Source organism: Cavia porcellus, unplaced genomic scaffold (genome assembly GCF_034190915.1).
Source record: "Cavia porcellus strain 051 isolate PalLab524CR breed Dunkin Hartley unplaced genomic scaffold, mCavPor4.1 scaffold_28, whole genome shotgun sequence".
NCBI classification, from domain to species: Eukaryota; Metazoa; Chordata; class Mammalia; order Rodentia; family Caviidae; genus Cavia; species Cavia porcellus.
Window position 1 is genome coordinate 52,161,581 of NW_026947511.1, and position 69,213 is coordinate 52,230,793.

General features: G+C 52.9%; 1 protein-coding gene and 1 long non-coding RNA gene across 10 annotated transcripts; both read right to left on the reverse strand.

The window, feature by feature from the left end:
• Positions 1-22,411: 22,411 nt before the first annotated feature.
• On the reverse strand, positions 22,412-31,500 carry LOC100735869 (patr class I histocompatibility antigen, A-126 alpha chain-like). Of its 7 annotated transcripts, none has more exons than XM_063239459.1 (8): positions 31,347-31,489; positions 27,319-27,875; positions 26,772-27,041; positions 26,175-26,450; positions 25,320-25,595; positions 23,878-23,910; positions 23,702-23,749; positions 22,412-23,365 (listed from the first exon to the last, which is right to left on the reverse strand). In XM_063239459.1, the coding sequence occupies exons 2-8, from the start codon at positions 27,419-27,421 to the stop codon at positions 23,361-23,363; spliced, it is 1,011 nt and encodes a 336-aa protein (XP_063095529.1). In that variant the 5' UTR covers positions 27,422-27,875; positions 31,347-31,489; the 3' UTR covers positions 22,412-23,360. The 7 variants fall into 7 exon arrangements, with proteins under 7 accessions (XP_063095529.1, XP_063095527.1, XP_063095526.1 ...); XM_063239457.1 differs by having other exon boundaries at positions 26,772-27,125; positions 31,347-31,488; XM_063239456.1 differs by lacking the exon at positions 31,347-31,489 and adding an exon at positions 24,322-24,432 and having other exon boundaries at positions 27,319-27,603.
• A 3,915-nt stretch (positions 31,501-35,415) lies between these two features.
• On the reverse strand, positions 35,416-45,531 carry LOC134473770 (uncharacterized). Of its 3 annotated transcripts, XR_010044203.1 has the most exons (4): positions 45,304-45,531; positions 44,886-45,028; positions 43,966-44,055; positions 35,417-37,777 (listed from the first exon to the last, which is right to left on the reverse strand). It is a non-coding gene; the product is annotated as an uncharacterized LOC134473770 (long non-coding RNA). The 3 variants fall into 3 exon arrangements; XR_010044202.1 differs by having other exon boundaries at positions 35,416-37,777; positions 44,886-45,531; XR_010044204.1 differs by lacking the exon at positions 35,417-37,777 and adding an exon at positions 37,796-38,852 and having other exon boundaries at positions 44,886-45,531.
• Positions 45,532-69,213: the final 23,682 nt, after the last annotated feature.

Below are 69,213 nucleotides of genomic sequence, written 5' to 3' on the forward strand. Positions count from 1 at the left end.
CGTGGTGCTGCCGGACAGGTGAGTTGGGGATAAGCCTGGGCTCTGGGTGGCGCGCACCTACAGGGCTTTTAGACTCCCCTCAGGCTCACGCGTAGGTGACGGGTTCTTTAAGTCACACGCAGTGAGTAACAGCCCTTAGAGGTTGAGAATGGGTAATTTACCGAGCGCGGAGGCGCGGCCCTTGGTAAAGGCCCTTAGGAAGCTTTTAAAAGCTAGAGACCTCAGGGTAGGTCAAAAAACACTGAAACTATTCATAGCAGAGATAGATAGGGTGGCTCCCTGGTTTTTACCCACGGGGCATTTAAACCTGCTGTCATGGGAGAAGTTAGGCGGGGACCTCGCTTCGGCGGAATTGGAAGGGGATATTTCGCCGGCTATTCGCCCCCTGTGGGAAATGATACATGCGTGCCTTGACTCCTATGCCGAGTTGCGCCGCGAATTGTGTGCGTGCGCCGCTCGAAAAAAGCAGAGAGAGGAAAAAGGGCCCCCGAGCGCTCTCTGGCGGGGAGGAGATAGAGAGCCATCCGCTCCGCCCTGGAGCTCTTCTCCAGAAGCGGCTCCCCGCCAAGAGGCCGCTACAGGGAACCCTCCCTTCTCTCAGCCGGCACAGGAAGTGACGCCCCGTTCCACTCTGTCGTGACCGCCGTCCTATGACGTTGCGCCGCGGGGCGGACGGTATTTTCATGGGCGGCTACTCTGCCGAGCAGGCTGAGAAAAACGCCGGTTGAGGAAACGGGGGCTGGGGATTTAGCTTAGCGGCATAAGCGCCTGCCTTGTAAGCAGGCAATCGCGAGTTCGATCCCTGGCACCGATAAAAAAAAAAAAAAAAAAAAAAAAAAAAAAACGAAAAAGACCAAAAATTAAAAAAATAAAAAATAAAAAATAAAAAGGGGGAGTAAGCCAAGGCCTGCCTCCAAAGGCGCGGTTATCTATGGCATGACAATGGATGGGCCCGGATCCGGTGGTTAGCTGGAACCGAGGCGCGGTTTGTGTTTTTCTGCAGGAATCGGGACGAAAACCACTGTGGGTCCCAGAGAGGTTGACGCGACAAGTCCCTCGACTGAAGATCAGGCCTGTTCCACCAGGGGCCAACCGCAGGCCCAACAACAAGATGAGCCCTAAAAGAACTGCAGGACAATCCCTTTTTGGGGAGCCTGGAATGGCTTGCTCCCCTATGTTTTACCATTGTTAGGTCCCCTGTGCTCCTTGCTTCTGCTCTTACTTGTAGGACCATTCTTGCTCCGATGGGTTACATCATTTATTAATGGGCGCCTTGCGGCGGCCTGGCGTCAAGTACGCCTGGTTGCCCATGCGGCCCTGGCAGCAGCCCGTGATGGGCACAATGACCCCCAGGCCTACGCATGGCTCGCTCGACTGGCCTACGACCGGGTCTAGGTGTGGCGGGTCTTCCGCATTCCTTCCCTAATGACACCACACAGCAGGGTAGGTGAGTCAATGACGGGTAAGAGCGTGCCTCCCCAGCATGACTCGACCTAAGCCAGGCCCTACCCCATGGCGCACGAAAGCCGCTGGATTACTAGAATCTGCCCAGATCTAGATGCCTCTCCGAGGGGATCACACGGAGGGGCATGAGTGCATGCCTATGTGCATCCAGGTTCCGTCCAGTTCACTCCTGGCCCTGGAAAAAGGACGAGGGTCTCAAGGCCTTGGCAGACCCAGGGGCGGCCGACCAGGGTCCAAGCCAAGGGCCTACGGTGGGCCTCAACACAGGGCATAAGCCTCTGCACTCGATCCAGGGCAGGCTGCGATGCATACATTCATTCAAAGTAAATAAAATAGGGGGAGATGTTGGGAGCCGCCGACACCGGTCGCCTTACTTGGCGGACGTAGGGCCTGTGGGTGGGAGCGGAGCCTGAGCTAGATTGCCGCTCCCATCGAGTGAGTCAAGTTGGCGCCTGCTTCCTGCCCCCTGATTGCGCTGGCGACTTAAACAACCCGCTCTGTAAGATAGTCTGCCTAGCAACAGCTGATGTTAGCCAGTCAGCCCGCATCGCGCGCTTTGAACTGATTGGCCACTGTTACCCTATAAAAGTAAATGCCTCTCCCGCCACAAGAGAGAAGCACAGAGGAAGCACAGAGAGAGATAGAGAAAGTCCACCGGCGAGAAAGGGCTGGTGGCAGAGAGGAGGCCTCGCGGGGCCCACGCGGAGACAAATAAAGGCAAGGTTGCACACCGCCAGACTTTGTCGTGTGTCTTTCCTGCCGGCCGGGAGCGACCCCGACACAAGGTGGGGAAAAACGGGAACTCACAAGGTGGGCATGAGGTGGACAGAGCTATGTTCAACCAGTAAGTGTACGAGGGTAACTGCTCGGGTAAACGTGAGTAAAGGGGGAAGATGAGGAGGTGAGTCAGGTGGCCAGTGGCCATGAACACAACACAGGGGCCTTCCCGTCAGGCTGGGTCGGTGGCTCCCTCTGGCTTCTTCCAGGAGATGGACACCTATTTAGAATATTGACCCCTGCTATTTATCATTAGGGCAGGGCGCATGTGTTTTGTCTTTTGTCTTGAGATCTGGCTGACAGAGGGAGGTGCTTGTTTTTCCCCACAGTTGCAAGGCGTCTGGTCTTTTGCCCTGGCTCCTTTGAGGGTCCTGCCCTGTCTGACTGCCATGATATTTCTGTGTAACTCAGCTGCCTCTGCCACTTCCCTCTGAACAGTACCCTGAGGTGCTGTGAAGGAGTAATGGGTGATGACCAATCGGGCTGCTTCAGGCTGAAGGGGTTCTGGTTGTTGATGGGCAGTCAGGGATACTCTGCAGAGGGTCCATCTGAAGGATCTCGATAGACACAGGCCTTTTCATCAGCAGCGGACTCAGGCTGGGCCCAGCCTGCAACCTACAGCCTACAGCCTGCAGGAGAGGCCAGGGGCAGGTGGCAGCATCCTCTGAGGACTTGGCCAGGTGCTGTGTCCCGGGCAGGCTCCCCTCTGCCAGCACAGGTGGGGTCCCTGGGTGAGTGGACAGCACCTGGCCTGGCTCCTCAGAGGCCCTCATGGGCACAGGCCCAGGACTCCTGCCTGCCTGCTCGGCTGGGCTCCTCCACAAGGCCTGGCACTCAGCCTTTCTGTGCCTTGGGCTTTTGCTCTGCTCAGGCCCCATTGAGTCCTTCAGGGTGCAGAAAACATGGAGGGGCAAAGGCCCGGCTTGTGACACCCTGCAAAGCTGAAAGATAAGGCCACTAGGAAAGGAGAACACAGTGGTGGGCACTGTCGGCCTTCCCACTGCGACTGCACCAGATCTGTGTCAACGTGGCTGCCCTCCTGCTGTCCGAGGTCAGTCATTGTCCGATGTCCCCTCAGTCTCTGTTTTTAGGGTCCTGTGGTTGTATAGATGCCTTCCATTTTCTCAGTCAGGTTAATTGCTAGGTAATCTTTGGACGATTATTGTAACCGGAATTGTTTTCCTAATTTATTTCTCAGTGGGTTGATCCTGATGAATAGGAAAGTTACTGGTTGTTGATAACGTGTCTGGCTCCTTGGCTGAATTCCTTTATTGGTTCTAGGAGTCTCTGGTGGGATTTTCGGGTCCTCTGTGTAGAGCATCCTCCTCTGTGAGTGAGGACAGCTGGGCTTCTCCTTGTGCTGTGTGTCCTGTTCATTGCTTTCCCTGCCCGATTGCTCTGGATGAGCCTTCAGGTACTGGAGCACACAGGACTGGACAGAGCCTGAGCCCTTATTCCTGATTTTGGAGGGAAAGCCTTTTGTTCCCCCCTTTCTTGGATGCTGGTGGTGGGTCATCATGGGTGGCTTTTGTCAGCCTGACACGAGATCCTTCTGTGCCTGTGCTCATCAGGGTTTGCACCATGGATGGGTGCTGGGCTTCGTCCAAGGCTTTGTTTGCGTCTGCTGAGATGATTGCATGATTTTTGTCTTTGTTTTGGTTTATGTGATAAATTTCATACTGTTTTTTTTTTTTTTTTTTCTTTTTCATTTTTACCGGTACCGGGGATCGAACTCACGACTGCCTGCTTGCAAGGCAGGCACTTATGCTGCTGAGCTAAATCCCCAGCCCCCTCATACTGGTTTTTTAAAGAGAATAAAAGCAAGCAATGTCCAACAGAATACAGCCAATCAAAACAAAACGATGAAAGCAATACAGGACGTTAACACAAGATAATACAAAATTGACAGTGGCTACCATAATACCTCTTGTTACCTTCATAATTGGTGCCCATATAATGTGACAAAATAAAACCAAACAAAACCAGAAAGAATAAAATCAAGCAAAACAAAACAATGAAAACAGTACAGCACTTCAAAACAAGATTATAGGATTTCAACAATGGCAACCAGAATGCCTCCTGTTGGCCTCTAAACAGCTGCTCCGCCTACTGGCTTTGGGCTGTTTCAAAGTCAGTCAGTCAAAGCAAGCACTGTTGTGCACTGCAGTTGCTGCCATCCCAGCCTGGGTCCCTCCACATCAGCTGCTGCTTGGGAGGGGCAGTTCTTCTGTCCTGGCCTGAGTGCTGGCTGTCCCATGGGGAAGGGGCTTCCTGGTTCTCCTCTGGCTGGCACAACTTCTGCAGGCTCTGGAGGGGCTTGGGTTCCTGATTCTCTGTGTGCTGACATGTCAGAGCGCGCTTGCGTCCCCAGGTGATGCCAGTGTGGTCAGGACCCATGAGCTTTTCAAAGATTTGTTGTGTTCTTTCTGTCTGTGGCTTGCTGAAGATGTTTTTGTTCTATGCTTATTAAGGAAATTGGTCCTTGCATTGCTTTTATTGTTAAATCTTGGTCCACTCTTGGTGTCAGAGTGAAACTGGCTTCCCAGAGTAAGTGTGGCCGCCCCTGTTCGCTTCAGTCTCACTGAAGCGCCTGAGAATGCTGCTGTCAGATGTCCTGTAGTTCTGCTAGAATTCTAGGGAGAACCCATCAGTCCTCGGCTGTCTTGGTTTGTGAACTTTTTTTTTTTTTTGTCACTGAGCTAAATCCCCAGCCCAATTGGTGAAGTTTGTATTACTGCCTCAGTTTCATTTTTATTATTACGCTGTTTAGGGATTTCATGTGTTTGTTGGTTAATTTTGGTAACTCACAAGTGTCTGGGCATTTCTCCATTCCTCTGAGGTTTGCCGAGTTTCGGGGATGTAAGCTTTTGAAGCAGGCTCTTATAACCCTCTGGATGCAGCAGCAGTGGCTGCAATGTCAACTTTCTGTTTCTGGTTGCACTGATGTGGACTTTTTCTTCTTTTCTGTACTTTGCCAAAGGCGTGTGTGAGCCGAGAGCCCAGCGCCTGCGCGAGCCCTCACCTTGTGCCCCGCCCGGCACACGTGGGACGAGCCCGGGAGGCAGCAGGGAAAGGAAGCGAGGAGCGACCCGCGGGAGGAAGGCGGCCCCGAGCCTGGCCGGCCGCAGGGGGTCGGGGGTCCCCCTCCTGTACCCCAGCGCGTCCCGCCTGCGCGGGGCTGGAGTCTCCTGCGCCCCCTGCCGGCCCGGGTCCCGCATGCCCGGTGCAGAGGGTCGGGGTGCCCCGAGCGGCGTCCGGTGCGGTCCCCCTGGGGCGGCCCTGCTCGCGGGGCGCTGGGGTCCCGCTGGGTGGAGTCGGGGCGCCCCCTCTGTGGTCTCGGGCGCTGCCCGGTCGGTGCCCGCGCAGAGGCGTCGCCTGGGCGGCATTATGGGTGCTGCTCTGCAGCAGAGTCCAGGGCGAGGCCGAGGGTGGAGCCGCCCGGCCGCTCCCACCCACCCGGGTCCCTCCTGCTGGGGCGTGCACAATGGGGCCCTCCCTGGGTCCGGGCCTCGGGAAGAGACACCGTTGGCCAGCCACAGGTGCTCGGGGCCGCGAGTGGATGGTCCCCGCCCCGAGGGAAGTCATGCTTTTTCCCCCGGATTTTTCACGCACCTCGACGCCCGGGCTCCCTTCCCCGCCCCGCAGGCTCCTGAGCCCCGTGTGCTCTCTGCGGAGGAAAAGAGGAGCTGAGTCCAGCCTCCTGAGAAGCCAGAGCTGGGAGGCCAAGCTGTGGGGCGCTGCAGTCTCCCAGCCTGTGCCCACTGGGGAGTCCCGCCTGCACCCCAACTCTGAAGTCCTGCATCCTCGGTTTTTCAGGGTCAGACGACTCTAACCGTCCTGTGAGGCTGTTGACTGCTAGGCTAAACTGAGATGCAACTGAGACCACGGAGGCAGGCAAGGTTGATTAATATGCGAGGACTTTATTGCTGACCAGGTGCAGTAGGGCCAAGGGCAAAAAGACCTTTGACACCGAGCAGGGGGTGAGGGCCTGTTTTTACAGGGGAGTCTAGGTAGGGGAGGGACGCATTGCTGAGGAGGCTGCAAAATTTTGGGTCTCTGAGTACGGGGTCCAGCCTTGGTGCTGGCACACACAGTGCTTCTCTTGTGGTTTTTCATGGAACCAGCCCTTTGCAGGATGTGCTGTGTGGGGAAGCTGCCAGCTTCCTGTTGAAGGCCGGGGGGTGGGGGGGTGGGGATGGGGGTGGGTGGGTGGGCGGGGGGGAGGCAGTAGGTGTGAATAACAGATGTTTGGGGAGTTGTTTATTTTTCTTATGCTGCTGAGCTAAATCCCCAGCCTTCTGTTTTTCCTCTCTTAGTTGGGCACGGTGTAGTTCAGAGACCTGACAGTGGCCAGGATGGCCATACTCTGATGGTGGGGTCCAGTAGTCAGGAGAGGAAGTCCACAACAGTGGGGCATTAGACCCTGACTCAGAACTGCTCTGGGAAGTCCTCTGTGCTCTGCTGTGTGTAGGGAGAAGGGAGAATGGGGTGTGGAGTAGACAGAGTGTGTGTGTGTGGGGTGTTACGATTAAAGCCTGTGTTAATTTCTGAAAGGACTCCCTGGGGAAAGCTTTTGGGTCTGGTTCACTTGCAGGGCGGCCCTGGGTGGGTTCATAGAGGTCTCTGGCAAGTGTAGAGAAGCTGGGGATCCAGAGGTGAGGTAGCCTGTAGTTTCCAGGAAGGACAGGGCCTGCTGGACGGTAGTGGGCATCTGGGTGTGGGTGATACAAGGAATGGGTTTGGGAGGTTGGGGTTTTGTGGGGTTTGTAGGCTGCCTAGATAAAGGACTGAGGCCTTACAGAGCTGGGCTTCGGAGGGGAGACTTGGTTTCCCTTGCTGTCTAAGTATAGGAGAAGGCAAGTGTGTCCTGGTGGCCTGATGCAGCAGAGGGACTGCAGAAAAGCAGGCCTTGACAGACGTATTGGAGAAGTGGGGAGCAGTGGGTGGGAAGAGGGGAGGACCTCAGTGGGGGCCTCACTGAAGTAGTGAGGGCTGTCATGGAAGCCTGGGGTGGGACTGGCCAAGTGAGTTGCTGGGATTGGTGGGTGTCTGGGTCAGTCACATAAAGGCAGAGTGTGGCTGTGATTGGGGTGCAATGGGATGGTGAACAAAGCATCTCTGAGGTCCAAGACGGTGTAGTGAGTGGTGGAGGAGGAAAGGGGACAGGAGGGTGTAGGGATTGGGGATTACAGGGTAGATCAGGAGTACAGTTTAATTGATAGGTCAGTGTCTTGGTTCAGAGGGTATGACTGGTCCAACTTCTTGACAGCAAGGATGGGTGTTGACAGGGGAGGTGACAGGTGTGAGAACATGGTGGCTGCAGAGACAGGTCACTGATGACAGTGAGCATCCTCTGAGAGCCAAGCTGGGTAGGGGGTGCTGAGTGGGGTACAGGTGATTGTTTTTTAGGGGAACAGGAGGGAGTTTGGTGTGTGGCTATGCAAGAGCTAGAGCTGTCCCAGACACATGGGTTTCAGGAAGGGAGCAGTGACTGGGGGTCAGGGCCAGGGCAGAGGGGGCAGGAGGAGAGCCACGAGGCACGAGATGGTCCCGGGTTAGAGGAGCCCACAGATTACTAGAAAGTCTCTCCTGAGCAATGGGATTGGTTGTGTTGTGATGACCAGGAAAGCATGAGAAAATGTGTGGTTCTATAATTGGCAGAGGAGGGGGTGTCTTTGGGGGCCTGGATATGGAGCCTCAATTCTCACAACAGAGCTATCAGATAAGAACCACAGTCCTGAGAAACGGGGGTGGAATGTGTGGTTCTGTAATTGGCAGAGGACGGGGTATCTTTTGGGGCCTGGATATGGTGCCATCAATTCCCACAACAGAGCTATCAGCTAAGAACCTCCGTCCTGAGAAACAGGAGGGTGGAATGGGAGGCCCACGTGTGGGTTAGGAATAAAACAGCCTTTCCTTCCACCGAGAGTCTTACCTGAAGTTCTGGGGGCATCCGAGACGTTCAGGGCACGTCAGTCATTGAGGCCCGATCAGATCATCGGAGAGGGCATGAGTGTCTGGTGGGACCCTCTAGGGAGGGAGTGCACAGCAAGCTTGGCTGCCTAGGTACAGTGCCACGCCCAGTGAGAGCCCCACACAGGGGGTCGTGCTTGGAGGGGCCTTGGGTTAGGGCACTCGCGGCCTAGTGGCCGGGCTGTTGACCCTAGAAGCAGAGTCTTGGGGCAGAGCCCCTTTTGCTGCCTTGGATCTGTGGTCTGTAGCAGGCTTGGGGTTTCTAATGGTGTCAGTAATGACTGTACATGGGAGACGACGCATTGTGGGTGGGCAGTCTCATCTCCATGGTGTAGCCTGTAAGGCCTGAGAAGTTGGTTTCTGTTGTGGGGTCTGAGGGCCAGGCTCATATTTTTGGAGCTTTTTTCTGGTGTCCGGGCTGATTGGGTGATGAAATGCATTCTGAGAATCATTTGTCCCTCTGGCTTTTTGGATTGAGGCTGGTATACTTTGTCAGGGTGTTTCTCAGCCGTGCTACAAATTGAGCTGAATTTTTATTTTCAGTGTGGGTAATTTTCTGAAATTTGTTATAATGAATGACTTGTGAGCTGTCTTTTTTAGTCCCTCAACAAGGTAAGTAATCAGGTAGTTTGGTGCCCTTGTGGATGGACAAAGCCCATGTTCATCTCTGACAGTGAAGCCCCACTGGGGTCTGTCTGGAGGGACAGCTGTGGCACCGTCCGGCAAGGGGGGCTCCCGTGGCAGTAATCCTGAGCATGAGCCTGGGCCGTGCTGCAGACCTGCTCTCATTCCTTGGCAGAGAGGCTGGAGCCCAGGACGAGGGCGGGACCATCCCGTGAGGTATCTCTGGGCCAGGTGCTGGGACTCTTGAACACAGGTGCAGGGGTGTGAAAGGTGGGGACCAGGTGGTGGTTGATCTGAGAGAGGTCTGAGAGAGAGAAAGGACGTGGGCCTGGACAGTGCCTTTGGCTCCAGCAGTCTCCTGAAGGGGTCAGGGGGTGGGCAGGTCCCGCGTGAGAGGGAGTAGAATGCTGGGACTCAGAGGCTGCTGCTGAGGGAAACAGGAGGGCGGGGGCTGAAGGACAATGTGGTGCCCTTGCTGCTGGAGGAGCTGTCAGACCCGCAGGTGGGAGGCAGTGAGCCCAGAGAAGAGGGGTCCGTAGTGAGGGCTGAGTCTTCCTCGGGGAGCCAAAGAGGGAAAAAGATGTGTGTCGAGAGGAGTAGAAGGTCGGTGGGGTCGCAGGAGGCGCCCAGGGAAGGGAATTGGTGGACAGCAAAACATGGCTGGACGTGTGGGACCTCAGACCACTTACCAGCCCACAGCAATAACTGTCAACATCCTGGAGGATTGAAAAGTCACATGTCCCGTTAAAATGAGGTGTTTTGGCTCCAGGTCGGGAGTGAGATGCAGAGGCTTGAGGGCTTTTGGAGCAAAGCAAGTGGGGAGGTGACAGGCATGGAAGGAGGCAAGTTACCCGGGTGACTCAGGACCACAGTGAACCAGGGCGACTCAAGAGAAAGAGGAGACATCTCCCATCAGTCCCTTGAGGCCAAGACCAGAGCGGGTGATGGGGCGACCACAGCAGGGCATCACCAGGGCATCACAGCCCTGGCAGGGTCTTGAGGTTCATCAGGGCTGGAATGGAGGAGCGAGAGGAGGGAGGAGATGAAACGGGATCACTTACCCACCCTGAAGGGGTGAATCAAGACCCCTTCAGTGAATCAAGGCGGGGGACGCTCAGAGGCTTGATGTCCATGGCTGTCTCAGTGTCCTCCAGCAGGGCTGCGTGAGGGGAGGTGGACCCTGCAGAGTGGGGGACCTCGGTACCCTCCCGGGTTTTGGCACCAGATCTTAGGGCAAACCGAGGCGCCGAGACCACTGGAGCAGGCAAAGTTGAAGCACCATGCGAGGACTTTATTGCCGACCGGGCGCCCCGAGGGCAAGGGCACAAAGCCCGAGAGCCGGGGTAAGGGCAGGTTTTTACAGGGGAGTTTAGGCAGGGGAGGGGGGCATTGCTGTGGGGATGCGAAATTTTAGGTCTCTGAGTAGATGGTGCAGGGCTGGGTGGTGGTGCTGGGTACAGGAGGTGCTGCCAGGCATAGCACAGCTCTTGTGGTTTTTTGTGAAATCAGCTCTTTGCAGGTTGAGCTGTGTGGAAAGCTGCCGGCTTCCTGTTGAATGCCTGCTTCCCTAGAGTGAATAACAGATCTGTTGTGGGGAGTTTTTCTCTCCTTGTTAGGCAAGGGTCTAGTTTAGAGATTTGACACTGACCGCCACACAGGGTCAAACTTGGCTGCAAACTGGGCCGTTCCCAGTGTGGGGGTGGAGAGGGGGAACCTGCTGTGTGAGTGGATGTGGGTGCCCAGCTCTGGAACCCAGACTGTGGAGGCCGCAGTCTCCTCTCTATCCTTTTCTGCATCCTATGCCTTCGAAGAGGGAGGCCGAGCCGTCCAATCAGCCAGGAAGAATCAGCCTGCACCAAAGCCGCTAAATCACCCTCCCAGTTTCACAGGTCTCAAAACAAGAGGTAGAAACACAGGCCCGGCTTGCGGCAGGGTCTCACCATGCTGAGGAAGCAGCGTCCTCCAGGACCTGAGCCTGGCAGGAGGATGGGGGTCCACGCTGGGGTCCTACTGGGTGTGGGGAGCAGGTGGGTCAGAACCAGACCAGACTGAGTTCTCAGTCTCTGGGACCTGGCCCACAGGGCCCTGGCCTGCAAACCGCTTTTTCCAAATGGGACCCTGTGCAAGACAATGTGGACGGCTGTCCTTGAATACAGAGCAGTTACCTCCATCTTGGCTAAAATGACCCCATCCCCATGGAACCTACTGAGCTGGCCGGGCCAATTCCTGTTCCCTTCAGCGGGCTGTGAGCAGTGTAAATAGGGCCACTGAGGCTCTGATGTGTAATCTTTGAAGCTGGCGACTACTGCTGTTCCCCTGCTCAGTGTCTCCCTGGAAATGGCTGAGTCGGGGGAAGCAGGAACACTGCTCCAGGGCTGTCAGCTGGGCTTAAGCCTCAAGCTAAGAGGCTGTCACTTCCCAGGGCACCAGAGCTTGCACATCAGAGCAGGAAGCAGCAGCCTCCTCAGCAGACTGGTCTCTCTGCATCCCTTTCCCCCTGCACAGTGCAAAGGAGCCTTCTGGGCTCCTAGCCCGCCTTGCCCGCAGCACCCCCGTAATTCCTGCCATTCTCAGTCACCCAGCCCTGGCCTCCCTTCCTCATGCAGTAATGAAAGCCAGGTTAGGCCCTGGGCCGAGGCCTCTGTCCTGTGAACCCTCATCTGGACCGGACTCAGGACGCCTCGGCTGCCCTTAACTGTAAATACGTCTTGGTGTCTTTATTCTTGCCGTGGATTGTACTGGAGGTGGTAGATTGGAATTAATTCACTGAGATTCCAGTAACTTTTCCATGGGGTTAAATATGAACTTCCTGGATCACAGTGAGGACGGGAAAAGGGATTGTATAAGGCCAAGTCCCCTGGGCTGGGCCCATCTGCAGCACAGAGACTGGCTTGGCTTTGGCCCAGGTCCCAGTGTTCCTCTCTGCTCCTGGAGATCTGTAGTCTGCAACAGGACACCAAACCTAGTGCACTGGATTCCGGGGCTCCTGGGGCTCCTGTTGAGGATCTGATGAAAACGTCTCACCCAGCACCTGCTGCTGACTGCCCCCCCAAGCTGTTTCTGCTGTGAGTTTCCTGCACACACACCCCACTGGAAACCCACACGGCCTTCACTCAGTGATGAGCACACCCGCGCTGGGAAGGGGGGCTGTTTACACCTGTCCCTTCCTTCTCCCTCATTTCCACTGCCCAGCAGCATGGGTGCAGCCGGCAGCATTGCCCCCAAATGTGGCAGCAGTCCATTTTCCTCTTCCATATTCTACGTCTCCTCCTCCTTCTCATCTTCCTCCTCCTCCACTCCTTCCTCCACATCTTCTCCCCTTCTCCCCCTCTGTGGTACCCAGGTTCTGGGAGTGAAAATCAGGCGGTTCACACTAAGCTGCATCCCAGCATATTCAGGTCATTTTTCATGAGACGGGGTCTAAGTAAGTAATTTGCTCAGGCTGAGGTCCAACTCATGACATTCCTGCCTCAGCCTCCCAGGATTCTGGGATGCACACCTGTGCAGTTGGGCCTGGCATCTTCATTTCCCTGTTTTCTTGTTCTGTCTTCTTTGTCTGAAAGGAAAAGTTTCCTGATTGTAACTTTTCTTCCTCCCCTGAGCAATGCCCTCTGCAAAAAGCCTGTCCCTGAGTGCTCTGCAGCTAGGCAGCTGCCTGCCAAGCTGTGTGGTGATGCCCACCTCCCCTCTGGGCCAAGGAGGCCTGGCCTGTGCAGAACATGCAGAGGAAAGGTGGGGAGGTGCAGGGAGCGGGGCTCTGGGAAAGGGGCGAGTGTGGGGCATTTCTGTGAGCTTGGAAGAAGCTCGGGTGATGACTGAGTCACAGAAGGCCACAATCACATGGCTTCTCCTCGCTCAGGAGCCCAAAGTGTCCTGCTCTTACATTTATTGAAGAATAGTTACAGCGTCAGTGCAGACGTGCAGGTGCCAAGGCGAGTGTGCATGCAGGAGAGAGAAACAGCAGAATGTGTGTGTTGGGCCTTCTGTGAGCCAGCAGCCGCCAAGTGGGTCTGGGAGGAGGAACAAGAAGCCAGTGAGCCCTTCCCATGAGCCGGCAGATGATGGGAGACAGGAAGACCCCACCCACCCGTGGTCAGGGACATGCTGACCCAGATGAACCCAGGCTGAGCTGCTAGCAACTGAGGTACAAAAACATCTTGGTGCCTGCATTCCTTGACTGACTGTGCAGCTTAGAGCCCGGGGTATGTGCATCTATTTAGAGGGTGACAGTGTGCAATATAGCGACTGTGGGGCTCTCCTTCTGTCTTGTTTTAGGAATGTAGCACTGTTCTAATTGTTTTGTTCCATTTTATTGTTTTTGTTTTCTTCAGTGTTCTGTTTTGATTAGTTTTATTCTGTTTTGCTTTATTTTATTATGTCTGATGGTATGTCTGATGGTACGGGCAGAAATTTTGAAGACACCAAGAGACATTCGGATAACCATTGTCGATTTTTGACCTCTTGCATCAGTTTCACTGCTTTGTTTTCATGGGCTTCATTCTGTTTTGTTGTCTTTTTGAGAAGGGGTCTCTATGCAGTTCAGGCTGGCCTTGAGCTCACTTTGAGCACAGGCAGGTCTACAATTTGCACAATCCACCTGCCTCAGCCTCCTAAGGGCTGGGGTGACAGGAGTGAGTCACCATGCACGGCTCTATTTTGTTTCGTTTTATTCTCTTTAAAAAAAAAACTCAAAGAACAGTCACTTCAGATGGCAAAAGACAAAGGGGATGGCAGGAGCAGGGAGGGGGACACCCCAGAGGTGGGAGGGCCTGGGTGCTGGGAGGGGAGGGAACAGAAAGCCTGCCGTGCGTGTGGTGTGTGGCACCCGCTATCCTTTGGTGCACATTGCAAAGGTGACAATAAAGGGGACCTGATAAGCACACCTCGCACAGCAGAGCAGCAGGCTGCTGGGGTCAGGGAGGCCCAGCCTGGCCCCCTCACCCTCAGGACATGGCTGCAGCTCATCCTGGCTGTCAGTGGCGTCACCCCTGGACCAGACCCTGGGACACTGGACCCAGCTGTGGATCCCCGTTCTCCCAGTGACCCTGGCTCCTGGACAGGGCACTTCCTCGCTTCCTTCCCCTTTGGTTGGTGTTTTTTTGATGGTTTTCTCCCCACGGTACTGGGGTTAGAACCTTTGTACTGAGCTACTTCCCCAGTGTTTTTATTCTGAGTCAGGGTCTTGCCAAGTCACTCTGTTACCCAGATGGAACTCCAATTTGCCATCCTCCTGCCTCAGGCTCGCTGAGTGCTGGGCTGACAGGCGTGGGCCACTGTCTGGTTTCACTGCCCTTCTGTGAGGTAGAAAACAGCTGTCCACCACTCCCTCTCAGCTGTCTCTTTCCAGCAAACAGCGACTTCCAAATTCTTAGTTTACGTTTTGTTTTTGATCTTGGTGCAACTGTTTAAATATTTCATTGATGTGCATTAATTGCACAGAAGCCCGGAAGTCATCCTGATATTACACACGTCCTGCAGCACACACAGGTCGGATTGGCCTCCGTTATCCTCATCTTCACCCGACCTCCAGTAATCACCGTTCTGCACTCACGTGGACTCTTAAAAGTGCCCGCCTATGTGGAGACCACGCAGAACTTGCTGGACGTCTCATTTCACCTGGCATAGTGTCCACCATGTCCACCCAGGTTGCTGCAGATCACAGTTTTATTGTTCTCATGGCTGAATCATAAACAGACAACCATGTATACAATATCCAGTGAAGCCTTCCTTACAGGGTGTTCCCAGGGCCCTGGAGAGCGCACACTCCAGCCACTTCAAGTGCTGCAGTGGTAGATTCTGTAAGCTCACTTTCCAGGCTCTTTGAACTCTTTGCTTCCTGACCTAGAGTAGGTGGTGACAGCTGCCTGGGCTGGAGTGACTGACCTGTGGGAGTGGCTCTGAGACCCAGCGCACATGCCATGGCCTTCGCTCCTTTCTGTACATCGTGATGCTCTCCGGGAGCTCATGAGTTCCTGGGGTTTTCATTTTATTACTTTTTCACCTTCTCTGACTCCAGCAAATGCACCCCGCAGCTCTCCTGCAGCCCAGTAAACCCGCACCTTCTCACTCAGGACAGCGTCTTCGCACAGTGCGGGCTCCTCACTCTCCTGCCAGCCCTGGCCACTCGCGCTGTCTGCTGTCCTGCCCAGTCCGTCAGTCTCTCCTGGATGATGCACACGGCTTGGATCCCAGGTCCTGGCCCTTTACTCTCCTGTTTGTAAACCCCATCCTGCTACTTCCAGGGGGAGAGGTTTACGGGGTCGTTGCTCAGGGCTCGAAATATTTGAGTTTCTTCTTCATGTGTGGGTTCCAAAGCCAATGTCATCCCCAACAGGAGAGATGGAGGCCAGGGAGGACCCCGACTAGGGTGTAGTCGTACCACCCACACACAGAGCCTGGGTGGTTTCTTGTGCCCCCAGTACCAGCAGCAGTGGGTGGAATCTCCTCAGGGCCTTTGGGGCTTAACTTATGTGGGTGCCTCACTCAGCAGGCCCAGGTGTGGAGAAAGCACTCGTAAGCAGGGCGCTGTGATGGCCCTCAGAGGAACCATAGCAGAGCACTGGGAACAGCCCCAAAGCCTGAGCACAGACCTGTCTGTGCTCCATTCCCGGGAAGGTGGGAAGGGAACCAAAGGAACAGGAGGATTGGGGTCAGGCCAGAGAGCAAGGAGGAGACCAGGGCCAGGCAGCCCAGGCAGCAGGAGGAAGCAGAGGCAGGGCAGACCCCGGGGAAGACCAGAGCCTGAGGAGGACAAGGAGGAGGGAGAGGAGGAGGAGGAGGTGTGGACCCAGAACTCCTGGCTCCTGCCACGTGCTCCACATCCTCAGCCAGAGAAACAAACAGGGTCAGGAGCTCACGGGGACCCTCAGAAGACAGAACCTTACTGGGGATCCTCAGAGGATGGAACCTCACAGGGGACACTCAGAGGACGGAATCTCACAAAGGACCCTCAGAGGACTGAACCCCACTAGGGGACCCTCAGAGGATCAAACCCCACCAGGTACCCTCAGGACACCCAGCGCAGATGTGATGAATGGAGGCCTAGGCAGTCTCAGCCCTCTTCACAGCTCCCTTGGCCCTGTCCCTCCCGCAGTGTCTCCCACCCTAGGACACACAGCTCTCAAGTGGTTTCCAGAAGACTAAAAGATAGTAGAAAGGAACAGTCTCACTCCCTGTCTACCTTGGGATCACTCCTCTTCTCTCCCAGACCTGAGGCCCCCAGTGCCATGGTGTCTGTTGTCCCCTGTTCTGCCCTGGACGCACCTCCTTGGGTCTCAGGATCAAGCCCAGAGCCAGCAAAGGTGCCTGCAGCTGTACCTCCACCTCACCAGCCCCCAACCCCGCCTGACCCTAACTCAGCATCCACAGGACAATGACCACTGGGCGGCTGGATCCCCAGAGGGCTCCCCAGTGCTGGCAGGAACTCACCACTCCAGGAGACCTGACCCTCACCCAAGGCCTTCTGAGTGCTGCTGTGACAGCTAAGTCTCCTGCTCAGGTCCAGGTTTTTGCGGCCCAGGAAAGCTGCAGGTCAGAAGAGAGGCCCTGGATAGCAGCTGGGGGTGCCTGCCCATCCTGGAGCTTGGGTGGATGGGCTTAGCCTGGTATGAAAGGGACCCAGCCAGGGGCACTCTGTGTTTTTAGGGCTCACACGTGGGACGCTTTCCTGGAGGCTGGGTGCTGGGGCAGGGGTGGGGCAGCCAGGGCAGCCAGCCAGGCCTGAGTTCCTCCATCCCCTCTCTGTGCTCTACAAAATGGTGAGGTCTGAGAGCGACTTGGCCATGCTGGTGCTGTCCTCTCTCTCCCTGCAGAAAGCAGGCAGGGTGGCCTGGCTTGTGACCCTCCACACAGGCACAGCGTCCACTCGTGGTCCTGGTGGCCGTGGCAGGACTAATGCCACTCTTTCCCGAGGCACCGGAGCCTCACCGGGCAAAGGAGGACCTGCAGCACAGGATCCTGGTCCCCCCTCTGCCCACAGTGTGCACACTGCAGGTGGAGAGGAACCCAGAAGAAGGGCGGAGCTGGCGACCCTCCTGCCTCAGCCTCCCAAGTGCTGGGGTCACAGGTGTGTGCCACCACACCCTGCTTGGCTGACTTCTTTTCTGAAGCATTTTATGGGGATGAATGATACTGCTCACTCCACAGTGCTTTCCAAGTATTTTAGAACTAGAACTTGAAGCATCCACAAAGGGTTAAGAGGGCCAGGCATAGACCACAGTGCCTGTGTGAACTTTAAACACAGGGATGCTGTGTCTGCCTTGGCTGATCAGGCCTGTGATCCAGCAGGGCCTTCAGGGAGGCCTGAGCTCAGGAGGGCAAGGGCACAGGGACAGGGCAGGAGGGGAGGTGCAGCAGTGGCCTAGGCAGTGGCTGCAGCAGCAGAGCCCAGGGCCCCTCCCTCCTGGCTCCTCTCCTGCTGGGGAGGGAGCTGGCCTCGGGGTAGCTGGTGGAGTTGGGAAGGGGACCTCGCCCCTGCCTCAGCTGGGCTACCTGCCTGGTGCTCTTCCTCCTGGGATGGAGCAGGGGCGGGGATGCTGCTCTTCCTGTCCAAAGGGAGGCAACTCTGCAGAAACCCAAATCTCTTGAGTGTCATTACTGTTCTAAAAATCCCTGCCAGAACTGTCACTTCTCCCTAAATCCTCTGGTGAAAAGTCCTGCTGGGAAGGCTTCTGGTAGAGATGGTGAGGTGTCCCATAAGCATATTTTTGAGTATTACTACTGGTCAGAACAGAATGTTTTCCTTGTGCTCCATTATTAGGGTGTTTCAAAGCCTCTCTGGCACAGAGCATCTTACAGAGAATTCCAGCTGCACAGCTTGGGCTTCCGACCCGCAGGTTTCTCCCCCAGGAGAACCTCCTCACCTTTCCTGACCTGGGGTTCACATTGGTAGCTCCGTGTAGGTGGTGGTGCTGCTGGCTCAGCCTGGTCCGGTGTTCACTGACCTCACTGTGTTCCTCCTCCTCTGAATCCAGGTCTCCTGCCTGTGCCCCTCTGCCCCTCAGGCTCCATCCCTCCTGTGGCTCAGGTGCCCCAAGTCACCCTTGGTAGCATCACCTGAGGACTCCTTTCCAGCTCCTCCCAAAGCTGTCACCGCGCATTTTCGTGTGCTAGTGCACTGCACTGCGCAAATTCTCAAGAAAGATCATTTAATAAATTACACTCAGAAATGAGCGCGGTGCGTAACGCGAGTAAAACTCATCATTTGCGCCTTGACGCGCGCCTGGGCCCCGGGGTTCCCTGCACCCAGCGGTGAACACAGAGCTCCTTTCCTGGGTTCCCGCAGGGAGGCTGCGGAGGCACAACTTACAGCTGCAGTGTCAAAGTGCGGATTTTCGTTAGGTTAGCGCGGCAGGGGCCTCAGTACCGCCTGCAACACCCTGTTAGATCCCCACTATGCGCATGGAAAGGAAAGAGAACCGCGTCCAGCAGGACACAGAAACTGTAACCCCGGAGGCGGCGCCCCCAGGCCCTCCGCGTCCCTCCCGCCTTCCGAATGGCGACCGCGACCCCGCGCCCCACGCGGCTGTGGCGGCTGCAGCAGGGGAGGAGCTCGCGAGGCGGCAGTGTCCATCCACGAGGCGTGCGGCCTGAGACGGGGACCTGCGTGCTGTAGCTGCAGGAGACCGAGCTCCAGCAAGGGCGCAGTCCCGAGCTCTGTTGCCCAGGGCTCCAAGGCGCCCCACACACGGACCTGGCACACATAGGGCCCGGCTGCAGATGGACCCTGGCAAGTGTGATGCCCAGCAAGACCAGCTGCTGCTCAGTTAAGCCCTGAAGGAATCCGAGCTTCACGGAGCCCAGATCAAGCTTCGGGACTGCGGAGCTGCACCAAACTCTGAAGGGCCAGCCTGGGCTACTGCGCGTGGTGAGAAGGAAAGTCCCTGAGGAGCCCAAGGGGCGGACTGCCCAGTCGGCGGCCTCCTTGGCTGCTGCCAAAAGACAGTTAGCAGATGAAACTTTGCTTAAAGCAGATTTGGAGAACCATTGTCGGAGCCTTACAGAGGACTTGGAGTTTCATAAAAACAGGCATGAAGAGGGCATTGGTGAGATCAGAGGGAAACGTGAACCGTGCAAGGCAGCAGTGGATCCCGGGCAGCAGATGGAGTACAGTGCACCGGGCTCAGGCCCTCAGCGGGTGGGAGAGCAGGGCGCCCAGCAAGGCTGAAGCAGGAGGAGCTCCAGGAGCAGGAACAAGCCAGGCCAGCATCCTCCTAGAGGAAGGTCTGCTGTCAGCGGGCTGGGGAAGAACTGGTGGAGGTCAGATGAGAATCCAGAGCTGCTCACCTCAGCTTCCTAATCTACAAAGACTGTAGAGCATGTTTGGAAAGATTCCGGGGTTGGAGGACGTGGTGGTTAAATAAAGAGAACTGAGGCTGCATGAAAGAGAGAGAGAGAGAGAGAGAGAGAGAGAGAGAGAGAGAGAGAGAGAGAGAGACAGAGAGAGAGAGAGAGACAGAGAGAGAGAGAGACAGAGAGAGACACAGAGAGAGAGAGAGAGAGAGACAGAGAGAGAGAGAGAGCAAGAGAGCAGATGCAGCAAAAGACAATCCATGTGAAACTAACAAACTAGCCTGCACATGGAAATCAGTGCTCACAGGAACTCAGGAGCCAAGGAGAGAGGGAGCTGCCCTGGGGGAGTCAGAGGTGCACGGGGCCTGGGGTCTCCATCTCCCTCAGCACCTGGGGTGAGCCCTGGAGGAGATACCCGTGGACAGCAAGTTGACTGGCTTAAAGAATACTCCTGAACAGGACCCACCAACAGGAGGCCTGGAGATGATCAGAAACACTGGGGACACAGCAGCGGATTACAAATACACCTCCAAGGAGGAGCTGAAGGCAAGCTGGGTGTTAGGGTTTGGGCTGCAGAGGCCCTGTCACTCCTCTGGGAGAGCAGAACTTGGCCAGTGGTGAGGAAGGGAAGGGCATACTGAGAGGTGCCAGGGGGAGGAGGCAGCACAGGAAGTACAGTCTTTAAACCCCAGCTAAGAGGACAGCAGCGGGGAGCCCCGAGAGCACCCCACAGGAGCTGTGCAGTGCTGAGCTTCTCAAGGCCTCTGTCTTCCTGGGTGTGAGGAGCTGGGGTAACCCTCTCCCAAACACAGTGCTGAGCCTGCTGGGAAGCGCAGAAGAGTCTTCTGTTTCCTTCCTGTGAATTTTTAAGCTGCCAATCTGATGGCCTTAGTTTCTATTCTTTTTGTACCAGGGATCTAACTAAGGACCTCTTACTCGCCAGGGAGTGCTTATGCCACTGAGCTTCCTTTTTGATAGGAGAGTTTTTTAAAGAAATAACATCCACACTCTGTCACAGGCTGTGAATTACTGACACTGAACTCACTGTGCTGTTTGGAGAGGCTCCCTGGAAAGCTGTTGCTTTTCTAGTAAGTGTGTAGGTGTCTGCTGCTCTAAGTTCCTGTGAGAGGGTGAGAAAAAGCAAAGGACTGTGTGTCTGGGCATAAACTGAGTGTGGCTCCCTGGAGGTCAGCAATCTGCTCCGGACTGTTCTCCGCTCTGTGTAATGGTGCTGTGAGGAGGGGAAAGGATATTGAAAAATGCATTCCCATTTCAATATTTTCAATATTTTGAATCTTTGATGCTGAAGGTTTTTGTCATAAGTAGGTGAGGTTACAAATTTTGTTTTTTAAACAGAAAAGAGGCATTTTGTAAGAAGGCAGTATTACCCCAGGCATCATGTGGGCACTGGGATGAAGGGCTCCACAGAGCTGTTCTGTGGTTCTTCTGCTTAGTAGCTCAATTCCTGTGGGCAGTGGGGTGGGCAGGGCGGGGATGAGGGGATGGTTTCGCTGTGAAAACACATTAGTTGTGTTTTTAAATAAGGGTAACATGTTTACATTTGTCATGTGAGACTGACATATAAAAATGCCTTTAATATTAAAATCTTTTTACCTCACATTGAGGAGGAAGGCCTAGAATCTAAGCGTGTGCATGGAATTTAAACAGACCGGCTGATTCTGTGATGAAACATGTCACGTTCACACACAGAGCTGCAGCAGAAGGGCCATAACCACAGTTTCCAGGTACACAGACTGTAAGCTGGACAGGACACCTGGGCTCCAAACAGCCCTTCCACAGACTGTAAGCTGGACAGGACACCTAGGTTCCAAACAGCCCTTCTCCCCAGCTGTGTTACTGTCCCTCACCCTGCTGAGCCAGAAGCAAGGAACCTGATTCCCTTAATCCCTGGGCAGTCTCTGTTTGTCCCTAGATAAGAGGCTTTGGGGAGGAAGATACAAGGCCCTTCCTGCTGTAAGGGAGTTCTTCTAACCTGCTTCCAGGGAGCACCCCCAAGCCTGTTTGGGGTGACCCCTCCCAGTGGCCGCACTGTCACCTGGCTGACTTTCCTGCTGCTCTGCTGTGGACCTGAGGCCGCCTACTGCACACAGCCCATGGCAGTGAGGGGCAGAGCAGCCTGGTGTACCTGCCTCCAACCCAGAATTCTTCCCCTCCTGCTGCTGCCTGGGGCAGGACTTTTCTGTCTATCCTAGGCTCTTGATGACTTCCAGGATTTGCCCTGACAGCTCTGTCTGTTGCTCAGACTGGAGAAAGGAACACACCAAGCTTATGCTTGAAAACTCCTGCCTTCAGTGCTGGATGGCCAGGGCAGGGTTACAGAGCAACGAACTGTGTTACACCAAAGTTAGAGGTCAGCTGGGGCCTGGGACCTGCTCCTGCTGTTGGTTGTGTGATCCCTGCTGTGTTCAGTCAGCCTTGGCTGCCTACCTCTGAGTCTCAACCTTCATATTTAGATTGTTATTACTTTTTATCCTTTTGTTGTCTTTTTTTTTGTTTGAGACAGAGTCTTGCTCTCATAGTCCAGGTTGGCCCTGAACCATGCAGCCCAGGCTGGTCTCTAAGTGGTAGCAATTCTCCTCCCTCAGCCTCCCACCTGCTGGGATTACAGGTGTGTCCCCAGCTTGTTGTTTTTTCTTACAGTCCTCAAGGGCCTCCCATGCAGTCCTAGAGAACACTGGAGCCCAGGCCCTGCTGCCCTCCCTGTATCAAGTCCAGCACCTGTGTGCACCCTATTTCTCTGTCTCCCCCCCCCCCCCGCATCCCATAAAACAGAACAGGACGGAATGTGAGGGACTCAGAGGAGCATGAACGGCTAAACCGCAGGACCCAGGCACCCAGGCTCTGTGCTCAGCGAATGTTAAAGGAGTCGGTGCGGTGCTCAGGCGTGCTGTGTGTGGCCGTGGTCCTCCTGTCCTCCCGTTTTCCCTGAGAACACTGCCCCGCCTGAGACAGCGCCTTGCACAAACTGCTTTCCTTTCCTCGCTTTCCCCCCTTACACTGATATTCTGAGTAAAAGCCTGAGAGTGACCTTGCTGTGCTGGAGTCTGAACACAGCTTCAGTTCGGGTAGGCCCCTGGGCAGCTGACCACAGTCCTGCAACATGGAGCCATACCGGCCAGGGCCTGGGGACAGTTCTCATGGCAGCACGGAAGAAGCTGCTGTTCTGGGAACTGTGACACTGCCTGAGCCACCCCTGCCCACCCTGTTGGCACAGGAGCTGTTGTAGTCAGGGGTCGGGCAGAGAACAACTAGACTCAGGACAGAGAATTTATAATATTGTTTTATGACAGTCACCCAGAGTTAGTGCAAAAAGGGCAGGAAACCTATCCACAATGCTAGAGACAGAATATTCAGCCAAGGGCCCGGATTCCACAGCAAGGATAATGCCTCCCATGAGTCCAGCTAGAGGTCTAGAGCCCACGAAACGCACTCATGCCAGTCTGTTTTATGGGTCCGTGCTGGGAAGGCCCAAAGGTCAGCAGTGGAACCTAGAAATGTCTATGCCAGAGGGGGGAAGGAGCTGCGCTGGTAGGTTGAGGGTTCCACACTGGAGCCAAGAAGTCACACGCACAACAAAGACCAGGGCTGTCCTGAAATGCACAGCAGCCATCCTCAGAGACACAGAGGTCCTGAGCTCCAACAATAAGCCAGCATGATGAGTTTGTCCTGGAGATTAAATGGCATGTCTTCCCCTCCAGAGCCAGGAAGCAATGCTGGTAAGAACCAGAGCTGCCCAAAGTGAACCACAGCCACTCTCACCAACAAGGTTCCGAGCTCCTCTGATGACAATGGTTGTATTCACATTGGGGAAGCTGGTCCTGATGAAGTCAAGGAGAACCAATGGCTCAAACAGCAACACATAGGAGAACCCATAATGCCTAGCTTTTCTTTATCCACATCTCTTTTTATGTTGGCAACTTTCCTCAGGTGGACCATCTAGGATCAGCACCATCCTAATCTAATCCAGCTGGCATTAAGTTGACCAACAGTTTTTAATCCATAACAGGAGCTGAGCAGGAGCGAACACGGGTCAGCGTGGGGACAGGAGTCCTGCTGCCCAGGGCTGACTGCGCCCACAGACTTCCCTGATGCATACAGGAACATGCATACACTCAGAACCATTTGCAGGGAGGTGACTCAGGTGATCTTGAGGTCACAAAGCATGGGCTGGAGAAGCGTGGAGTCCCTCAGGCACCCGCAAGGCAGCTGTCTCACACTACGGGACAAAAGGTTTATAAATTCGGGGCCACGGCTCCACATGGCACCATCCTAAGGAGCTCACTGAGAGAAGCTCTCTGCACACAGGAGGGGATCTAGACATGGAGGCAGGGGATGGAGCTGGGGGCACAGAGAAGCAAAAAGCAGAGACAAGTTACACATGTGCACCAGCTCCCCAGGGTGAACACAAACACGGGGCACAGCACCCAGGTCCTGACAAACACTAACAGAGGAGCCCGCTGCTCACACACAGGGCTCACAGTCCGACAGGGACCCTGCTGTGTCCCCTCTGCCTCAGCCCATCTCTCCCACTTCAGGCCCCCCGGGGTCTCACCTTCTCCAGGCATGAGAGAGGAATCAGAGCCCTGGGCACTGTCACCTCCTGGGGGGAAAATATAACACGACATGTTCAGAGCCCAGCAGACATGGAGATGGGGATCATGAAGTGGGGATCCCATGGCTCCTGCTACAGAACCCCAAGGCTCTCAGGAATCAGCCCCCCATACTTACTTGCAGCCTGACTGTAGTTCCCTCCATTTGCTCCTGTGGGAAGCAAATGTCCTGTGAGAAGCCAGGGAGGAGGCAGGGCCTTGACACGATTTAAGAACTGACTAGCCTGGAGCCTAGGGAAGCTTCCAGAACTGGATACAGACCCAGGGAAGGGTCAGGAGGCAGGAAGGGAGGACATGTTCAGGACCAGCACCCACTGCCTTCCTGAGGATCTGTCCTAGCAGGGACTTTCCCCTCTGACCCTGCCTGCTAGGAATCAGGTACCCATCGACACAACTCTCTGGGTAACCAATCTGTCCCTCACTGTCCCTGTGTTTCACAACAGGCTCAGTGTTTAGGGCTCCGGGCTGGACAAGCACCTGTGTAGGCTGGGGACATCCCACAGCACGGAGAGATGCACTTCTCCCTGGGGCTCAAACAGGAAGAGGCTGACCCCACCCCTACCTGCTCTCTTCCTCCTCCACACCACAAAGAGAACTCCAGTGAGCACAGCTACAGGGAGAATCACAGCAGCAATGACCCCCAGGATGGGGATGGAGGGCTGAGGAGGAGACTCTGGGGAGGGAAGGGGAAGGAAAGGGGGAGAAAAGAAGGAAAGAGGAGGTGAGGGGCTCTGCTTGTATCTAAGTGGACCCCAAAGCCTCATGCAAATGTGGGCATTTGGAAGCTGACTGCAGTGTGGGGCTCAGAGCTGACTTGCTGTTAGGAGGTGGGGTCTGGGGGAGAGGGGCCCACTGTGGGAGTGGCTTGGTAGGGTTTCTCTCCTTCCTCAGCGCCCACATTGCTCTCTCTGCTTCCTGTCTGCCCTGCAGTGCAGCCTGCCAAGAAGCTGACTCTTGACTGGAACATCTACAAACCTGGGAGCCAAAACAAACCCTTTTTCTTGAACTTGCGGGCATCAGGGATTGTGTCCCAGCAATGACACAGTGAGTAAGACAGGGCCTGAGCCCAGCTCTCCAGCCTGTGCCATTGAGGGTCTCCAGAAGACTCCTGCATTCAAGACAAGAGCTCTGGTGCCCTCTGCCCCCTGCCTTACTTTCTTATTGCTGAGACAAAGTACCCCACTCCTACACGTTATAGGGGGATGGTTCGCTTCAGATCAGTTTGTAGAGGTCCCAGTCCACTGGAAGCAAGGCAGGGAGGCCTGGCAGGGCCGTCACAGAGGACAGACAGTCCATGGCAAGGCAGGCAGGAAGCAGCAAGCAGCAGCCTCCCCTCTTCACTGCATTCAGGCTGTGAGGCTGTCGGTGGATCCCTCTCACACCCAGGCTGGGTCTGCTGTCTTCCCTAATCCACTCAGCCACACCCAGAACAGCAGAGTGATCCAGTCATCACACCCTGCACCCAGGGTCACACACCTGTATACAGCCACCTCTGACAAACCCCACCTATGAGCATGAGGATTTGGGTTATCTAGACATAAGGCATAACACCCCCCTTACCCCATTTCAGGGTGAGGGGCTCAGGCAGCCCCTTATGTTCCACAATGCACATGTAATTCTCTTCCTCTCCAGAAGGTACCACCACAGACACCCACTTCTGGAAGGTTCCATCTCCTGCAGGCCTGGTTTCCACCAGCTCCATCTCCTGGGTCAGCTCCTGCCCATCCCGCTGCCAGGTTAGGGAGATGTCCTTAGGGTAGAAGCCCAGGGCCCAGCACCGCAGGGTGACCTGTTCCTTGGAGATGGGGTGGCGGCTCACGTGTGTCTCTGGGGGATCTGAGGGGAAGAGGGGAAGTTTTAGGCTCTTTGCATTCTTCCTGGTCACTCTAGCAAAGGCTCCTGTGACCATCCTGAGAACCTTAAGGACAAGTGGAGCTGGGAGATTGTAAGCCCCTGAGACCAGGCTGGAAACCGGTATCTGGCATGATCTATTCCTCAGACAGTTCTAGAATCGGGGTGAGCTGGCCCAGGGAAAAGGCTCCAGGTCTCTGCAGGAGGGAAGAGACCTCTACCCTGAGGTGGAGGTGGAGACTGAGAGGCCAGAATAAGCACAGTCAGAGCTCCACAGACACTGGGTGTGGGGCAGAGAACAAGCCTGAGAGAGTTCAGGGTCACAGCCTCCTGAAGGGCAGGGTGAGCAGAACCTCAGGGATCTTCCCCTCCTATGAGGGACAGACTCTTCCTCTCTTGAGAGAAGGGGGCTCAGGGGAGCCATCTGCTACCAGTTGTGCAATCTCAGTGGCGCTCTTCCCCAGGACAGGAGAGGGCAGCAGTACTGGGGAAGGGTCCGGTTTTCCTCCCTGGGACACACCTGTCCAACCAGAGCTCAGATGGGGAGGTCCGCAGGGCTGGTACCTGCTCGCTGCAGCGTCTCCTTCCCGTGCTCCAGGTGTCTGCGGAGCAACTCCACGCACTCCCCCTCCACGTAGGCTCTGTATCGCTCTGCCTTATGGGCCTCTACCCACTTGCGCTGTGTGATCTGAGCCGCAGTGTCCGCAGCCACCCAGGTGCTCAGGTCCTCGGCAAGGGCGATGTAATCTTCCCCGTGGAAGCCATACTGCAGGTATCCGCGGAGGAAGCGCCCATCCAGCCCCACCTCGCAGCTGCACATCCCCTGGAAGGTGTGAGAACCTGGCCCCGCCCCCGCCGTCAGCCCCGCCCTTGCCCCGCCCCCTCCCCGAGATTTTCTCCCAAAACTAAAATGAGGTGTTTTTTTTTTTTTTTTTAAATCGGTACCGGGGATCGAACTCATGACAGCCTGCTTGCAAGGCAGGTGCTTATGGATTGAGCGAAATCCTCAGCCCCAAAACTAAAATGAAACTGACTCGTGGTCCCCTTGCTTCCCCAGGCAGGGTCTCCCGGTGAACCTCGGACCTGGGCACCCGGGACCATTCGGATCCTCCGTGGGGGCGGGCAGGGGCGGTGACCTCTGACCCGGCCGGGGTCACTCACCGTCCCCGCTCTGGTTGTAGTAGTCGCGCAGGGTCCGCAGGCTCACTTGGTAATCCTGTGCAAGGATCTTGGCTCTCTGTGTCTCTCGGTCCCTGTATGCCTGATCCACCTGCTCCATCCACAGCGCCCGCGGCTCCATCCTTGGATCCCCTGCGTCGCTGTCGAAGCGCACGAACTCCGTGTCGTCCACGTAGCCCACGGAGATGAAGCGGGAGTCCCCGCGTCCCGGCCGGGACACCGCGGTGTGGAAGTAGCGCAGGGAGTGGGAGCCTGCGGGGCGGGGCGGTGAGACCGCGACCTCCTCCCGCGCGGGACCCGGGTCCCGGGTGGGCGGGAGAGGAGGCGAGTGCGGGGCTGTGGAGACAGAACAGGGGCATCGGAACCAGGGCGGCGCCGCGCTGGGTCAGCAGGGGGCCGGAGCCGGGATCTGGATCAGGCTGGCCCAGTGGAGCCCGGGTCTGGCCGCGGAGGCGGAGAGCGGCTCCCGGTTCCAGCGCCCCAGCCACGCGGCCCTCCCTCCTCCCCGCCTCCTCCGTCCCGCACTCACCCGCGCAGGTCTCGGTGCAAAACAGGATCCCTGGGAGCAGCAGGAGAACGGTTTGGGACGCCGTGGCCCCCGGCCCCGGAACTGACATCTTAGAATTGGTCATTTTTTTTTTTTTTTCTTGTTTTGAGACTGGGTCTCCTGGCTCTTAGATCAGGCTGGCCCGGGTCCCCGGGATCCCTCTGCGTCAGACCCCGGAGCGCAGGGATCTACCTGCGAGCACCATTACGCCTGGGTACTTTATGATCTGTGCTAACTTTGACAAATTAGAGGAAGAAATGTTTTCTGGACGGTGATTGGCTTCTCGGTTAACCCAATAGGCAATGAAAGCGAGTGCTAGCTTGCACCACGGGTGATCCGGCAGAAAGACCTGACTTCACGAGCCCTGCCTTAACAACGCCAATATCCGGGCAGAAGGACCTGACAGTTGTGATTAGAAAATACACCAGGCGTGGTGGTTCCAGCACTCTGGAGGCTGAGGCAGGAGAATCGTTGCGAGTTTGAGACCAGCCTGGGCTACAAAATGAGCCCAATTGCAGCCTGAACAGCATAGCTAGATCCTATCCCAAAAAGACCAAAAAAAAAAAAAAAAAAAAAAAAAAAAAAAAAAAAAGGCACTGCGGCTCCCGAGCGCCACCCAGCGCCACCAACGCAGCTCCTCAAACAGTGCAGACACAGCCTCAGATCTGGAGCCCTGAGCCTTCCAGCTGTTCCCGAGCTCAGTGACCAAGAAAAGTAAAGGTTTCCTATCCATTTGGGGGATCTGGGCGGCAAAGACAGCACGGCCAAGGCGCGCGAAAGGCCTTCGGAACTGCTTCAGAAAGTGGCGGGAATGAGGGGACACTGTCAGAATTAGCCAGGAGACATCCCGAGAGAGCGCGTTTATGTGAGTCATACCAATATGGGTCGGAACAGGCTTTTGGGAAACTGTATTCGTTCGAATAGCGTTAAAATGCCATTACATTGTTGGGAGCCGCGTCTGTGATAGCTCGCCTTGCGCGGCGGACGTGCGGCCTGTGGTAAAGAGCAAAGCCTGAGGTAGATTACCCCTCCCATCGAATATGTTAGTTTCCTGCTTACCGCGTAAACAACCCGCTCAACAATATAGTCTGCCTGGCAACTAATGATGTTAGCCAATCAGCTTGCCTTGCTTACTTTAACATGATTGGACACTGTACCCGTATATATACCGGTGCCACCCCTGGGCGGAAGTAGAAGCCAGGTAGAAGCCCGGAAGTAGAAGCCCAAAAGGAGCCGCGGAGAGCGGACCGGTAGAGGCTTTGGGGCAGACTGAAGCACAGAAGGAGCCGCGGGGAGCGGACCAGAGGAGGCTTCGGCTGGGAGCGATCCCAGGGCAGGCTGTACGGAGAAGGAAAATAAAAAGAAAAGGTTGTCCACTACCAGACTTTGTCGTGTGTCCTTCCTGCCGGCCGGGAGCGGACATCGACATTTGGTGGCCCGCCCGGGGACTGATCACCCCCGAGACGTGGAAGTGGACAACGCTCCAGTACAGAGCTGCGAGACAGGTGAGTCGGGGATAAGCCTGGGCTCTGGGTGGCGCGCACCTACAGGGCTTTTAGACTCCCCTCAGGCTCACGCGTAAGTGGCGGATTCCTTGGGCCTCACGTGGTGAGTAACATATTAAAAAATGGGAAACATGTTAGGTAGCAACACTAAGAGCGAGGGTGGTTGTGGAGAAAGCTCTCAAGAGCTTACAAAAGTACGCAGGGTATTTGAGCAGGCCCAGTCGGGGAGCTCCCGAGAGGGGCCCGTCAAGGGGAACAAGGATGCTAAGGAGGAGGACGGGGCTCTAGCCTCGGAGTCGTCTGACTCCGAGGACGAGGGAAAGTTGAATGGCAAGGGGGCCAAAGAGACCAGCTGTCAGGAGCCTAAGTCCCTCAATAAGGAGTCGCAGGGTTCTTTTCCAGCGTTGCCCCGCGAATTGCGCTCTGCTCAACCTGGTCTGCGGAGGAGTAGAGAGCTCCTGAGCGCTCCCCGGCGCGAGAGGGAGGCGAAGCCTTCCGCCCCACCTTGGGGGCCGTTTCCGGAGGCGATTCCTCGCCACGAGGTGGCCGCCTGGGAGCTCTCTCCCCTTTCGCCAGAACAGGAAGTGATGCACGGGCCCCCATTTTCCGCCCAATCACGGCCGCTGTCTTATGCTCCGCCGCCGGCGGGTCGGTATTTTTACAGGCGGCTTTGGCAGGGGGGACGCTTGTCTCATGAGGTACATCCACCTGGGATAGATAGTGGCCCCTACGAGATATTTCCTGTACAAGTAGCTATGGGCCAGGGACGCAATGTATGGGAGCCTTTTGAGATAAAGCAGATTAGAGAACTTAAAAATGCAGTTACAACCTTTGGGCCGACTGCGCCTTACACCATTGCCATGCTGGAGAATCTGTCTTCTGGGCCCCTCACCCCCGCGGACTGGATTCAGCTGGCAAAGGCGTGTCTGCCCTCGGGTAGTTACACAGAGTTCTCTGCCGAGCAGGCTAAAAAAAACGCCGGTCGAGGAAATGAGGGGCTGGGGATTTAGCTTAGCGGCATAAGTGCCTGCCTTGTAAGCAGGCAATCGCCAGTTCGATCCCTGGTACCAATAAAAAAAAAAAAAAAAAAAAAAAACGAAAAAGATAAAAATAAAAAATAAAAAATAAAAAACAAAAAGGGGGAGTAAGCCAAGGCCTGCCTCCAAAGGCGCGGTTATCTATGACAGGACAATGGATGGGCCCGGATCCAGTGGTCAGCTGGAACCGAGGCGCGGTTTGTGTTTTCCCACAGGAATCGGGACGAGAACCACTGTGGATACCGGAGAGACTGACACGGGCGACAAAGCCCTCGACTGAAGATCAGACCTGCCCTACCGGAGATCCATCACAGACCAACCAACAAGATGAATAAAAATAGCGGTAGCCCGAAATGGACAAGAAGATCCTCAGGCATATGCATGGCTTGCTCAATTGGCCCACGACTGAGTCTAGATATGGCGGGCATCCCTCATTCTCCTCCATAAGGTGACAATACACAGCAGGGTAGGTGAGTCAATGACGGGTAAGAGCGTGCCTCCCCAGCACGACTCGACCTAAGCCAGGCCCTACCCCATCCTGCACGTAAGCCGCTGGACTGTTAGATGCTGCCCAGGTCTAAATTTCTCTCCGAGGGGATTTCTTTACGGAGAGGAAATGAGTGCAAGCTTGTGTGCATCCAGGTTCCGTCCAGTTTGTGCCTGGCCCTAGAAAAAGGACGAGGGCCTCAGGGCCTTGGCAGACCATGGCATGGCCAACCAGGGTCTAAGCCAAGGACCTACGGTGGGCCTACACATAGGGCATAAGCCTCTGCACCCAGTCCAGGAAGGGCTACGATACACACATTCATAAAAAATAAAATAGGGGGAGATGTTGGGAGCCGCGTCTGTGATAGCTCGCCTTGCGCGGCGGACGTGCGGCCTGTGGTAAAGAGCAAAGCCTGAGGTAGATTACCCCTCCCATCGAATATGTTAGTTTCCTGCTTACCGCGTAAACAACCCGCTCAACAATATAGTCTGCCTGGCAACTAATGATGTTAGCCAATCAGCTTGCCTTGCTTACTTTAACATGATTGGACACTGTACCCGTATATATACCGGTGCCACCCCTGGGCGGAAGTAGAAGCCAGGTAGAAGCCCGGAAGTAGAAGCCCAAAAGGAGCCGCGGAGAGCGGACCGGTAGAGGCTTTGGGGCAGACTGAAGCACAGAAGGAGCCGCGGGGAGCGGACCAGAGGAGGCTTCGGCTGGGAGCGATCCCAGGGCAGGCTGTACGGAGAAGGAAAATAAAAAGAAAAGGTTGTCCACTACCAGACTTTGTCGTGTGTCCTTCCTGCCGGCCGGGAGCGGACATCGACATTACATGTTGGTGCAGGTCCTGAGCATCTCCTTCCCTGGCGCCTCTGATCCTTCCCTGGGTCTGCATCCCCGTTCTGGAAGCTTCCCTGGGCTCCAGGACTGAAGCGATCCTCTGGACCCTCATTACTGTCCCTTCTCCCTGGCCCCTCTCACCTGTTCCTTCCTGCAGGTACACAGAAGTGGAGCTACACAGAGACCAACAGTAAGTGTGAGGAAGGGGGATCCCAGGAAGGCTTTGGGTGTCGTGGACAGGAGCCATAGGAGCTCGCTGCCCCACGACTGCTCCTTCAGCCGGGACTCCCTGATCTCTGACCATGTTCTGCTTTTGTCTTGCTGTGTGAAGGAGAGACCACAGCTCTGAATCAGCTCAGTTCTCTCAAAGGATGAGGCTCATGGGTGTGAAGTGCGAAGCGCCTGCAGGGCGGGGCTTGCCGGAAGAGGCGGGGCTTGGCCCGAAGGGGCGTGGCCCGAAGAGACCTTCACTGGGGCAGTGCCTTACAAGAGTCCATCCTTCCTTGGCTGGCTACTTGCTGGCCACGACAAGAGCACCTTTGCTCTGCACCGACCCTCCACCGAGCCATTTCTGCAGGAAGCCAGCTGACCAAGGACTGTGCTGTGGCTTAGCTCTCCTGCCCCACCTCCACCCAGGGCCTCCTGCACTCATAGGTGGGGCTTTGGGGGTGGCTGGATCATGGCTGCAGCACACTGGGTCACTCCGGTGACTTTTTAAAGGTTCTAGGTGTGGGTGCTTGGTTGAATGAAGAGGGAAGAACCATCCAAGGTGTGGGTGGCACCAACCAATAGGACTGAAGCTTGAATTAAGCAAAAAGAGAATGAGGCTCCTGTCTGCCATCCCACGAACCGTTCTCCTCTCCCACATCCCTCTGCCGTGCTGCCCTGCCTTGGAGTCAGCCAAGTGTAGAAGACAACCTGGGCACCTCTCCTTGAATGCAGAACGGTGGCTTCAGCTTTAGTTAAAGGAAGCCTTGGATCAAAGCCTTTGTCCTGTGACTCCTCACTTGGATCTGACCTAGGACCCCTTGGCTGCCCATAACTTTGAATATATCTTAGTGTCTTTACTCTTGCCCTGGGTTGCATTGGAGGTGGTATATTCGGATTAACTTTCTGGATTTCCAATTGGCTTCTATGGGATTATAAATATAACTTTCTGGATTGTGAGGAGGACCAGAGAAGAGATTGCAATATTAGGGTTACAGAGCCTGTATACAATCCCAAAACTTGGGAGACCGAGGGGGAGGCTGAGGCAGAAGGATCGTTGCGAGTTGGAGACCAGCCTGGGCTACAAAGTGAGCTTAAGTCCAGTCCACCCTTCATAATTAGACCCTGTCTCAAAAACACAAAAATAAATTTTTTGTATTACAGTATTTGGTGCCCCACATGGGGCACAAGCCCATCACCCTGAGATTAAGAGGATTAGATTTACCAGTATCTTCTCACATTCATTTATTGAGTGGGAAACCAACTTTAATTCCTACAGGGGTCTATCGGCCTCCACCAGAAGCACTTGTGGGATTTATCGTAGGAAAATCAAGCTTAATTCTCAAAGTCTTACAGTTCCAACTTTAATACAGGGTGATTATCATCAAGAAATGTTGGGTGCAGTTCATTCCACTGACATTTGGGTGATCAAACCTGGTGACCTGAGGGCACAGATCTTACTTTTCCCCACAGGTCAGCTGCCTCCTGCTCTCTATCCTTCATGGAAATATAGTACAGATTAGTCCTTGAGCAAGGAAATTTATTTTTCCAAAATGTCCCAGTTCATGCACCTGCCTGTGCTGTTAAATTGAATGACATACCTTTTGCTGCTTTGTTAGACACAGGAGCTGGCATCACAGTAGTCAGTAGCCAACTCAGCCATCCAGTTGGCCAACTAGACTCGCCTCCTCAATCCCGATAGACCTGGGATTCTAGTTGTGACTATCAGAACGAATGGAAAAGAAGAATCTAATTTTGTATTCATATAGCCCAAGAAATATTATTTTAATCAAGTAAAGCAATACAATTGGTGCTATAACTGACCTGTGTAAAAGAATTAATTTCACGAAGGTTTCAGCAGGTCATTTTAAATAACTTTTTTTTGTCTTTTTCAGACAGGGTCTTGTTACAGAGTTCCGGCTAGACTTGAGCTCCCTTTGTAGACTAGGCTGGTCTCAAATTTACAGTGATCCTCCTGCCTCAGCTTCTCAAGTGGTGGGACTGCAGGAATGAAGCACCACACCTAGCTTAGCAAATATAACTTTTTTCATTTAAAGAGAAAAAAAAAGGGGCTGGGGATTTAGCTCAGCTGCATAAGCGCCTGCCTTGCAACAGGCAGTCATGAGTTTGATCCCTGGTACCGATAAAAACGAAAAAGATAAAAAAAAAAAAAGGAAGGAAATAAACAAAGCAGTAAAAAGGTACGAATAATACACAATTTCAAGAAAAAAATACAGTAAGAAATCACTAGTTAATAGGTTACATATTGTCATCTTAGAAACAGTTGTCCAAATTATAAAATTAAAGCATGTAAAGTAGACATTCATAGAGTGAAATTGGAGACAGTTCCATTCCATGATCCAACAAAAGCTCAGTAATATGGTTTTCCATCCTACACACTCAAACATACGTGCAGTTATATTCCTTAGACCACCTTCCTTTCCTGTCTTTTTTACAATAACAATTACACTTTTTGGGTTTTACTACTCCCACAGTTCTTATTACTTTTTTTTGAAGAGAATATAACCAAACGTGACTAAACAAAACAGAGTCAGTTAGAACAGAAGGGTGGACATAGTGCATGATGCAAAAATGGAATACCAGGTGATCAAAAGTGGTTACCATTGTGCCTCTTGCTATTTTTAAAATGAGTTGCCTCTATCATCAGGTATAATAGAATTGATCAAAACAGTACAGAACAAGACCAATAAAACCTACACTGGAGACATTACAGGAGTTCAAAAAAGAAGCAAATATCATTTTTAAAGGCATGTGCCTGCATTAGTTTTCAGCTATGAAGTTGGAATAGTGCTGGGTTTTGTTTAAAGGTCTCCCAAGGCCTCATGCAGTCATGGAGGTAGCTGAGTCTAGCGTTTGTGATTGGCGCTTTGTCTAGGGCTGGGATGGCGGTGTGGGTGCTGCATCCACCCAGGGTTGGGTAAGGGACATACAATGGAAGGGAAAGAGCCACGCGCCTGCCTTTGTACCCTCTTGGCTCTGGCCGTTGTGCCCACCAGGAGCAGCTGCCCCTCAGCCACGCCACCTTTTCCCCTTGGGTTTCTGCTCCTTCTTACCCTTTCTGAACTCTCTCTCAGCCCTGGTCTCTCGTTTAGAGGGAAAAGCGTACAGAAGAATCCAGCCTCACGTAAGCACTGAAGTGGAAAAAGGGTTATTTCAATAGCTTTTCTCGAGCGAGGGCAGGTTTTCATCTCTGAGGGACAGGACAGCCGCACAAGTGGCGGCACCGTGTGGTTCCCGGGGATTTGCAGACAGCACGGGAGGGCAAACCAAGCTAATGAGGTAGCTGTCACTTCACTGCCTGGATTTTATGGCCACACACTTGAAATCTGTGCTGGGTTTTGAAATATGCCTTCACCCTGCTGAACAACAGACCGCACACGGAGCTCCTCCTGTGGGCCACTCGGGCCCTTCTCTCAGGAACTCCCTGTTTCTTCTGCCGGCTTCTGTTAGTCCACTTGTTACTTCTGCGACAAGTGGTGGCTTCTGAAAACTTAGCTGTAGGGCTGGGGACGTAGCTCAGAGGCTCGTCAGCTGCCCTGCAAAAGTCCTGAGTTCCATTTCCAAAATGGAAACAACCACCCCAAAACCCCTAAGCTTGGGGAAGCTGTCAATCCTTAAATAGTAGATTTCTAATTTCCAAAAGATATTTTTTCGTGTGTGATTTTAAAATCATATCAGTGCACTTTAGATATACATGATGATGGCAGTCATGGTAGGGAATGTGGACCCAGACCTGTCGGGCTTCTCCTGCCCTCCCCTCCCCTCCCCTCCCCTCCCCTCCCCTCCCCTCCCCTCCCCTCCCCTCCCTTTCCCTCCCCCTCCCCTCCCCTCCCCTCCCTGCAGCCCCTCTTCCCACCTCACTTACAAAGCTTCCTTTCCATTTTCCTTTCTGTTCTTTTTTCCTTGTCTCTTCCTGCCTTTCCCCGCCCCCACCTTGTTCCTCTTCCCATTTGAATATTTTTTTCCCTTTCTCAATATCCGTCATACATTTAGGTACTTATTTATACTTTGGGTTTCTCACACAGAAAAACAAATGATATTTAAACAACATGTGTCCAATTTATTTCATTTAAGTGCATCAGTGACCCCTCACCTGTCATCATGTATGTTTCATGGCTTTATAAACCCTTCTCAGACTTCTATAACCCTTTCCCACACTCTTATATACACATGTTAATATTTTTATGTTGTTTTAAATATTTTTAGGAAAGATAATTAAAACCATAAATATTATATAAATATCTGTGAACTGCAAAATCCCATGATACAGGCAGAACTCAGTGACGCTGCAACGCGTGAACCACAATATAGCAAAGAACCGAGGTCTCAAAGTGCTTCCATTTACCTAGAAATGCCTCAAGCTTAACCTTCTTCGGGGTAGAGTAGTACTCTGTTGTATTTAAAAAGAAACCCCACAACTTTGTGGTTGTGATGATGGACTTTTGGGCTGTTTTCAAGATTTAGTTATTTTAAATTATTCAGTTATAAACATGAGTGAGCATATATTGCTTTTTTATGGTCCTAGTTCTTCTGAGGACTATCCATGCTGATTTCCACAGTGGTTACAACAGTCTGCAATCCCAGCAATGTAGGAGTTTCTTTTTTCCCTGCATCCTCTCTAGCATTTGATGTTGGTTATTTTCTTGATGATGGGCATTCTTTCTGGAGTGAAATGGAATCTCAGTGTTGTTTTAGTTTGAATCTCAGATGACCAGTAATATTGAACATATTTTGTATATTTATTTCCCATTTCTACTTTGTTATCTGAGAAGTGCTTATTATGTCAGATGCCCATTTATGGATTGTATCTTTAATTGTAGGGGGATGGTCTCATTTTTTTTGAGTTCTTCATATATTTTAGATGTTAGAGCCAGGGATTCAGCTCAGTGGCATAAGTGTCTGCCTGGCAGCTGTGATGTCACGAGTTCGAGCACTATACAACGTACAGATACAGAATCTATCTATTTCAGATGTTAGTTGTTTGTCTGAGGAACGAACTGTGGGCAAAAAATGTTCCCCACACTGTGTGTTGTCTCTTCACTCTGTTTGTGGTTTCCTTTGCAGTGCAAAAGATTTTTAATAAAATGAGATTCCAGTTGTTGATTTTTTGTGATATCTCCTTTTTCAGACTACTGTAGTTTTTCAATATAGCAAATACGCAATAAAATGAAAAAAAGAAAAACTACTCTCCCTACCCCTCCACAAAAAACAAGAGAGAAAACAGTCCACTTGCAGGTTTGCCCCTGGTGTCACTGGTAAACAACATGTGGAAACAGTGGCAGATCCGTGTTGATTTACCCCAGCAAGCGAGCAGTAGCTGTATGGTGGGCAGTGGGTAACCTCAGTGAGCCTGTGCCTCAGTTTCCCCTGAAGTTTTCCCAGCCAGCTCACCTTCTGTGGATTTGAACTCGCAGGGAGCCACTAGATGGACCCAGCAGCTGTCCTGAGTTCCGAGCTCAGCCGGCCCCTCCTAGGTGGCCCCAGGATATTGCTGTCTCCCTCAGGACAACTGAGCCCTCAGCACCTACCCCCCGCTGGCGCAGTCCTTCATGTCTACTGCCCCCTCTACTGCTGCATCTCTCTGGAAGCCTCTGGGGTGGCCAGCTGTGGCTGTGTGTCTGCAGGTCTGAGCTGCTCCCCAGGAAGTGAGTCCCGAGTCAGGAAACACACGGCCTGCCCCCGCCTTCCTCTTTGCTGCAGTCCTCTCCTCACTGCCCCTTGGGATCCGTTCCTACCTCGGGTCCTCCTGGGTGCAGGCGCCCACTTCCCCTCGTGTCTTCCTCGTGTTGCTGTATTCCACACCTGGACAGCAAATCTCAGAGAGGGCTTTCCTGTGCTGCTCACCACGCCTCTGTTTCCTGCAAGTCTATCATTTTCATGGTGTTCTTTTAAATTTTAAAGCGAGTAAAACAGAACAGTAAATCGAATCAAAAGGGTGAAAGGAGAGCAGGAGATGGACACCTATTTAGAATATCGGCCCCTGATATTTATCATTAGGGCAGGGCTGCATGTGTTTTGTCTTTTGTCTTGAGATCTGGCTGACAGAGGGAGGTGTTTGTTTTTCCCCACAGTTGCAAGGCATCTGGTCTTTTGCCCTGGCTCCTCTGAGGGCGCTGGCCTGTCTGACTGCTCTGCTATTCTTGTATAACCCAGCTGCCTATGCCACTCCCCTCTGAAAAGTACCCTGAGCTGCTGTGAAGCAGTAATGGGCGATGACCGATCGGGCTGTTTCAGGCTGAAGGGGTCCTGGTTGTTGATGGGCAGTCAGTGATACTCTGCAGAGGGTCCATCTGAAGGCCCTCAACAGAACAGGCATTTTCATCTTGGGGGCTACAGCTTTAAGTCTGCAAGAGACAAAGTCAAAGAATCAATTAAGTTTGCATGGGTCAAATAATAGAATCAACAGGATAAGTATGAGTACAGCTGACAGAGATCTCCACCAAGAGCAGCTGCTAACGGCTCCCCATAGGCAGGAGAAGGATAAGGTCCTGGGAATTTCAGAGTCTGATGTGTCATTGATTTGTCTCCTAATGTCTTGAACAGCCTTTGAGACATTAGCAGGACGCCCAGGAATGTTCACACAACATTCAGATTTACACTGGCACCAGTGCCCCCATGCTGCTGTTAGAATGTCTAAAGCCATCTGAGTTTGGAGGGAGGCCTGTATCTTAATTTTACTTCATTTATCAGAGAGAGACCAGGTGCTGTGTCTTTTAAGGCCTGCTAAGTCTAATTAAGGCCTCAGTGGGTGACATATAACTTTTTCTGGAGAAGATCTGGAGGATCCCAGCAAAAGCAATCTACCATATTTTGTACTGGTTTTCTCTGTATGATTACTTGGGGTTTGGCATCCTTTAAACAAGAACAAATTTTAATCAAGGCACCATAATCAAAGTATGTTCACAGAGGCAGGTATCATCAAAGCATGAGCATTACAGCTGCCAGGTAAGTTTAGAAATGGCAGCAGTTGTAATCCCCTGGCTCTTGTGTGCCTTTATTGATGGAGGCTGACATTTTGTCATAAGCCCCTGTAGCTTTAGTTATAATTATCTCTTTTTGATGACATATTAAGAGTCAGATTAATACATTATTTTGATCAGTGAAAATCTCGCCTAAGTTTCTGTGTATGGACAGCGATAGCGCTGTATTTGTAAAAACCAGTCTCAGCATCATTGATTAATTGGCAACCTGGATATATATGGCATTTAGACAGGAGAAAATCTCCAACGATCTCGGGGGAAGATCTCCAGGTGGCATAGGGTGTCTTAGTTACCTTTTACTTGTGGTTGAGACAAAATAACTGATGCTCAGAATTAGGGAAGCAAAGGTTTATTTTTTGTAGTTCTTGGAGATTTATAGTCCATACTCAGCTGGCTCCAAGCAGCAGGGTGGCAGGGTGGGGCTGCCCTTCATGGCTGGCTGCAAACAGCAAGGCACAAACTGGCAAGAGAGAGAGAGACACCTTCTTCCCGATGTTACTTCCTAGGATGGCACCAGCCTGGGGCAGGTGCAGCACTCACACCACCAATCCGAGCACTGGACAAGGAACCGATCACAAGCGCTAGATTTGGAGGAGTCCATAATTGCATGAGCCCTCGGGGCCACTGACATAAACCAGACATAGGGAAGGAAACTCCCGACCTACTAGATGTCTGGCAAGAGTTTGTATTCTCTAAAATTGAAGAATGAATTTTAGGAGCAACAGAGGTTAAGAGCAGAATATTGCTATTGAGAGAAAAAGCGTCTCTCTGAGAGAGACAGAAGGGGTCCCCCGTGGATCACCTCACAGGCTGCTCTTTTACTTCCTTAAAGTTAATACTGAAGAATCTACAGCTCACTTGGAAAATGATTGATCAACATTCCAATGAAAGTTGGAATAGAAAAGTGGGAGTGTCAAATAAATAGGTTAGTAATAAGTATGAAAAAACTAAAATGTGAACCAAGAAATGGAAATAAAATTTAAAATCTATCAGCTCAACAAAGTTGAAAGTAAATGATGACAGGATTGAGAGGAGTATGTGGAAAATGCTTTGTTACAAAAGTTGACGGTGTTAAAATGGGTATAAATGGCCTGGGATTTAGCTCAGTGGCACAGCACCCACCTGGCAAGCCTGAGGCCCTGAGTTTGATTTCTGGTACCAAAAAAAAGGTATGACAATTTCAAAGAGTAGCTAAAGAATATTTCCCCTACCTTCTTCATGTTCCCATTCCCCATCTTCTGCTCTCTCTCTCTCTCTCTCTCTCTCTCTCTCTCTCTGTCTCTCTCTCTCTCTCTCACTGTAAGACAACACTGTGTGGCCCAGGTTGGTCCCCAACTCCTGGACCCAAGAATTTCTTCCACCTGTGTCCCTAGTGAGTAGTGCACGACACACACACAGTGTGACTAGCATAATTTTCTATTTTCTTTTCAGAGACAAGGTCTTGGTCTGCAGTTCAGCCTGGTCTTGAGCTCACTGTGTAGCCTAGGCTGGCCTTGAAGTGATGGTGATCCTCCTGCCTCGGCTTTCCAAGTGCTGGGATTTAAGTCATGCACCATCACATTCATCCACAAGATTTTCTCTTTAATAGAGGAAAGTATAGCACCAGGGTTTAGCTCAGTGTTATAATCACCTGTCTTGCAAGCATGTGGTTGTGAGTTCGATTTCTGATAATAACAACAAAAATGAGACAAGAAACTATACATGTATTTTCCAAAAAAGGTAATAAAAACATTCTTTGACTTATGTTTTCCAAAAAAAAGAATGGAAAAAACCTAAGTGTTACAATCAGTACAATAAACTATGAAAAATGGAACAGTCGAATGTCTCAGACAATCACGCTGTGTGCTGAGTGGGTCAAATGTGACCTCCAAGCCAACCCCGAGGACCTCAGCATGTGATACTTTGTACAGACAGCGATGAGAGACACAGAGCTGAGGAGAGGTGAGCGGGGATGAGACCCGGAAGGTTCTCTCAGGGAGCCGCTGACTGGTCCTGCACTGATGCTCTGGGCATCAGAACGTGGGTGTGGCTGTGCCCTCCCAGAAGTGGAATGTTCTGGAACATTCTGTGAGGGGGCGTGGCTCTGAGTGCTCAGGGGACATCAGCGACTTCACACCCCGTAAGGCCCATGCTCCCATGTAGGTTTCCAGGCTCTGCTGGGTCCAGAGCTCATCCCGAGACTCTGACACAAGATGAGCTAAAGCCGAGTCCAGGGACAGAAAGCTTTCATTGTTCTGAACCAGTGAGCATTTCTGAAGAATCGCCATGGTAAACGTAAATGTCATTGTGAATTACGAGGGCCAATTTCATGGGACCAGGAAAGCAGATAACAGGGAGGCTCAACAGGTCCCCACCGCAATTATTAATAACATGTAAAAGACAAAGGAAAGGTGGGGCATTGTTAAACCCGGAGACATCTGGGTAAAGCTATGTGCAGGACAAAGAATGACCTTTGGAAACTGAAACTATAATCACAGAACAATAGATACTAATAATGTAGGAGCTCAGGTGGAATACAAAATTAGTAAAACCTGGAAAAGTGATTGCAAAGAGGAAAGAAAAATTAGGAATATTGTATTCAGTCTGGGAATTTCAGCAACATCATCACAAGAAGTCTTACATGGTGTGGGGAACAGGAAATTGTTAAAAATAATTCAAAACTATTTCTCAGCATTAGCAGAAAAGGTCCGATGTGAATGGGCCTGACCGAGTTCTCACTGCCTCAGAGCCTGGCTGAGGACAGCGTAGAGGACGGGAAGGCTGCTCAGAGAAGACACTGAGCTCAGCCACCACGAGGCCAGGAGTCCGGGGGCCAACCACAGGGAGAGTCAGGGAGGAGAACAGAGCCACTGGGCTGAGGATCCTCAGGCTTTTACTTAGAAGTCAGCGTAAGGAAAGCAGGGGAGCAAAGCGGTCTGGGAGGCAGCTGTCTCAGGCATCAGGACGGGGGTGAGGCTGTGCAGGCCCAGGCCTGGAATGTTCTGGAACATTCTGGGGAAAGGGCAGGAATGGTGGCCAGACCCACAGCTTCGGGACCCAGCCTCGTTTAGGTGTTTGTTGTTCACATAACCTTTGTGCTGTGTCCCAGAGCTTTATTATGTTTTGTCACCAATTCCACAGTTTAATGACTCGTGTGCTTTTGTCCCACATTTTAATCACAGCATTGCAAACTGTGAAACTACAATTGCAGGGCGGCCTCCTCCTCTCTCTGCTCCCTGCTGGTACTGAGAGCCCTGATTCCAGGCTGATGGGAAGGCTGCTGACAGCCAGTCCAATTGGAAAGGTCACATTCCGAGACAGGAAAGAGAAGAAAAGATAAAAAGAAAAGGAAAAGAAACATCTTAAAATCAAGTGGCCACTACCAAGTTGGTTTAAAAAGTTCATAGTGAGTAAGCAAAAATATAAAGAAAGTTGTAGGTATACGAGACAGACTTTCATGGGAGACTTTGTGTGATCAAAATTTTTTCCCTACTAGAAGAACAGATCATGACAGAACTGGAAGGCTCAAGTATGTTGAAAAAGGCTTTTGGGGGATACAGTTTCTACAAAGGAACCTGCAGGTTCAGTCATTTTAAGCTTGGCTCCTTGTTGCTCAGAGAAGATTCGGGGCTCTGGCCCTGACTATGCACTGCTCCCGCCCAGATCTCAGCTCTTCTCTGGTTGACAAAAGCTGTCACTACCATTTTTGCACTTGGTACTAAACATGAGTGTTTTTCTGCATGATTAGCAGAGACACCTAGACTTGACAAAGACAAAAACAGGACAAAGGGCCGGAGACTTAGCTCAGTGGCATAAGTTCCTGCCTGGCAAGTGTGAGGTTGTGAGTTTGATCCCTGGTAGCAAAAACAACACACAACAAAACAACAGGACAAAACTGCCTCCTGGGGCTGTTCCAGCCTGATGTGTGACACTCACTGCTGACTTCATGGTGTATTAAATATATTAAATATTGTTTCTCAAATGTGTAAGTCTTCAAAAGTCCAAAACTAAAAAACATCCTAGTGGTGACATCTAGGCTGAGATTATTTATGATGATGAACTTTTAAATTCAAATGTCTGGCTTATCCTTTACTTGTTTTTCAGCTATTTGTGACAGGACATGTGCAGTGTAAGGTGACACCGCCAGCCGAAAAATGCAAACAGATTTTCAAGGCTGATGCTTAAATGATCACAGGTGTATGTTATATGTTTATGTTGGAACCCTCGAAGTGCTCAAGCACTGTACACTCTAAAGAGCATCACATAAAATACATCTCTGGACATGAACACTGTCCTTAGGTCACACTCTGTTAAACTATGACAGTTCTCGGTAAAACTGTCTTCATGTCACTTAATATGATGCTGTCATCATGGCTGTTATGTTTGGGTTGATCTCAGGTTTTTTCTACAACAAGTTATCATTGTTCTGACCAGGTAGTGGTCTCGGTACTGGAGGACACTGCCCATTCCTTGCACACCTTCCTCCAACTCTGCCTGCTGAGCCTGGCACTGGCACCCTCACAACCCCACGAGACAGCAGGCCATTGTAGAAGGAGCCAGTGAGCTCCTCAGGGTTCAAGTTATAAAACAAAGAAGGGGGTGGTGGGCCAATAAATAAGACTTTAAATATTTTAAGTTGTGATTCAAAGTTTTCATAGTAGTACTGAGAAGCAACTCAGCACTGAAGTTCAGGAAATGCTGCAAAACACAGGAATTCCCTCACTTCTGAACCTGTCTCTCACAAAGATTGTATAAATTTCTTGCAACTCCAAAAGTACAAAGGTAGGCCGGGGATTTAGCTCAGTGGTTCAAGCGCTTGCCTGGTCAACGCAAGGTCATGCGTTTGATCTCTGGAACTAAAATCACAAAGGTAAAAAGGCTGCCTGTCCTCCTGAGTTTTCTGACATAAACACCTCAAGTAAACCGCGTGATTCCTGGGCTGATGCTCCCACCTCACCTGGCTCAGACGTGGTTAAATGGGGAGACCCACAGTTACCTCTTCCCTCTAATGACGCCTCCCGCTCCTTACGAAGCTGTGGGAGGGCCTGCAGCTGCTGGGCTGTTCTAGTGCTTGGCACCTGTCACCCCACACATGGCATTTCCTGGCAAAGAATTTCCCTTATGTGTGGGTACCAGCTATGTGCCAGCGTCAATGGTACATAGATAATTTTTAATATGTTCATGTAGGGTACGCAGACAAAGAGCCAAAGCTTGGCCCCCACTAGTCTTACCAGAGAACAGATAAAACCTCAGTCCTTGAACACATTTCCTCAGAACACATGAACTCCCCAGAAGGACTGTTTCTGGGACATTCTCACTGGGACCACAGTGATGGGGGCAGCTAGGGCGACCACGACCGCGGTTACCTTAACTCGATGCATTCCAGCTGCTCAGACTGTCGACAGCTGTGCCCAGAATGTTACTGCTGACTCTGAGCTACACGGACTAAAAATCTGAAAGGAACCTGATGCCCTGAAGGCAGCAGCTGCTCAGCAAACATCACCAAGCTTTTGGACACCCGGCTACACAGATGCTGTCACCGCTCTACGTGCACAGTGTCTGTCCCATCTTACCACTCGGAGTCCCTGAGGAAGTGTGACAGCTTTTCCATGGTGTTTCATATGCGTCTGGGTGGAGATCTGACCTCTAACCTCCAGGGCCACCTGGGAAAACAACCTCATAAGTCTCAGTCAGAAGCTTTCAACATCTCCTTGCATTACCTTAATGATCTCACCTACTGCTGGGCAATTCCCCCAAATTGCTTTTCTGGCTTCAACATTCACATTTAGATTCTTATTACTTTTTATCCTTTTGTTGTCTTTTTCTTTTTTGAGGCAGGGTCTTGCTATAGCAGTTCAGAATGGCCCTGAGCTATGCAGGCCAGGCTGGTCTCCAAGTCCTGACCATTCTCTGCCTCAGCCTCCCACGTGCTGGGATTACAGGAGTGCATTTTGATGCCCGGCTTGCTGTTTTTTCTTATAGTCCTCAAGGCCCTCCCTGTGCTGTTCCAGAGGACACTGGAGCCCAGGCCCTGAAACCCTCCCTGCATCAAAACCAGCACCTGTGTGCACCCTATTTCTCTCTTCTTCCCCAACCCATCCTGTAAAACAGAAGAAGAGGGAATGTGGGGGAACACGAGGGAACATCGGGGACCCAGAGGAGCATGAACAGCTAAACGTTGGAACCCAGACTCCCTGCTCTGTGCCCAGCGAATGTTAAAGGACCTCGGTGCACCGGGTGCCGTGTGTGCCCGTGGTCCTCCCACTTTACCGCTTTCCCCAAGAAATCTGCCCCAACTGAGAGGTCGCCTTGCACAAACCACTCTCCTTTCCTCGTTTTTCCCCCTTGCCCTGACATTCTGAGCAAAAGCCTGGGCTCAGCTGCAGGGCCACCCTGGGAGTCTCCCGAGGGCCTGGTGCTCTGGGCTGAGACCTCCCCTCTGCACCCTGTCAGTGACTAAAGAGAATGGGGTGCAGAGTAGTCAGTCACTCACCTGCTGGGGGCAGGATGGATCGTAGGCTGTGACAGCAGAAGGAATCCCAGAGCTTCCAGAGGAAGCAGCAGCAGCAGCAGCCCCAGAGCCCTGAGCACTGAGGGGCAGCCAGCAGTGGTTTCCAAACTCCACGGAACAAGTATCTGTGACACACAATCCTACCTCCAGTCAAATGGAAGTGCCGGCAGCCAAGGTCTTTCCCTCACTGCTGGGCACTGAACCCGGGTCTTTACACGGAGCTGCATCTCCAGCCCTTGCTAGATTTTCACTTTGAGACAGGGCCTGGCCAAGTCACCTAGGTCTCAGGTTGGGCTGGCACCTGCCATCCTCCGGCCTCAGCCTCCCAGAGCGCTGGGAATACGGGCCTAGCTGCCCCCCGCAAGGGTAAAGAGGTTTTTTCAGCTGTCTGGCATCTTACAGTTTTACTTCCTGTGCTCCTTCCTCAGCAAAGCACCAGGTGAAGCAGAAACCAAAGTGACGGAGAAAACAGACAGTGGGGAGGACACGGGACAAGCCGCAGAGGAGGCTCCCGGGAGAGCCCGGGGCTGCCCAGCAGGAACCAGAGCAGGATACCAAGCCCCGGGGTGTGGCCTGCTGCCCAGGGGTGAGGCAGGGCAGTGGGGTAAGAGGAGTGGGGCGGCGGGGAGGGCAGGGGAAGGGGCGGGCCTTGGGGGAAGGGCGGGGCGGCGGGGCAGGGGTGGGACGGCAGCGGCAGAGGGGATGGGCTGCGAGGCAGGGGACGTGCGGGGAGGGGGAAAGGGGCGGGGTGTCGGGGGAGGGGGCGGGGCGGCGGGGGGCGGGGCGGCGGGGGCGTGGACAGGCCTCCCCGTGAAGACAGCAAGAAGACTCCTCTGTGCCCAGGGCATTATGGAGACGTGGAGGGGAGGAAGGATCAGAGATTTGGTCACCAGCACCACAGAGGGGAAACCGAAGGGATGGAAATTAACTCTTGGGAAACTGCAGTCTGGGGCAGGAGGAGCAACAGGGCTGGGCAGCTAGCGGACCCCAGGGAGGACTGAGCCGCCCTGCTGTGAGCGTTCAATGGCCCTGGGGTGGTGGCGCCTGGGAATCTAGAGAGGGTCAGTGCACCTAGGGGGAGGCTGCCAGGAGCTCAGGCTCCAAAACCATGTGGACCACGGATAACGGGGAGAACCGAGGACTCAGTGTTCACAGCCCAGGAGAGAGGAGAGCAGCGGGTTGAGGGGGTGCGGTGCCGTCCTTGGTTCCACATGGATCAGCACAGTGCACTTCGGCTGGGTTTCTGAGGCAGGACCCACGCTGCCCTGGGGGAGTGGATGCCTGCTGACCACAGGGCCCGGGTGGGGCGGGCAGCGGTGCTGAAATGGGTCCTTTTTTCTGAGCTGGGAAAGGAAGAAACTTCACCTGGGAGTGGGGCTGAGAGGAGTAGGAGGAAGGAGAGGGGCAGGGGAGGCTGGGTGGTGAGAGAGGGAGGGGGCCAAGGGGGAATGGGGGGCTGGGTCCACAGACCTTGGGGGGGACTTTGGGGGGGACAGGGAGGGGAGGGGGGAGGGGAAGGAGGAGCAGGGAGCAGGGAGCAGAGCCAGCACTGAGGCTGCAGCCCCGCCCACACAGAGCCGCCCCAGCCCCCGCCTTGCCCTGACCCTTGGTCTCCTTTGAGTGCTGTGCTGCTCCTGCTGCCTCCTTCAGTCCTCCCCGCAGTCCGCAGAGCATCTCCCATGAGGAGGCCGCTGACCATGATGGCTGGAGTCCACGAGGACCTGCACAGTCTCGGGTCAAGTCCCTTGCCCGGAGGACCTCAGTAACCCCTGACTTTCTCTGAACCCCTCAGGATGGGCCGCTTCGCCCTCCAAACCCGGACCAAGGTCCAACCCTGGTTTTTGTCCTGCTGGCCACTGACCACGGATCTGCGCATCTCAGCTGCAGGAGCAGAGGCAGCAGCAGTGGACTCAGGCTGGGCCCAGCCTGCACCCATCGGCGTGCAGGACAGGCTGTGGGCAGAGGGCCAGCATCCTCCATGGGCCTGGCCAGGCGCTGTGTCCCAGCCAGGCTCCCTTCTGCCAGCACAAGCAGGGTCCCCGGGTGGGTGGGCTGCACCTGGCTTTGTGCCTCAGAAGCCTTCATGGGCACAGGCCGGGACGCCTGCCTGCCAGGCTGGTTTCTTCTGCAAGGCCCAGTCTCCTGTGTATGTGGCCTCACTGCCTCGGGGGTTCTGTTGTGCCCAGGTGCCCAGGAGAGCGTTTGGGGTACAGAAAACCCAGAGGGGCTCAGGCCCAGGCCATGGAACTCAGTGCAGCTGGAAAGATAAGGCACTAGGAAAGGGGGACATGGTGATGGGCACTGTGGGCCTTTCTACTGTGACTGCATCAGATCTGTGTCACCCTGGGGACCTGGCCACCCTCCTGCTGTCCATGTCAGTCATTGTCCGATGTCCACTCAGTCTCTGGTTTCAGGGTCCTGTGGTTGTGTAGACCCCTTCCATTGTCTCAGTCAGGTTAATTCCTAGGTAATTTTTGGATGTTACTGCTAACAGAAAACGTGTTCCTAATTTATTTCTCAGTGGGTTCATCCTGATGAATAGGAAAGTTTCTGGTTGTTGATAATGTTTCTGGCTCCTTGGCTGAATTCCTTTATTGGTTCTAGGAGTCTCTGGTGGGATTTTCTGGTCCTCTGTGTAGAGCATCCTCCCCTGTGAGTGAGGACAGCTGGGCTTCTCCCTGTGCTGTGTGTCCTGTTCATTGCTTTCCCTGCCCGATTGCTCTGGATGAGCCTTCAGGTACTGGAGCACACAGGACTGGAGAGAGCCGGAGCCCTTGTTCCTGATTTTGGAGGGAAAGCCTTTTGTTCCCCGCTTTCTAGTGATGTTGGCGCTGGGTCGTCACGTGTGGCTTCCGTGAGCCTGACACCAGGTCCTTGTGTGCCTGTGCTCATCAGGGTTTGCACCGAGGACAGATGCTGGGCTTCGTCCAAGGCTTTGTCTGCATCTGCTGAGATGATTGCATGATTTTTGTCTTTGTTTTGATTTGTGATACCTTACACCTACTGATTTTTTTTAAAAGAGAACAAAACCAAACCAAGTATATAAAAATAAGGCCAATCAAAACAAAATGATGAAAGCAATACATGACTTCAACACCATATAATACAAAATTGACAGTGGCTACCATAATACCTCTTGTTATCTTCATAATAGGTGCCCATATCATATAACAAAATAACATCAAACAAAACCAAAAAGAATAAAATCAAGCAAAAAAAAAAAAAAAAAAAACCATGATAACAGTACAGCACTTCAGAACAAGATTACAGGATCTCAGCAATGGCAACCAGAATGCCTCCTGTTGGCCTCTAAACAGCTGCTCCGCCTACTGGCTTTAGGCTGCTTCAAAGTCAGTCAGTCAAAGCAAGCACTGTTGTGTACTGCAGTTGCTGCCATCCCAGCCTGGGTCCCTCCACATCAGCTGCTGCTTGGGAGGGGCAGTTCTTCTGTCCTGGCCTGAGTGCTGGCTGTCCCATGGGGAAGGGGCTTCCTGGTTCTCCTCTGGCTGGCGCAACTTCTGCAGGCTCTGGAGGGGCTTGGGTTCCTGATTCTCTGTGTGCTGATTTATGTCAGAGCGTGCTTGCGTCTCCAGGTGATGCCAGTGTGGTCAGGACCCATGAGCTTTTCAAAGATTTGTTGTGTTCTTTCTGTCTGTGGCTTGCTGAAGATGTTTTTCTTCTATGCTTATTAAGGAAATTGGTCCTTGCATTGCTTTTATTGTTCAATCTCGCTCCACTCTTGGTGTTCAACTGGCTTCCCAGAGTAAGTGTGGCCGCCCCTGTTCCCTTCAGTCTCACTGAAGAGCTTGAGAGTGCTGGTGTCAGATGTCCTGTAGTTCTGCTAGAATTCTAGGGAGAACCCATCAGTCCTAGGCTGTCCTGGTTGGTGAAGTTTGTACTACTGCCTCAATTTCATGTTTTACTATTACGCTGTTTAGGGTTTCCATGTTTTCGTTCTTTAATTTTGGTAACTCACAAGTGTCTGGGCATTTCTCCATTCCTCTGAGGTCTGCCGAGTGCCGGGAATGTAAGCTTTTGAAGCAGTCTTTATAACCCTCTGGATTTCAGCAGCACTGGTCGCAATGTCAACTTTTTGTTTCTGCTTGCACTGATGTGGATTTCTTCCTCTTTTGGGTACTTTGCCAAAGTCGTTGTCAGTCTCATTGGTCCTTTCAAAGAGCCAGCTCTCTGGTTCACTGATCCTTTGTAGCGCTGTCTCATTGTCACTGAGTTCTGCTCTGTCTTTGTCTTTGCTTTCTATTAACTTCAGATCTGGACACTGTTGCTTTCCCAGGACTCTGGATCACCCTTAGGCTGTGGTTTGTCATCCTGCAGGTCTCTGATGTGTGCGTTCCCAGCAGCACACTCCTCACCTGGGCCTCTCAGTGTGTGTGCTGTTAACCCCAGCAGGGGGCTCTGTCCCTGTGTCCTGTGGGTCTTGTCATGTTGAGCTTCCGCTGTCCTTTGATCCCAGGAAGCTTCTAGTTCCGTGATTTCTTCTCAGACCCACTGACCACTCACTGGGTGATCTAGTGCCGTGATCACACTGCCGTGATCCAGTAGCATGCAGGACACCATTTCAATTGCCTTGTGTTTATTTGGGCATGCTTTGGAGCTAAAAGCTGATATAGTTTAGAAACAATTCAATGCACTGCTGAGATAAATGTGTGTTATGTTATTGGATGAAACACTCTATAGCTCTCTGTTAAGTCCTTTTGTTCAAAGGTGTGGGGTAACTGAATTTCTTTGCTGGTTTTTTCTCTGCTTGACGCAGCTGAGAGGGGGATGCTGAAGACCCTGCTGTGCCGTGTTTGTGTCCTTCAGTGTCCAGGGGTTCTCCTTTCACTAGTTGCAGGGGTGACCATTCCGTGTGTAGATATTTACAGTTGCTATCTCCTGTTGCGTTTCCCCCTTTTCAGCATGGGGGGCCACCTTTCTGTCCTCTGGTCAGTTTCGGGCTGAAGAATGAGGTGTCTGATAACAAAACCTGCTCCTGCCTGCTTCCCAGCTCTGTGTGCATGGGGTAAGGTTCTCCACCGCTTTGCCTTTAGTCTAGGAGCTTATTTGGAATTTTTAAATGTTTTTACTGCACAGTGGACTGGATGGTTTTTCTTCTTTACCCTACTAGTATGAAAAATAAGATTGATTTTCATAATTCAGTAACATTTTCAGCCTGATATAAAACTTACTTAGTCATAATGTGTTACCAGTTGGCTATTTATTATGTATTTATGAGCTGCAGACATGGAGGGCAGACTATATTTTAACATAATTGGTTTCCTTTATAAATGTACATGAAATAGTGAATTTCTCTTTATTTGTTGTCTTTTTGAGACAGGGTTTAAGTATGCAGAGACATACTTGAGCTCACCATATAGCCCAAGCTGGCCTCAAACCTGGTGATCCTCCTGTTTCAGCCTCCTGAGTACTGGGATTACAGTGTGTGCCAGCACGCCCAGCCTTCGGACTATAAATATTCAAGGTGAGTTTAACAAAAGAAAGAGAAAAATGGGATGGGAGAGCTGGGTTAGCCTTGTAGGTATGAAAAAGTTTCCACGGAGAAAACATGGCAGGTTTCCAGTCTTTGGGAGGCTGAAGTAGCTCTGCACAAAGAAATACACAGAGTGTGAGGGTGACTCTCCTTCAACACAGCAGTGGCCCCAGCACAGCTGTGTCCCTCCTGGGAAGCAGAAGCCTCTTCCTCCCCTTCCCGCCCTACTTACCCCCCCCCCCCTTCCTCCTGGCATTTTCCAGGCTGCTTCCTGGTTGGCAGGGGAGACTTCAGGACCTTGGTGACAGCAGGGTGGGAGAGCTGCAGACCCCTCCTCTTGTCAAGAAGCATCCAGAGGAGCTGGTCTGAGTCCCCGGGTCTCCGCAGCTGACTAGCGCCCCAACAACCCCCCCCCCCCCCGCGCCAGCCGGGCCGCGCACCTCGAGGCTGCCCAGCTCCAGGCCGGGGCTGCCAGGCACAGCTCCGCTCACCGCGGCGGGAATTTGGCGAATTCTGCCGAGATGGTGACTGGGAGGCCGCCTGGCCCGGGACCGCTGGGCTGGGAACTGGGCTCCATCGGAGGGGAAGGCCCGGGGAGGCCGGGAGCGGCTGTGGGGTGCGCGTGTGCGCGCCGCGTCCCCCTGCGGATCCGCGTGTGAGCGCAGAGCCAGCGCCCGCGCGAGCCGTCACCGTGTGGCCCGAGCAGGGCCCGGAACACGCGCGACAGCGGGGAGGCCGCGGGAGGGAAGCAGCAGGGAGACGCCCGAGCCGGCCGGGCCGCAGGGGTGGGGCGCCCGGCTCTGCGCCCCCAGGGTCCCCGCCTGCGCCCCCGGCCGGCCCGGGTCCTGCCCGCCTGGTGCAGAGGGTCGCAGCCCCGGAGCGGGGTCCGGTGGGTGGCCCGCCTGGGGGGCTGCTCCGGGGCGCTGGGGTCCCCTGGGCGGAGATCAGCTTCCCGCCCGGACTGCGCGGTGCTCGCGGGCTCCCGAGGACGCAGGTCCGCGCGGTGTCCGGGGCGCCCCCCCCCCCCCCCGCGTGGTCTCGGGCTGCCCGGTCGGTGCCCGCGCGGAGGCGGCGCCTGGAGTCCCGAGTCCCGCTCGGCCCGCTCGGCCCGCTCGGCCGGGTCTCTGTGTGTGCACCGCGCCTGGGCCGCTTCTCGGGCCTGCTCCGCAGCAGAGTCCAGGCCGAGGCCACGGGGGAGCCGCCGGGCCGCTCGGACCGCCCGGGTGCCCTCTTCCTGGGCTTGCACCCACCGCGGTCGGGAGCGGGTGCCGCCTTGGCTCCCCCTTCGCAGGGTGAGGCCCTGGGTCCTGAGCCCCGGGACAGACATCGTGGGCCCCGCCACGGGCGCTGGGGGCCACGAGTGGACGGTCAGCGCCTCGGGAGTAGTCCGGCTTTTTCCCCAGGATTTTTCACGGACCACGACGCCCAGGCTCCGTTCCCCGGGTCCCCTCTGAGGAGGAAAAGAGGAGCTGGGACAGGAGCTCTGAGGAGCTGGAGCTGGGAGGCCAAGCTGTGGGGTGCTGCAGTCTCCCCACCAGTATCCAGTGGGGAGTCCCGCCTGCTCCCCAAGCCTGAAGTCCTGTGACTTCAGTTTTTCGGGATCCCATGACTCTCACAGTCCTGCGCGGCTCTTGACTGCTAGGCTAAACCCAGGCACACCAAAGACCAGCCAGGCAGGCAATGTTGATTAATCTGTCAAGAATATATTGCCAATCAGGTGCAGTCAGGCCAAGAATGAAGAAACCTTTGGCACCCAGCAGGGGGTGAGGGCCTGTTATTACAGGGGAGTGTACCTAGGAGAGGGAAGCATTGCTGAGGAGCCTGCAAAATTTTGGGTCTCTGAGTAGGGGGTCTAAGGCTGGGTGAAGGCATTGGGTACAGGAGGTGCTGGCACACACAGTGCTTCTCTTGTGGTTTTCCATGGAACCAGCCCTTTGCAAGATGTGCAGTGTGGAGACAGCTGCCAGCTTGCTGTTGAAAGCCAGGCCCCCACTAGGTGAGAATAACAGATCTGCTGGGGAGTTTTTCCTCTCCTAGTTGGGCAGGGGTGTGGTTCAGAGACCTGACAGTGGCCAGGATGGCCATACTCTGATGGTGGGGTCCAGTGATCAGGAGAGAGAGGCCCAGCAGTGGGGCGTTAGACCCTGACTCAGAAATGCTGTGTGATGTCCTCTGTGCTCTGCTGTGTGTAGGGAGAAGGGAGAATGGGCTGTGGAGTAGACAGAGGGGTAGTTAAGATTAAAGCCTGTGTTAATTTCTGAAAGGACTCCCTGGGGAAAGCCTTTGGGTCTGGGTCACTTGCAGGGCGGCCCTGGGTGGGTTCATAGAGGCCTCTGGCAGGTGTAGAGAAGCCGGGGATCCAGAGGTGAGGCAGCCTGTATTTTCCAGGAAGGACAGGAGCTGCTGGACGGTAGTGGGCATCTGGGTGTGGGTGATACAAGTACTGGGTTTGGGAGGTTGGGGTTTTGTGGGGTTTGTAGGCTGCTGAGATAAAGAACTGAGGCCTTACAGAGCTGGGCTTTGGAGGGGAGACTTGGTTTCCCTCGCTGTCTAAGTATAGGAGGAGGCGAGGGTGTCCTGGTGGCCTGATGCAGTGGAAGGACTGCAGGAAAGCAGGCCTTGACAGACATATTGGAGAAGGGGGGAAGCAGTGGGTGGGAAGAGGGGAGGACCTCAGTGGGGGCCTCACTGAAGTAGTGAGGGCTGTCATGGAAGCCTGGGGGTGGGACTGGCCAAGTGAGTTGCTGTGATTGGTGGGTGTCTGGGTCAGTCACATAAAGGCAGAGTGTGGCTGTGATTGGGGTGCAGTGGAACGGTGAACAAAGCATCTCTGAGGTCCAAGACGGTGTAGCGGTTGGTGGAGGAGGAAAGGGGACAGGAGGGTGTAGGGATTGGGGATTACAGGGTAGATCAGGAGTACACTTTGATTGATAGGTCAGTGTCTTGGTTCAGAGGGTACAACTGGTCCGACTTCTTCTTGACAGCAAGGATGGGTGTTGAAAGGGGAGGTGACAGGTGTGAGAACATGGTAGCTGCAGAGACAGGTCACTGAAGACAGGTGAGCGTCCTCTGAGAGCCAAGCTGGGTAGGGGGTGCTGAGTGAGGTACAGGTGATTGTCTTTTGGAGGAAGAGGAAGGAGTTTGGTGTGGCTATGCAACAGCTAGAGCTGTCACAGACACATGAGTTTCAGGAAGGGAGCAGTGACTGGGGATCAGGGCCAGGGCAGAGGGGGCAGCAGGAGAGCCACGAGGCACAAGGTGGTCCCGGGTCAGAATAGCCCACAGATTCCTAGACCATCTCTTCGGAGCAGTGGGACAGGGCGGGTTGTGATGACCAGGAAAGTGTGAGAAAGTGTGTGGTTCTGTTATTGGCAGAGGAGGGGGTGTCTTTGGGGGCCTGGATATGGTGCCATCAATTCCCACAACGGGGCTATCAGCTAAGAACAGAAGTCCTGAGAAACGGGAGGGTGGAATGGCGGCCCACGTGTGGGCTAGGAATAAAACAGCCTTTCCTTCCACCTAGAGACTTACCTGAAGTCCTGGGGGTGTCGGAGACCTTCAGGCCACCTCAGTCATCCAGACCAGTCATCCAGAGGGTCCAAGGCTGGGGGTGGTGCTGCATACAGGAGGTGCTGGCAGGAACAGCACATCTCTTGTGGTTTTTTTGTGAAACCAGCTCTTTGAAGATTGAGCTGTGTGGGGACAGCTGCCAGGTTCCTACTGAAAGCCCTGCGCCCCTAGAGTTAATAACAGATCTGTTAGGGGGAGTTTTTCTTTCCTAGTTAGGTGAGGTTCTAGTTCAGAGACCTCACACTATCCACCATGCAGGGCTCAAACCTGGCTGCAAACTGGGCCACTTCCCAGCGTGGGGGTGGGAGGGGGCACCTGCTGTGTGAGTGGATGTGGGTGCCCAGCTCTGGAACCCAGACTGCAGAGGCCGGGATCTCCTCTCCATCCCTTTCTGTACCCTCTGCCTTAGCAGAGGGAGGCCACGGCCTCTAGTCAGCCAGGAGAAATCAGCCTGCACTAAAGCCCCTAAATCACCCTCCCAGTTTCACAGCTCTCAAGACTGGAGGTAGAAACACAGGCCCGGCTTGCGGCAGGGTCTCACCATGCTGAGGAAGCAGCGTCCTCCAGGACCTGAGCCTGGCAGGAGGATGGGGGTCCACGCTGGGGTCCTACTGGGTGTGGGGAGAGCCTGGGTCAGAACCAGATCAGACTGAGTTCTCAGTCTCTGGGACCTGGCCCACAGGGCCCTGGCCTGCAAACCTCTTTTTCCAAATGGGGCCCTGTGAAAGACAAGGTGGACGGCTGTCCTTGAATACAGAGCAGTTACCTCCATCTTGGCTAAAATGGCCCCATCCCCATGGAACCTACTGAGCTGGCCGGGCCAATTCCTGCTCCCTTCAGCGAGCTGTGAGCAGTGTAAATAGGGCCACTGAGGCTCTGATGTGTAATCTTTGAAGCTGGGGACAACTGCTGTTCATCTGCTCAGTGCCTTCCTGGAAATGGCTGAGTCGGGGGAAGCAGGAACACTGCTCCAGGACTGTCAGCTGGGCTTGACCGAAAGCTAAGAGGCTGTGACTTCCGAGGGCACCAGAGCTTGCACATCAGAGCAGGAAGCAGCAGCCTCCTCAGCAGACTGGTCTCTCTGCATCCCTTTCCCTCTGCACAGCGCAGAGGAGCCTTCTGGGCTCCTAGCCCGCCTTGCCTGCAGCACCCCCGTAATTCCTGCCATTCTCAGTCACCCAGCCCTGGCCTCCCCTCCTCATGCAGTAATGAAAGCCAGGTTAGGCCCTGGGCCGAAGCCTCTATCCTGTGAACCCTCATCTGGACCGGACTCAGGACCCCTCGGCTGCCCTTAACTGTAAATACGTCTTAGTGTCTTTATTCTTGCCGTAGATTGCACTGGAGGTGGTAGATTGGAAATAATTCACTGAGATTCCAGTAACTTTTCCATGGGGTTAAATATGAACTTCCTGGATCACAGTGAGGACGGGAAAAGGGATTGTATAAGGCCAAGTCCCCTGGGCGGGGCCCTTCTGTGGCACAGTGACTGGCTTGGCTTTGGCCCAGGTCCGAGTGTTCCTCTCTGGTCCTGGAGATCTGTAGTCTGCAACAGGACACCAAACCTAGTGCAGTGGATTCCGGGTCTGGGCCTCCTGTTGAGGATCTGATGAAGATGTCTCACCCAGCACCAGCTGCTGACTGCCCCTCAAGCTCTTTCTGCTGTGAGGTTCCTGCACACACACCCCACTGGAAACCCACACAGCCTTCACTCAGTGATGACCACACCTGTGCTGGGGAGGGGGGCTGTCCACAGCTGTCCCTTCCTTCTGCCTCATTTCCACTGCCCAGCAGTGTGGGTGCAGCTGGCAGCATCGCCCCCAAATGAGGCAGCAGTGAGTTTTCCTCTTCCATATTCCACGTCTCCTCCTCCTCTTCATCCTCCTCCTCTCCTTCCTCCACCTCTTCTCCCCTTCTCACCCTCTGTGGTACCCAGGTTCTGGGAGTGGAAATCAGGGGCTTCACACTAAGCTGCATCTCAGTCTTTTCAGGTCATTTTGCCTGAGACGGGGTCTAAGTAAGTAATTTGCTCAGGCTGAGGTCCAACTCATGACGTTCCTGCCTCAGCCTCCCAGGATTCTGGGATGCACACCTGTGCAGTTGGGCCTGGCATCTTCATTTCCCTGTTTTCTCATTCTGTCTTCTTTCTCTGAAATGAGGAGAAGTTTCCTGATTCTGTCTTTTCTTCCTCCCCTCAGCAATGCCCTCTGGACAGAGCCTGTCCTTGAGCGCTCTCCAGGTGGGAGCTGCCTGCTCAGGCTGTGTGGTGATGCCCACCTCCCCTCTGGGCCAAGGAGGCCTGGCCTGTGCTGAACATGCACAGGAAAGGAGGGGAGGTGCAGGGAGCGGGGCTCTGGGAAAGGGGCGAGTGCAGGGCATTTCTGTGAGCCTGGAAGAAGCTCTGGTGATGACTGAGTCACAGAAGGTCATGATCACATGGCTTCTCCTCGCTCAGGAGCCCAAAGTGTCCTGCTCTTACATTTATTGAAGAATAGTTACAGCGTCAGTGCAGACGTGCAGGTGCTAAGGCGAGTGTGCATGCAGGAGAGAGAAACAGCAGAATGTGTGTGTTGGGCCTTCTGTGAGCCAGCAGCCGCCAAGTGGGTCTGGGAGGAGGAACAAGAAGCCAGTGAGCCCTTCCCGTGAGCCGGCAGACCATGGGAGACAGGAAGACCCCACCCACCCGTGGTCAGGAACCTGCTGACCCAGATGAACACAGGATGAGCTGCTAGAAACTGAGGTACGAAAACATATTGGTGCCTACATTCCTTGACTGACTCTGCAGGCCTAGAGCCCGGGGTATGTGCATCTATTTAGAGGGTGACAGTGTGTAATATAGCGACTGTGGGGTTCTCCTTCTGTCTTGTTTTAGGAATGTAGCACTGTTCTAATTGTTTTGTTCCATTTTATTGTTTTTGTTTTCTTCAGTGTTCTGTTTTGATTAGTTTTGTTCTGTTTTGCTTGATTTAATTATGTCTGAAGGTATGGGCAGAAATTTTTAAGACGCCAAGAGGCATTACGGTAATCATTGTTGATTGTTGAACTCCCACATCACTTTCAGTTTGGTTTTGATCGGCTTTGTTTTGTTTTGTTGTCTTTTAGGGTCTCTCTATGCAGTTCACACTAGCCTTGAGCCCACCTTGTAGCCCAGGCTGGTCTTGAATTTGCAATGATCCACCTCCCTCAGCCTCCTAAGTGCTGGGGTTACAGGTGTGGGCCACCACGCCCAGCTCTATTTTGTTTGGTATTATTATCTTTAAAAAAACTCAAAATAAAAACACTTGAGATGGCAAAAGGAAAAGGGGATGGCAGGAGCAGGGAGGGGGACACCCAGGGGTGAGAGTTCCTGGGGTGCTGGGCAGGGAGGGAACAGAAAGCCTGCCGTGCGTGTGGTGTGTGGCACACGCTATCCATTGGTGCACAATGCAAAGGTGACAATAAAGGGGACCTGATAAGCACACCTCGCACAGAAGAGCAGCAGATTGATGGAGTCAGGGGAGGCCCAGCCCGGCCTCCTCACCCTAGGACGCCACTGCAGCTCATCCTGGCTGTGAGTGGCCTCAGCCCTGGACCTGGGACCCCTGACCCAACTGTGGATCCGGTTCTCCCAGTGACCCTGGCTCCTGGACACTTCCTTCCCCTTTGGTTGGTGTTTTTTGATGGTTTTCTCCCCACAGTACTGGGGTTAGAACCTTTGTGGTGAGTTATTTCCCCAGTGTTTTTATTCTGAGTCAGGGTCTTGCCAAGTCACTCTTGTAACTCAGACAGAACTCCAATTTGCCATCCTCCTGCCTCAGGCTCCCTGAGTGCTGGGCTGACAGGCGTGGGCCACTGTCTGGTTTCACTGCCTTTCTGTGAGGTAGAAAACAGCTGTCCACCACTCCCTCTCAGCTGTCTCTTTCTAGTAAACAGCAACTTTCAAATTCTTAGTTTATGTTTTGTTTTTGATCTTGGTGCAACTGTTTAAATATTTCGTTGATGTGCATTATCCCAGGTAAGCCCGGAAGTCATCCTGATATTTCACAGGTCCTGCAGCACACACAGGTAGGATTGGCCTCCATTATCCTCAGCTCCACCTGACCTCCAGTAATCACCATTCTGAACTCAGCAGCACTCTTAAAATTCCCGCCTATGTGGAGACCACGCAGAACTTGCTGGACATCTCATTTCACCTGGCATAGTGTCCTCCATGTCCACCCAGCTTGCTGCATATCGCCGTTTTATTGTTCTAATGGCTCAATCATAAACAGACCGCCATAAATACAATTTGCAAGTGACGCCTTCCTTATGGGGTGGCCCCAGGGCCCTGGAGAGGGCACACTCTAGCCACTTCAAGTGCTACAGTGGAAGATTCTGTATGCTGACTTTCCAGGCTCTTTGAACTCTTTGCTGCCTGACCTAGAGTAGGTGGTGACAGCTGCCTGGGCTGGGAGTGACTGACCTGTGGGAGTGGCTCTGAGGCCCAGTGCACATGCCATGGCCTTCGCTCCTTTCTGTACATCGTGATGCTCTCCGGGAGCTCATGAGTTCCTGGGGTTTTCATTTTATTACGTTTCCATCTTCTCTGACTCCAGCAAACGCACCCCGCAGCTCTCCTGCAGCCCAGTAAACCCGCACCTTCTCACTCAGGCCAGCATCTTCGCACAGTGCGGGCTCCTCACTCTCCTGCCAGCCCTGGCCACTGGCAGTGTCCTGCTGTGCTGCCCAGTCCGTCAGCCTCTCCTGGATGATGCACAGGGCTTGGATCCCAGGTCCTGGCCATTTACTCTCCTGTTTCTAAACCCCATCCTGCTACTTCCAGGGGGAGAGCTTTACAGGGTCATTGCTCAGGCCTAACCCTAAGTATTTGAGTTTCTTCCTCATGTGTGGGTTCCAAAGCCAATGTCATCCCCAACAGGAGAGATGGAGGCCAGGGAGGACCCCGACTAGGTGTAGTCGTCCCACCCACACATAGAGTCTGGGAGGTTTCTAGTGCCCCAGTACCAGCAGGACTGGGTGGAGTCTTCTCAGGGCCTTTGGGGCTTAACTTATGTGGGTGCCTCACTCAGGAGACACAGCCATGGAGAAAGCACTCGTGAGCAGGGCGCTGTGATGGCCCTCAGAGGAACCATAGCAGAGCACTGGGAACAGCCCAAAGCCTGGGCACAGACCTGTCTGTGCTCCATTCCAGGGAAGCTGGGAAGGAAACCAAAGGAACAGGAGGATTGGGGTCAGGCCAGAGAGCAAGGAGGAGGCCAGGGCCAGGCAGCCCAGGCAGCAGGAGGAAGCAGAGGCAGGGCAGACCCCGGGGAAGACCAGAGCCTGAGGGCTCCCCAGTGCTGGCAGGAATCGGCCACTCCCAGGAGAGCTGACCCTCGCCCAAGGCCTTCTGAGTGCTGCTGTGACAGCTGAGTCTCCTGCTCAGGCCCAGGTTCTTGCGGCCCAGGAAAGCTGCAGGTCAGAAGAGAGGCCCTGGACAGCAGCTGGGGGGGCCTGCCCATCCTGGAGCTTGTGTGGATGGGCTTAGCCTGCTGTGAAAGGGACATAGCCAGGGGCACTCTGTGTTTTTAGGGCTCACACAGGGGACGCTTTCCTGGAAGATTGGGTGCTGGGGCAGGGGTGGGGCAGCCAGGATGGCCAGCCAGTCCTGAGCTCTAGAATATTGTGAGGTCTGACAGGGACGAGGCCATGCTGGTGCTGTCCTCTCTCTCCCTGCAGAAAGCAGGCAGGGTAGCCTGGCTTGTGACCCTCCACACAGGGCACAGCGTCCACTCGTGTTCCTGGTGGCCGTGGCAGGACTAATGCCACTCTTTCCTGAGGCGCCGGAGCCTCACCGGGCAAAGGAGGAACTGCAGCACAGGATCCTGGTCCCCCCTCTGCCCATGGTGTGCACATTGCAGGTGGAGAGGAACCCAGAAGAAGGGCAGAGCTGGTGACCTCCTGCCTCAGCCTCCCAAGTGCTGGGATCACAGGCATGTGCCACCACACCCTGCTTGGCTGACTTCTGTTTTGAAGCATTTTATAGGGCCTGGAGTAATACTGCTCATTCCACAGTGCTTTGCATGTATTTTAGAACTAGAACTTGAAGCCTCTACCCAGGGTTATGAGAGCCAGCATAGACCACGGTGAATGTCTGAACTTTAAACACAGGGATGCTGCATTAGCCTTGGCTGTTCAGGCCTGTGATCCAGCAGGGCCTTCAGGGAGGCCTGAGCTCAGGAGGGCAAGGGCACAGGGACAGGGCAGGAAGGGAGGGGCAGCAGTGGCCTATGCAGTGGCTGCCTCAGCAGTGCCCAGGGCCCCTCCCTCCGGGCTCCTCTCCAAGCACTGCTTGGGTGGGGGGAAGCCGACCCCCTAGAGGCACTGGTGGGGCTGAGAAGAGGATCTCATCTTGAGACTCCCCACCCAGCTCTGTGCTTGGGGCTGTTCCTCCTGCTACTGTGGGGGGCAGGGGTGCTGCTCTTCCTGTCCAAAGGTGGGCAATTCTGAAGAAACTCAAATCTCTTGAGTATCATTACTGTTCTAAAAATCCCAGCCACAATGTCACTTCTCCCTGAATCCCCTGGATTCTGGGGGTTGGGGTGAAAAGTCCTCCTGGCAAGGCTTCTTGTTCAGAAGGTGAGGTGTCAGATTGAGAGAATCGACTCCCCGTTTGTAATGTAACCCCCCCGAGCTATAGAACAGAGCAGTAAGGAATGTTTCACTCCCTAATTCCTCCTTGAGATATCGGAGCAGGACAGGAAGGAATGCATCTGCTAGTCATTAACCACAAGATGTTCTGTCCTCTGTAAAGGTAAAGATAAGTAAAGGAATGTGCTGTTCAAACGAGACCGAGTTGTACCTGGCACTCTGAGATCAGACCAGGACCCTCAGTCTCCATGGTTACTCAGCCCCAGATCCCTCGAATCAGCATCTGCCAAGTCCTGCGCCGTTCAAAATTAACCAATGCGATCTGCTTCTGTAAACCTGCTTGCTTCCCGCTTGTGCCCTTAAAAACCCTGCACAAATTCCCCTCGGGGCCCTCCGTACTCGTTTGCCTGGAGGACCCCATGCGCATGGAAATAAACTTTTTTTCCCTCACCAAGAGTTGAGTCCTTGGGGTCTCTTTCCCTGTGGCGTCGGCCCTAACATCTTGGAGGCCCCAGCGAGATGGCACGTCTCACGGGAGGTGACCTCAACGGCTCTGCGGTGGGTGAGTACGACCGGTCGCTTCTTATTTTTACTCTGAGGATCAATCTACCAGTATTTTACGCCCCGAGCCAAACGGCTCCGATCTAGGGGCAATTTTTGTTACCTGTTTTTGTTATCTGTTCTCTGTTCTCTGGTGACCAGGGGACGCCCCACATGGTTTTCCGTGACTCACCGTCTGCGATAGGATTTTCCTATCAGTTTGGGGAATTTCATTCCCAATCTGTGGTCCGTCTGGGCCAATCTGGGGCCCAATCTGTGGTCCGTCTGGGCCAATCTGGGGAATTTCATTCCCAATCTGTGGTCCCTCTGGGCCAATCTGGAGGCACCCCCTAAGGTGACTCGTTTGGTGTGAAACTAATGCGTGAGAGTGAGGTGGCTGGCCTGTTTGTCCTGTGTGTTGTGACTCTTGTGAACGGTTATTTGTTGTGTCGCGTGTACGCTAACCACTCTTTGTCTTCAGAACATCATGGGACAAACGACATCGTCCCCATTGTCCCTCAGCCTCGACCATTGGTCGGAGGTTCGAGAGAGGGCTCACAATCTCTCCTTACAGGTTAAAAAAGTAAATGGTAGACTTTCTGCTCGTCTGAGTGGACCACATTCTCCGTGGGTTGGCCACCAGAGGGGACTTTCCACCTTCCCCTCATCTTAGCAGTTAAGAACATCATCTTCTGCCCCAGACGAGAGGGCAGGTCGCCTACATCTTGGTATGGCAGGACCTCAGGGAGGAGCCCCCACCGTGGCTAAAACCCTTTCTTCCTCCGCCCTCTCCTTGGTTGCCTGTTTAAACTTGTTACTAACTTAGGGGCTGATTGCCCATTTCTGTTGCAGGATCCATATGGCTTATTAGATTAAAGGTTCATGATAAGAAAAATTATTTCCTTTAGCTGACCAAACTATGCAAGAAGCTCCCTTTGTTTGTGTCTTTAATGTTGTGACATCTTGTTTAATATGTAAGACTTCAATTGATTGCTTGCAACCTCGGCATGCCTTTTAAAAGGAGTATTTTTTCTCTCTGGTGAAAATGTAAACATGTGCACATATATATGTATATCTATGGTTGTTAAGAGTCATGTCAACTTTGCCAAGTAAAAACCAGGTGGTACTATATTTGAGCCAGTTAAAAGGTTACAGTTTTGTTTTTAAAATACAGCATTTTTATGTGGTAAAAAGACATAAAATAAGTATGTTTTTGGACTACTAGAAGGTGACTTCAAGGGTTTTGTTGAGAGTTTTGATGTTGTCTGAGAAGTGATAAAAAAGGTAATTGACTGGTAATAGTAAAAAGAGGGACAAAGAGAGGGGTCTTCAAGTAAAGGTGTCTGGCTATGCCAGAATATGGAAAAAGATTAAAGCTTAGTTTGAGAGGTATTATTGTAAGTTGTAGAAGGCTCAAGAGGATGTGAATTTTATTTGTCTTGGTTTATAGTACTACAAATAACAGGTTTGACAAAAAGTAAATGTGTTCAGAATTTGACAGTATTAGATCAGTTTTGGTAGAAGTATACATAAGATTGTACTTTGCTGCAAAATGTTTCCATTAAAATGAGATTATAGGTGATACTAGAAATAAGATACAAGTTCTTGCATGTACTGTGAACATCTGGGAGATTATGCAGCACAATTTTGTTACCTATGAAAAAGCCCTTTTTGTTAAAAATATAATTTTAGTAAAATGATGGCCCGCCACGTGACACCCTTGGACAAAAAGCAGTGTGCCATCCAGATGAAGCCGGCTCTCTGATCCAGAATGCCAAAACCTTGTTCTCCTTTTGTGCCACCCTGACTGGACATCCAGAGGTAAGGAGGTTTCCCAATATCGCCAGTTGTTCTTTTTGTAACTCAGTCGGCCCCACATGTTAGACAAAAATTACAAAGGTTTGAGAGGTTTAAGGAAATGCCCCTCAGCCAGTTAATAGAGATAGCACAAAAAGGTCTTTGAGAACTAAAAAATTTACAAAAGGATAGCCAAGGTGTTAAAATTGCTCTACGAGAGAAAACTTTTAAAAAACAGATGAGACTTTCTGGAGACAGTTGGATACTGTAGGCTAAATTTTACTGAAAAGTTTGCCTCTATATGACTCCCATAAGGGAGAAACTCAAAATTCGCTGAATTGGACTGATAAATGTAAACAGGCCCTCCAGCAGCTCAAGCGGGCCTTGACAGAGGCCCCAGCCCTGGGACTCCCTGACGTTACCAAGCCTTTCATCTTGTTCATAGATAAACTCAGGGACATGGCCAAAAGAGTCCTAACTCAGGACATTGGCCCTTGAAAGAAGCCTATAGCCTACCTCTCCAAAAGACTTGATTCAGTAACAGGAGTATGGCCCCCTGCCTTAAAATACTAGCTACTGTGACAATGTTACTTAAGGAAGCGAAGAAACACGCTTTGGGCAAGTGATTTCTGTGGTAACCTCTCACAGTTTAGAGACTCTTATCAAAACCCCTCCTGAAAAAAGGCTCTCAAATGCCAGAATTCTACTGTCAAGCCTTGCTTCTAGACCCAGAGTCAATGATATTCAAGACTTCTTCAGCTTTAAACCCAGCCACCCTTATGCCTGATGATGATCCGGAGGAGCAAAGGACACCTCTCTCCATGAGTGCGCTGACATCCTCGAACTGCAGCAGAACCTACAGGCTGATCTTACTGACCAGCTTTTGGGAAATGCCGACAACTGTTCGATGAAAGCAGCTTCATCCAAAACGGCAAACGAGTGGCCGGGGCAGCAGTGACCACTGAAAAGGAGGTACTCTGGGTTAAGCGGGTAGAGCCTGGCACTTCTGCCCAAAAGGCGGAGCTTGTTGCTTTGACTGAGAGGCTAAAACTAGCCACGGAAAAGAGGGTAAACATTTTTTACTAAAGATATCCCTTTGCTATTGTACATATACGTGGAAGCCATCTAAAAATGCTCCACAGATTCTAGATTTGCTGGCAGCTGTCTGGCTGCCTCAATGGGTTGCTATTCCTTACAAGGCTCACCCAACCGGAGATGACACTGTCACCTTAGGAAACAGTTTGGCAGATCAAGCCACTTGAAAAATAGCAACCACATCAGAGGGGTCAACCAAGAAAGTAACTGCTCTGATACTAGTCCTCTGACCTTGTCAGAACCAGTCTGCACAAAGAAAGACCTACGGTTGACATCTCAACTTGGAGTAAAGTCTCCCACCCCAAGGGGCTAATACCAGTTACCTGATATACAAGTAAGGTTACTGGAGACACTAGGGCAGGAGCTGTTATACCGGGCTCGCCAGACTACTCGTTTAAAAAAAAAAAAACTAAACTTGTGGATTTGTCCAGAACTCAGTATTTTATTCCAAAACTCTGCAAACTGACCACCTCTTCGAGCTCTAGATGCCCACAGTGCTTGTTAGTCAACTCAGCCAAGAGCTCTGCGTTGGAGACCACCCGACATCAAGAAATTGTTCCAGGAGAACATTGGGAAATAGACTTCATGGACATGGTAAAACTTAATTTACAGGGACACCGCTATCTCTTGGTATTAATAAACACTTTTACTGGCTGGGTAGAGGCTTTCCCTACTAAATCTGAGTCAGCCTTAGTGGTAGTTAAAAGGCTATTACATGAGATCATACCTTAATTTGGCCTCCCACTATCAATGGGGTCCGATAATGGCCTGGCTTTCATAGCCCGAGTCACCCAAAAGTTAGCCCAGGCATTAAAGATTAATTAAAACTCCACTGTGCCTATCAGCCACAAAGCTCAGGGCAAGTAGAACGTATGAACCAAAGTCTCAAGGACATTTTAGCTAAGCTGTCTTCAAAAACTGGCAATAATTGGATGAGCCTTCTTCCCTTTGCACTGTTAAGAGCTAGATATACCCCATATGTTTCTAAAATTTCCCCCTTTAAAGCCATGTTTGGGAGGCCCCCGCCATTGGTTCCAAGATTGTCAGAAGACAAATTAGCTAAAATTACTAATCGAGATCTTAAGTCCCTACAGACACTCCAACCTGTGTTGGCCTGAATCCACCAGCTGTTTAGACAAAAACACTTGGACCTGCCTTCAGAGACCAAGGCCTCAAGGACTCCAGTCTTGGTTCGATGTCATCACCATGACTCCCTCGAACCCCACTGGGAAAGACCTTTCACCGTGGTGCTCAGTACCCCCACTGCCATCAAGGTAGCAGGAAAAACTGCGTGGATTCACTACACTCATGTAAAGCCACTGGAAACAGCAGACAACGAGGGACATACTCAGTGGACTACACAACAGACTGGTAACCCTTAAAGTTAAAAATTGACTAAAGCATAGTTAGATTATACTGGTCATAAACTGTTTTAGCTTGCTTGTTTTGATTTTAATAACATTGATGCCGACCTTGCATGGCGGCTTTGGTCCCCATGTAAGCAAAAAAAAAAAAAAAAAAAAAAAACCAATTGTTAAAGATCTTTGTATGAGAGCCCCCTTCAAGTGAAGCCAAAGTGTTCTCTTTCCGGGAATCAATTCTGCCCTATATCCTCCCTTTATTGGGACCCCTGGCGGGATTCATTATAGTCATGGCTATAGCCCCTTGCCTCATTAACCGAGTAACCCGGTTTGTGAGGGCCCAGATTTCTCAAGTAAAAGTTATGGTGCTACGTCAACAATATGATGCCTTACCCATACAGGACCTTTAAGATTAAAAGTCATCCACAAGAAAAAGGGGGGAATGAGAGAATCGACTCCCCGTTTGTAATGTAACACCCCCCCCCCCGAGCTATAGAACAGAGCAGTAAGGAATGTTTCACTCCCTAATTCCTCCTTGAGATATCGGAGCAGGACAGGAAGGAATGCATCTGCTAGTCATTAACCACAAGATGTTCTGTCCTCTGTAAAGGTAAAGATAAGTAAAGGAATGTGCTGTTCAAACGAGACCGAGTTGTACCTGGCACTCTGAGATCAGACCAGGACCCTCAGTCTCCATGGTTACTCAGCCCCAGACCCCTCGAATCAGCATCTGCCAAGTCCTGCGCCGTTCAAAATTAACCAATGCGATCTGCTTCTGTAAACCTGCTTGCTTCCCGCTTGTGCCCTTAAAAACCCTGCACAAATTCCCCTCGGGGCCCTCCGCACTCGTTTGCCTGGGGGACCCCATGCGCATGGAAATAAACTTTTTTTCCCTCACCAAGAGTTGAGTCCTTGGGGTCTCTTTCCCTGCGGCGTCGGCCCTAACAAGATAAGCATATTTTTGAGTATTACTACTGGTGCGAACAGAATGTTTTCCTTGTGCTCCAATATTACCGTGTTTCAAAGCCTCTCTAGTGCAGCGGTACAGAGAATTCCAGCTCCACAGTGCAGGCTTCCGACCCGCAGGTTTCTCCCCTGGGAGAACCCAGTCACCATTCCTGACCTGGTTCTCAAGTTGGGAGGCTCCATGTAGGTGATGCTGCTGCGGGCTCTGCCCAGTCCAGTGTTCACTGACCTCACTGTGTTCCTCCTCCTCTGAATCCAGGTCTCCTGCCTGTGCTCCTCTACCCCTCAGGCTCCATTCCTCCTGTGGCTCAGGTGCCCCAAGTCACCCTGGTAGCAGGCAGCTGAGGACTCCTTTCCAGCTCCTCCCAAAGCTGTCACCAAGGATTTTCATGTGCTAGTGCACCGCACTGTGCTAATTCTCAAGAAAGATCAAAAGATAGCATTTAATAAAACAAATTACACTCAGAAATAAGCACGGTACATAATGTGGGTAATGAAAGAGTTTTTGGCGCGGTTAGAAGACAGAATATAAAGTAAAGTGGCCTTTATTTTGAGAATGCAGAGAAAGAACCCCCGACCGCTGAGGTCTGGCTTTCTCTCCGCGGGACACGGGGTGTGGGGCATACCTGTGGCTTAGGGTTGGGGTGGTGCCTAAGGGGCGTTACAGATGCACAAGAATCCCATTGGAATTTACTTCCTGCCACAGATAATTGCCTAGGGGCGGGGAAGGTGACTCAAGATAGAGCCCCTGGGTTCAGCCTCCCAGTCTCCCACTTCTGCAGCTTCCCATTCAGGGCAAAATCCTTTCCGGTGAAAGTCACCACTCGCGCCTTGACGCGGGCCTGCGCTCTGGCTTTCGTTGCACGACGCAGTGAATACAGAGCTCCTCACCCCCCGGGTTCCGCAGGGAGGCTGGGCGGTGCAGCCGGCATCCCCTGTGCTAGTGGGGGATTCCCTTAGAAAAGCGCCGCAGGGGCCTCAACCCCGCCCTTAAAGCCCTGTTAGATCCCGCTGTGCGCCTGGAATGGGAAGGGAGGCGACCCGGAGCAGGACGCAGAAACTGTAACCCGGAGGGGGCGCACCGAGCTCCTCCGGGTCCCTCCCGCCCTCAGAATGGCAACCGCGACCCCGTGGCCCACGAGGCTAAGGCGGCTGCAGCAGGGGAGGAGCTCGCTAGCATCCATGAGGCGCTGGCTGAGACGGAGACCGGCGCGCTGCAGCTGCAGGGAACCCAGCGGAGGAGCGGCGCGGCCGCCAGCTCAGGTGCCCAGGGCTCCACGGCGCCCACACACAGAACTGGCCCACATAGGGCTCGGCTGCAGACAGACCACACAGGTGAGAGGCGCAGCACGACCAGATGCTGCTCAGTTAACCCAAGAACGAATCAAGCTTCACGGAGCCCAGATCAAGCCTGGGGACAGCGGAGCTGCACCAAACTCTGAAGTCGCAGCCCGGGCTCATGTGCTGTGAGAGAAAGAAAGTCCCCGCGGATCCGAAGGGGCTGACTGCCCAGTAGGTGGCCTCTTGGCTGCTGCCAAGAAACAGCAGATGAAATTTACTTAAAGAGGATTTGGAGAATCCTTGTCAGAGCTTTCCAGAGGACTTGGAGTTTCGTAAAAACAGGCACGAAGAGGGCATTAGTGAGACCAGAAGGAAGCCTGAACCACGCAGGGCAGTAGTGGATCCCAGGCAGCAGATGGAGTACAGTGCACGGGGCTCGGGCTCCCAGTGGGTGGGAGCAGCAGGGCGCCCAGCGAGGCTGAACCAGGAGGAGCTCCAGCAGCAGAAGCTAGTCAGGCAGGCCTCCTCCTAGAGGAAGGCTCTGCTGTCAGCGGGCTGGGGAAGAACTGGTGGAGGTCAGTGAGAATCCAGAGCTGCTCACCTCAGCTTCCTAATCTACAAAGACTGTAGAGCATGTTTGGAAAGATTCCGGGGTTGGAGGACTTGGTGGTGAAATAAAGAGAACTGAGGCTGCATGAAAGAGAGAGAGAGATAGAGAGAGAGAGAGAGAGAGAGAGAGAGAGAGACAGAGAGAGAGAGAGACAGAGAGAGAGAGAGAGAGACAGAGAGAGAGAGAGACAGAGAGAGAGAGAGAGAGAGAGAGAGAGAGAGAGAGAGAGAGAGCAGATGTAGCAAAAGACAATCCATGTGAAACTAACAAACTAGCCTGCACATGGAAATCAGTGCTCACAGGAACTCAGGAGCCAAGGAGAGAGGGAGCTGCCCTGGGAGAGTCAGAGGAGCACAGGGCCTGGGGGTCTCCATCTTCCTCAGCACCTGGGGTGAGCCATGCAGGAGATACCCGAGGACAGCAAGTTGACTGGCTTAAAGAATACTCCTGAACAGGATCCACCAACAGGAGGCCTGGAGACATCAGAAAACTGGGGACACAGCATTGGATTACAAATACACCTCCAAGGAGGAGCTGAAGGCAAGCTGGGTGTTAGGGTTTGGGCTGCAGAGGCCCTGTCACTCCTCTGGGAGAGCAGAACTTGGCCAGTGGTGAGGAAGGGAAGGGCATACTGAGAGGTGCCAGGGGGAGGAGGCAGCACAGGAAGTACAGTCTTTAAACCCCAGCTAAGAGGATAGCAGCGGGGAGCCCTGAGAGCACCCCACAGAGCTGTGCAGTGCTGAGCTTCTCAAGGCCTCTGTCTTCCTGGGTGTGAGGAGCTGGGGTAACCCTCTCCCATACACAGTGCTCAGCCTGCTGGGAAGCGCAGAAGAGTCTTCTGTTTCCTTCCTGTGAGTTTTTAAGCTGCCAATCTGATGGCCTTAGTTTCTTTCCTTTTCTTTTTAATTTTTAATTAAAAAAAAATTTTTTTTTGTACCAGGTATCAAACCAAGGACCTCACACTTGTCAGGCAGCCTTTATGCCACTGAGCTA

Coding starts and splice junctions, on each gene's coding strand:
- LOC100735869 (XM_063239453.1), bottom strand. CDS start 27,421: ATGACCAATTCTAAGATGTCAGTTCCGGGGCCGGGGGCCACGGCGTCC. Junction 27,126..27,318: donor TTGCACCGAGACCTGCGCGG/GTGAGTGCGGGA, acceptor CTGTCTCCACAG/CCCCGCACTCGCCTCCTCTC. Junction 23,911..24,321: donor GTGGAGGAGGAAGAGAGCAG/GTAGGGGTGGGG, acceptor TGCTTCCCACAG/GAGCAAATGGAGGGAACTAC.